This window comes from Borostomias antarcticus (genome assembly GCF_949987555.1).
Source record: "Borostomias antarcticus genome assembly, chromosome: 2".
In the NCBI taxonomy this organism is placed as follows: domain Eukaryota; kingdom Metazoa; phylum Chordata; class Actinopteri; order Stomiiformes; family Stomiidae; genus Borostomias; species Borostomias antarcticus.
Window position 1 is genome coordinate 383317 of NC_140235.1, and position 68039 is coordinate 451355.

The 68039-nt window shown below is 47.6% G+C and overlaps 8 protein-coding genes across 12 annotated transcripts in view; 6 read left to right on the forward strand and 2 right to left on the reverse strand.

Moving 5' to 3' along the window:
• herc4 (HECT and RLD domain containing E3 ubiquitin protein ligase 4) overlaps positions 1 to 10510 on the forward strand; it is an 11513-nt gene extending 1003 nt beyond the window's left edge. For all 3 annotated transcript variants that reach the window (XM_084461513.1, XM_084461514.1, XM_084461515.1), the window contains exons 2-24: positions 390 to 647; positions 776 to 935; positions 1118 to 1194; positions 1301 to 1522; positions 1797 to 1888; positions 2602 to 2732; positions 3804 to 3949; positions 4131 to 4207; positions 4776 to 4891; positions 5004 to 5063; positions 5356 to 5467; positions 5559 to 5748; positions 5959 to 6131; positions 6265 to 6384; positions 7072 to 7170; positions 7442 to 7609; positions 8084 to 8227; positions 8766 to 8932; positions 9054 to 9120; positions 9228 to 9310; positions 9415 to 9598; positions 9694 to 9796; positions 9880 to 10510. In XM_084461513.1, coding sequence (XP_084317639.1) covers positions 407 to 647; positions 776 to 935; positions 1118 to 1194; positions 1301 to 1522; positions 1797 to 1888; positions 2602 to 2732; positions 3804 to 3949; positions 4131 to 4207; positions 4776 to 4891; positions 5004 to 5063; positions 5356 to 5467; positions 5559 to 5748; positions 5959 to 6131; positions 6265 to 6384; positions 7072 to 7170; positions 7442 to 7609; positions 8084 to 8227; positions 8766 to 8932; positions 9054 to 9120; positions 9228 to 9310; positions 9415 to 9598; positions 9694 to 9796; positions 9880 to 10088 — 3141 coding nt within the window. In that variant the 5' untranslated portion in view covers positions 390 to 406 and the 3' untranslated portion in view covers positions 10089 to 10510. The remainder of the gene's footprint in view (positions 1 to 389; positions 648 to 775; positions 936 to 1117; positions 1195 to 1300; positions 1523 to 1796; positions 1889 to 2601; positions 2733 to 3803; positions 3950 to 4130; positions 4208 to 4775; positions 4892 to 5003; positions 5064 to 5355; positions 5468 to 5558; positions 5749 to 5958; positions 6132 to 6264; positions 6385 to 7071; positions 7171 to 7441; positions 7610 to 8083; positions 8228 to 8765; positions 8933 to 9053; positions 9121 to 9227; positions 9311 to 9414; positions 9599 to 9693; positions 9797 to 9879) is intronic.
• Positions 10511 to 10760: 250 nt separating this feature from the next.
• Positions 10761 to 13685, reverse strand: cox5b2 (cytochrome c oxidase subunit 5B2). 2 transcript variants are annotated; one of them, XM_084456798.1, is made up of 5 exons: positions 13555 to 13685; positions 11846 to 11916; positions 11513 to 11612; positions 11079 to 11195; positions 10896 to 10923 (listed from the first exon to the last, which is right to left on the reverse strand). In XM_084456798.1, the coding sequence occupies exons 1-4, from the start codon at positions 13652 to 13654 to the stop codon at positions 11083 to 11085; spliced, it is 384 nt and encodes a 127-aa protein (XP_084312924.1). In that variant the 5' UTR covers positions 13655 to 13685; the 3' UTR covers positions 10896 to 10923; positions 11079 to 11082. The 2 variants fall into 2 exon arrangements, with proteins under 2 accessions (XP_084312923.1, XP_084312924.1); XM_084456797.1 differs by having other exon boundaries at positions 10761 to 11195.
• A 393-nt stretch (positions 13686 to 14078) lies between these two features.
• On the reverse strand, positions 14079 to 15710 carry dnajc12 (DnaJ (Hsp40) homolog, subfamily C, member 12). Its single transcript, XM_084451064.1, has 5 exons — positions 15570 to 15710; positions 15277 to 15355; positions 14816 to 14955; positions 14573 to 14708; positions 14079 to 14419 (listed from the first exon to the last, which is right to left on the reverse strand). The coding sequence occupies exons 1-5, from the start codon at positions 15645 to 15647 to the stop codon at positions 14337 to 14339; spliced, it is 516 nt and encodes a 171-aa protein (XP_084307190.1). The 5' UTR covers positions 15648 to 15710; the 3' UTR covers positions 14079 to 14336.
• A 939-nt stretch (positions 15711 to 16649) lies between these two features.
• sirt1 (sirtuin 1) lies at positions 16650 to 23559 on the forward strand. Of its 2 annotated transcripts, none has more exons than XM_084451002.1 (9): positions 16650 to 16878; positions 18454 to 18576; positions 18663 to 18901; positions 20137 to 20289; positions 21352 to 21499; positions 21581 to 21660; positions 21810 to 21993; positions 22180 to 22941; positions 23200 to 23559. In XM_084451002.1, exons 1-9 carry the CDS (start codon positions 16695 to 16697, stop codon positions 23496 to 23498), a joined length of 2172 nt encoding a protein of 723 aa, XP_084307128.1. In that variant the 5' UTR covers positions 16650 to 16694; the 3' UTR covers positions 23499 to 23559. The 2 variants fall into 2 exon arrangements, with proteins under 2 accessions (XP_084307128.1, XP_084307129.1); XM_084451003.1 differs by having other exon boundaries at positions 23203 to 23559.
• Positions 23560 to 26341: 2782 nt separating this feature from the next.
• cacul1 (CDK2 associated cullin domain 1) lies at positions 26342 to 29133 on the forward strand. The gene is made up of 8 exons (XM_084449751.1): positions 26342 to 26699; positions 27115 to 27241; positions 27335 to 27437; positions 27540 to 27635; positions 27845 to 27947; positions 28071 to 28160; positions 28277 to 28415; positions 28626 to 29133. Exons 1-8 carry the CDS (start codon positions 26372 to 26374, stop codon positions 28666 to 28668), a joined length of 1029 nt encoding a protein of 342 aa, XP_084305877.1. The 5' UTR covers positions 26342 to 26371; the 3' UTR covers positions 28669 to 29133.
• Positions 29134 to 33692: 4559 nt separating this feature from the next.
• mypn (myopalladin) lies at positions 33693 to 56682 on the forward strand (the record flags this gene model as incomplete). The annotated part of the gene is made up of 22 exons (XM_084461357.1): positions 33693 to 33989; positions 34383 to 35038; positions 38844 to 39019; positions 39503 to 39554; positions 39652 to 40105; positions 40245 to 40319; positions 43447 to 43588; positions 43873 to 43896; positions 44305 to 44421; positions 44511 to 45402; positions 46157 to 46535; positions 46638 to 47671; positions 49464 to 49602; positions 51430 to 51507; positions 52728 to 52949; positions 53738 to 53887; positions 53997 to 54079; positions 54574 to 54706; positions 55355 to 55562; positions 55994 to 56159; positions 56260 to 56393; positions 56504 to 56682. The coding sequence occupies 22 exons, from the start codon at positions 33693 to 33695 to the stop codon at positions 56680 to 56682; spliced, it is 5790 nt and encodes a 1929-aa protein (XP_084317483.1).
• A 5949-nt stretch (positions 56683 to 62631) lies between these two features.
• Positions 62632 to 63048, forward strand: atoh7 (atonal bHLH transcription factor 7; the record flags this gene model as incomplete). Its single annotated transcript, XM_084461358.1, has 1 exon — positions 62632 to 63048. One exon carries the CDS (start codon positions 62632 to 62634, stop codon positions 63046 to 63048), a length of 417 nt encoding a protein of 138 aa, XP_084317484.1.
• Positions 63049 to 65827: 2779 nt separating this feature from the next.
• pkd2l1 (polycystic kidney disease 2-like 1) overlaps positions 65828 to 68039 on the forward strand; it is a gene marked incomplete at both ends in the record, with an annotated part of 5038 nt that continues 2826 nt past the window's right edge. Inside the window, 4 exons of the mRNA XM_084461359.1 lie at positions 65828 to 66149; positions 66494 to 66607; positions 67389 to 67516; positions 67700 to 67953. Coding sequence (XP_084317485.1) covers positions 65828 to 66149; positions 66494 to 66607; positions 67389 to 67516; positions 67700 to 67953 — 818 coding nt within the window. The remainder of the gene's footprint in view (positions 66150 to 66493; positions 66608 to 67388; positions 67517 to 67699; positions 67954 to 68039) is intronic.

Sequence of the window (68039 nt, forward strand, 5' to 3'; positions counted from 1 at the left end):
TATAAGACGTAAAACATGACATGCTTTCCCCTGTAAAAGACTAAGCACCCAGGCCGAATCACACGTCAGTAGTTCTTTTGACTCCCAAGATTTAGATTTATTCAAACGAAAAGAGGAGATCTAAACCTTGAAGTGGAGAGCCACAGTTTAAAATAGACTTGTTTTGCCCCCCAAGTCATTTCAGCACACAGCCCACGATGAGGTCATATTCTGGAAAGTACCAGCTAAGCTAGCTGCTACTTTGGTGTAACACAGTGATGAGGCCATTTTAGAAAGACTCTGCTGCCACTTGCAGGTGTCAGCAATGATGCAGTCCATGAAACATGACTACTATGTATGTATATTATATTATATATATATATAAATGTTTTTTCTTCATTCATTTACAGGAACCCCAGCCCTGTGCATGGGGCCATATGCAATGCTGTGTTGGGGCAATGCTTCCTTTGGTCAGCTGGGCTTAGGAGGGATCGATGAGGAGATTGTGGTGGAGCCACGGAGATGTGACTTCTTCCATGGGAAGCAGGTGTGTGACGTCGGCTGTGGCCGAAGGCACACCACGTTTCTCCTGGGGGACGGGACGGTGTACACCTGCGGCTGCAACGACCTCGGGCAGCTGGGACATGACAAGTCTCGGAAGAAGCCAGGTAAGGACAACACACACGACACCGATTTGCACCTTATGAACAAATCTGTTTCTGTTTCACAAACAAAACAGTTGATTTGAACAGATAGTCATTGCATAAACATCTGAAATGTTTTTTTTCTCCTTTAGAGCAGGTTATGGCGCTAGATGTGCAGAACATTGTGGCAGTGTCTTGTGGAGAAGCCCACACACTCGCTTTAAATGACAAAGGACAACTATTTTCATGGGGCTTGGGCTCGGATGGACAACTGGGCCTTAACAACTTTGAAGAATGTGTCCGTGTGCCTAGGTAAGTCCTGGAAGAATAACTTGCCTACTCATGAAGAATGTTAGTAGATGCGATGCAGGAAATGACATGTATGGGCACGACGCTCATTTGCATTTTACCGTAGAAACTCCTCCCCCAAAAGTGCAGCAACTTCACTTCACTGTTCTGGTTTTCTTCCTTCCTCCCGTTTCCTTTCACACCAGAAACATCAAGAGTTTATCAGATGTTCAAATCGCTCAGGTAGCCTGTGGGTATCGTCACTCCCACGCGCTCTCCAGGGGTAAGGAGGAGAAATACAACAGCATTATTCATCAAACTACACTTGTTCCCTCATGTTTTTGAAATATCTGATGACTGTTTAAAACACTCTTTTGGGTGGGGGTCAGGAGGCCAGGTCTTTTCTTGGGGACAAAATCGATATGGACAACTAGGACTGGGAATGGATGGACAAGGCATCTCCACTCCCCAAGTCATTCAGTCTTTACAGGGGATCCCGTTCGCCCAGATATCAGCAGGGGGCGCTCACAGCTTCGCCCTCACTCTCTCTGGGGCCGTGTTCGGCTGGGGGCGCAACAAGTTCGGCCAACTGGGCCTCAATGACAACAACGGTGAGACGGGACAAACTACGTCCCTCACACATCACCTTCCTGGGACTGCTGCTCATTCTGCAGACAGGTTCTTGGTGTGCACTTTGGTAGCTCTGATACTTCTGGTAGTGATTAGTTTGATTTGAATCTAGAAGTGTATCTATAAATATCACATTTTCAAGTAACCAAAACATGTAGCCAAAATCTGTCTGGAGGAATCAACTATAGTCAAACTACTTTGAGTGAACGATCACTTTAAGGATACTATTGATAAAGAAAAGAGAATTTCTTTCAGATCGATATTTCCCAGCCCTGCTGAAGTCCCTTAGGTCACAGAGGGTGATTCACATCTCTTGTGGTGAGGATCACACAGCGGCACTAACCAAGGTAACTTCAACTTCACTCCCAAGTCTCACAGATAGGATTTGAAATCGAGGGAGGGATATTATTTGACCCCTGTACGTTAGTATATGTAGAATGCGTGCTGTGCGTTAGTGCAGTTAATTTTTTACCAATGCAAATTACATTTCGCTTTGTATATAAAAACGATGCTTGGTGTCTCAGTAAAAGTATAGTCCGTTCTACTCAGGAGCCCGTCTACTTTCTAAATACTGAGTTCAGAGCTTAATGTGTTGAGTATTTTTTATATATTTTTTATTTTATTGGTTTATTTGTCAGGGACAATGCACATTAATAGACAATAAATCGTGGGTACAATAAATCATAAATGAGCCAGAATTAGCCAAGAGGCTAGTTTGCATTGGCTAAACCAGAGGTCTTTAACACACAGCCTATGGGGGGAAAAGGAGGAACGAACAAATCGTTGAATCTCTGGTTTGAAAAGGCGAATCTGATTCGACTCTCAATTCAGAGTTGGGTGTGGCCCTACCGCTAACACATTTAACAACTGTACATGCTGACGATATGCATCATGGGTGGGGGACGACATGTTCACTGGGCACTTGTTTGTTCTTTGTACTCCACATGGTACGTTATAAACACCATTTACACTGAACACACGGTATGTTATAAACACCATTTATTACCATTTGCAAACATTTAAATGTAAAACATATTTTTGTGTCTTTGGTTACTTATAGGAAGGAGGCGTGTTTACCTTCGGAGCAGGCGGATACGGCCAGCTGGGACACAACACTACAAACCATGAGATCAATCCCAGGAAAGTGTTTGAGCTCATGGGAAATGTAGTCACACAGATAGCCTGTGGGAGGTGAGAACATGTTCATATTGGGGCTGACTACTCATTGGGTTTCTGCAGGACCAACATCAGTTCTTTTGTGATTAAAGAACACGATATGCTAGCAAAAAACGATGGTGAAAAGAACAAAGGTTATAGTTAACGAAAACTAACTAAAAAACGAAAACTAAAAGTTAAAGGCCCTACGAGGAGTTTAGGGACGCGGAAGTGTTTTCCGCCCAAAAAGACCACATTTCCCATGAGCCTCTCCGCGTAAACCTTAGTTCCCTGAGCCGGGTGTTTTTAAGACGGAACGACGAGGTAATTACAGGTCTTACTAGTAACGCTACTTTTGACAATATATAACGGTCATATTTAAATTATTCTTCATCTTGTTGGCGCTGTAGGCTACTGCAGTAAACCGCTTCGTCATTCCAAGGAAGTTCTGGACGACCCGACCACAAAATAATAATCTAAAAATAAACTACATACAAGAAACGACATTTGTCGAAAATGGACACATAAACAAGTGTGGTTAATGTAGATTCACCCACATTAAAATGAGACTGTTTCGTAACCAAAAATAAACTCCTTGGGGTACCTTTAACTGAAATAAAAATAAAAACTAGGCTTTACAAAAAAATGATAACTAACTAAAACTATATTGTGTGTTTACAAAACTAAAATAAAATTATAGAGAAAATGTCCTTAGTTTTAGTCTTTTTCATTTAATACATAAGCCTAGTATTTTGGGTGGATATGAAATCTATCCTCCTCTGCACCCCTGCGCAGGAGTAACCTGACGTGGGACGGATGGTTTGTTTCACACAGAGTGAAACAACATGAGCTTGTGAGATCAGGATAGTCTTATGAGGCTAGTGCAGAAAAAAAGAAAAACTAAACTAAAACTAAGCATTTTCGAAAACTAAACTAAACTAGCAAACCCGCTTTAAAAACGAATTAAAGCTAAAATTGAAAACAAAGTTAAAACGATATAAAAAATAAAAACGAATGAAAAAAGCAAAACTATTATACCCTTGAAAAGAGCATGTGTGTGTGTTCCCCCCTCTAAGGCGTGTGTGTGTGTGTGTTCACCCCTCTAAGGCAGCACACGCTGGCGTTCGTCCCGTCCTCGGGGAAGATCGATGCGTTTGGGCTCGGAGGGAACGGCCAGCTGGGCACGTGCTCCACCTACAACAGGAAGAGCCCGGCTACGGTGAAAGGGCCCTGGTCGGCCCCCAACGGCCCAGGTTAGAGACGGCATGGATGACCTCCGGGACCGCTCCCCCAGCCAGGTCAAGGATCAGGAGGTCATTGGTGTCCATCTCACCGTGATCAAACATCATCATCTCATGATCATTGCATTGTGTATCAGAACGTATATGATTACAGTACAGCGTTTATAGACTGGGTCACACCCTTGTGTTGTAGACACGCAGGACGGCTGCTATGTGAAGAGGATCCATGCTGGAGGAGACCACAGCTTTGCCCACTACCACACTACCAATGTAAGGACCACATCTCCTCACCGGGACACACAATGGGGAATGCACATGCATGATTATTACTATTATTATTTTATAAAGTAAACAGACCCGTGTTGCTCAGATTGCCTGAATGGATGATTACATCCGTGTCCGTCCGGCAAAATCTTGTCTGTCCAGCAAGTCATCTTAACTTTTTAATCTGGATTATAAAGCCTCATTTGAACCCCCAGGTGTGTGGTGATGTGTGGTTCTTGGTTGTGGCCCCCCAGGTGTGTGGTTCTTGGTTGTGGCCCCCCAGGCGTGTGGTGATGTGTGGTTCTTGGTTGTGGCCCCCCAGGTGTGTGGTGATGTGTGGTTCTTGGTTGTGGCCCCCCAGGTGTGTGGTGATGTGTGGTTCTTGGTTGTGGCCCCCCAGGTGTGTGGTGATGTGTGGTTCTTGGTTGTGGCCCCCCAGGCGTGTGGTGATGTGTGGTTCTTGGTTGTGGCCCCCCAGGTGTGTGGTTCTTGGTTGTGGCCCCCCAGGTGTGTGGTTCTTGGTTGTGGCCCCCCAGGTGTGTGGTGATGTGTGGTTCTTGGTTGTGGCCCCCAGGTGTGTGGTGATGTGAGGCCCTCAGACCGGCGCAGGCAGGTAAAGGTCGTGACCCCGGAGCTCATAGAGAGCTGGTTCTGCCCGACGCAAGGCCGACTCCCACCTGAGATCTCCAAGTAACGCTCTCCCTCTACAACAACACGCATCTATGGATTCATTATGTAAAGCTGTTCTTCAAATTCATGCGAAGGAATCAAACTAATGGTTTCTGTCTGACCTTCCTTGCAGTGACATTGACCTTGTGTTCTCCTCGGCAAGCTGCCTGAACGGGAGCTTCCTGTCTGAGAGGTAATCTGATGTCAGGACCATATTAGTCATGGGATTCATATTAGTCATGGGATAAACCATCCCAGTGTAATACAGGGGTGCAGACTTGTCACCTTTAGGTGAAAATAGCCGTTTTTAATCCAAAGTAGGTCATTTGTTTGATCTGTGTATGTATGGGTTTGCGTGTTTGTCACCTGTAATATTGCTATTGCTTTGGCAGAGCAAGTCTATGTGGAATCATTATTGTTTTACATGGATTTTAACCTTGGAGTTGTGTTATTGAATCACTGAAGTGAGTGTGTGTTCTGCACAGCCATCCTGATCATTATAACACCAGCGGTAAATACCCCGGGGTGGATATGAACACGGCTCGCCTCCTGTTCCACAGACTGGTTCAACACGACTACCCAGGAATAACCCAGCAGGTGAGTTCTCAAGACTATGCACTATATCTTCACTACGTTTCTCATTCCCCCTCATCTAAGCATGTGTTCTGGTCCTGTCTCCCTGGGGTAGATTGCGGCCAGCTTGGAGAAGAATCTGATTCCCCGACTGAGCAGCTCTCCTCCAGACATCGAGGCTCTGAGACTCTACCTCACGCTGCCAGAGTGTCCTCTCCTCAGTGACCCCAACACCTACGTGACCCTGGCCCTCCCCTTCGCCAAAGCTCTGCTCAGCCTGAAAGAGGCGCCGCTCAAAGTACTAGGTGAGAAAATTCCGCCCAGTCAACAAAATGTGCAGCCTGCCCACATGAATTCAATTAGCATGCGGCCATATTGCCGGTTCAAAAGAGGATTTATAATCCAGTAAATCCACAGTGATCAATAATCCCTCAGACTGTATGTCTGAGTTTCTTTGCGCACAAAGTGTCATGTAAATCGTGTTTGCTGGCCTGTGCCCGTCTGTTGGGATTCAGGTAACTGGTGGTCCAGGTTTGAGTCGACGGACTTCCAGAGGCTGGTGGAGCTGTACAAGGAGGTGGTGGTCTACCTCCTCCAGATGCATAAGGTGGGAATCCCCCAATCAGAGCAGAGGGTCTTCACCTGCTTCCTGGACACCTCCCTCAAACTCCTGGAGATCCTGCATGCTGTGAGTACTCAGACCGCATCCAAGTCCGTCTCCTGACCCTGCTGACCTCGCTGACCTTACATGTGTCCTTTGATATGGTCCCAACTGACATCAGATAACATTTGATATGAGCAGTGTTTTATTTGTGTTGTAGGTGAATGAGAGAGCTGGACATATCATACAGTACGACAAGTTTTACATTCATGAGCTGGATGAGCTCATAGACATCAAGAATGACTACATCACCTGGATCCAGCAGCAGATGTATCCCGTGGTGAGTGCGGTTGCCATGGTGTTATGTTCTGTAAATTCTGTCACTATTAATGATCCATATAAATAAGAGGAGCATCAATCTGTCTATGAGGAATAGGGACTATATCTTTCAAAGTTAAAAGTGAGTTTGTTTTGGACCACATTATATTTTGGTGAAAGAGCATTCCAGGTCCAGTGTGGGCCGGTGTGAGATTGTGACGGTATAATAAAGTCTGTTCCCGCTGGATGAGGAAGTGAGCAGGAGCCGGGGTGTCACACCGGAAGGGCGTTTCTCCGCGCCGGTCACCAAGCCATTCTGCTCCTCTGGACTTTATTCACACACATTCACTCGCGGGAAAAAATTATATAATAGACCAGACGCCGAAACTTTTGCTGTAGAGCGTAAGCCTTGCGTTGCCTTGACAAAAATACCACAGTTTCACAGGGCGGAGGGGGGTTGGGGTGGGGGGGGATCTAGGGAGAAAACAAACGTCTCATGCCATCGGAGCGGTACGACGGGGAATATTAGTGGTTTTGGAAGCGTCACTTCTTCACTTCTACATGGTGAAGCCCTAAACCAGCCCAGCCTCATCTCTTCATCATGAGCGCTCCTGCTTCTGTCCCCAGGGTCACGACGGCGCCGTCACGCTGTGCTGCTACCCGTTTGTGCTCATCTCTCCATCATGACCGCTCCTGCTTCTGTCCCCAGGGTCACGACGGCGCCGTCACGCTGTGCTGCTACCCGTTTGTGTTCGATGCCCAGGCCAAGACCACGCTGCTCCAGACCGACGCCGTCATACAGATGCAGGTGAACAGGAAAGAATTATGAGCATTTTAATAAAGAATTCATTCATTCATTCATTCATAACTTTTATTTAGGCTCGGAAAATAATTGAGGGTGACCAAGCCCTCATTTGCAATGTAACAGTAAAAAATAAATAAAATACAGAATATTTTTGGTGTTGTGTTCAAAATGAGCTTAAAAACCATATTTATGCATCTGTTGTTGTATCCAGCGACTTTAACCTTTAACCCATTGAGGTCTGATCTTGTGGTTCTGGTCTTCCTGTGTTTCTCAGTTTGCAGTGGACCAGGCGCAGCGGCAGAACTTCAGCTCCATGTTCCTGCCGGTGGGGGAGTCGGTCAACCCCTGTCTCATCCTCATCGCCCGGAGGGACAACATCGTAGGAGACACCATGGAGGTGCTCAGGAAGTCCAAAAACGTGGACTACAAGAAACCCCTCAAGGTCTGCTGCTGTTGCACCTGCCATCACTGTCACTGCTATCTGTTTATTTTCAAAGCCATTGTTGGTAAACTTCCCCCTTGCATCTCGTCTCTGTTGGCACCTACCAGACCACAGGTGATCTTTGAGATTGTAATCTTGTGATTTCCACAGGTGATCTTTGAGATTGTGATCTTGTGATTTCCACAGGAGATCTTTGAGATTGTGATCTTGTGATGTCCACAGGTGATCTTTGAGATTGTAATCTTGTGATTTCCACAGGTGATCTTTGAGATTGTGATCTTGTGATTTCCACAGGTGATCTTTGAGATTGTGATCTTGTGATTTCCACAGGTGATCTTTGAGATTGTGATCTTGTGATTTCCACAGGTGATCTTTGAGATTGTGATCTTGTGATTTCCACAGGTGATCTTTGAGATTGTGATCTTGTGATTTCCACAGGTGATCTTTGAGATTGTGATCTTGTGATTTCCACAGGTGATCTTTGTTGGCGAGGAGGCGGTGGACGCCGGCGGCGTGCGTAAGGAGTTCTTCCTCCTGATCATGAGGGAGCTGCTGGACCCCAAGTACGGCATGTTCCGCTACTACGACCAGTCCAGGCTCATATGGTTTGCAAACAAGGTATATTCATTTACATTTACGGCTATATGCAATTCCACTGTGCTACTCAAGCCCAACTTTATGAAGAATGATATAAAAGCACGATTAAAGTATTTCTGGTGTACATACAGGTGCATCTCGGAAAATTAGAATATTGTGAAGAGTTCCATTATTTTCCGTAATTTAATTCAAAAAGTGAAACTTTTATATATTATAGATTCATTACACATGTAGTGAAATATTTCAAGGCTGATTGCCTCCATGTTGCTCCACGTTGATGCAGTAGTTTGTGTAAAAGGAGCCCCGACCAAGTATTGAGTGTATAAATGAACATACTGAACATACTGTACAATCATAAAGATTAAAACAAAAAGGCTTGAAATATTTCACTTTGTGTAATGGATCTAGAATACATGAAAGTTTCCCTTTTTGAATTAAACTACGGAAAATAATGAACTTTTTCACAATATTAAAACATTTTTGGGATGCATCTGTACAATTAGGTAAAAACTGAATTTCTGTGTCATTTTTCGTCCCCACGTGGACATGTCCCTCCCAGACCTTTGAGGACATCGACTTGTTCCACCTCATCGGCGTCATCTGTGGGCTGGCCATCTACAACCTCACCATCGTGGAGCTCCACTTCCCAGTGGCTCTTTACAAGAAGCTCCTGAAGAGGAGCCCCACGCTGGACGACCTGAAGGAGCTGATGCCTGATGTGGGGAGGTCAGGGGTCACCGGAGGTTTCCCTTCTAGCAACTCCAAACTCAGGAGAGGTCACTGCACCATCACGGGCGGCTTGGGTCACTCTCTAAACACATGATATACATGTTCCCCTTTCATTCAGGAGTTTACAACAATTGCTGGACTACACAGAGGATGATGTTGAGGAGACGTTCTACTTGAATTTCACCGTAAGTTTGAATGATTGAAGAAGAAAAACAGTTGTAATGTCTTTACTAGAGATGACTGTAGGTGCTAGAGATGACTGTAGGTGCTCAAGTCTTATAACTGGTTTCAGGTTACTGAGGAGAACTTTGGTGCCACCGAGGTGCTGGAACTCATTCCCAACGGCATGGATATTTGCGTGAACAATTCAAACAGGTAACGGCCTAATTCTTAATGATGTATGAACCACAGGTTGGTATTTGTCAGTTATGGCAGTTAATTTCTCCTGAATGTGTTCATACGGGGGCGGATTCTTTCAGGCAGGAGTTTGTGAACGCGTATGTGGACTACATCTTCAACCGCTCGGTGGCTTCGCTCTTCGACTCCTTCTTTGCGGGGTTCCACAAAGTGTGTGGCGGGAAGGTTCTGGAGCTGTTCCAGCCCAACGAGCTGCAGGCCATGGTCATCGGCAACACCAACTACGACTGGAAAGAGCTGGAAAAGGTGTGAGAAGGTCCCAATTTCTGTTGATCTCATCAGTAACGTTTGGGTAAGGAGTTGTCCTGTAAGGGCTTTTGTTTGTGCTTTTTCCTCTCCAGAGCACAGAGTACAAGGGAGAGTACTGGTCAGAGCATCCGACCATCAGGTTCTTCTGGGAGGTGTTCCACCACCTTCCTCTGGAAAAGAAGAAGCAGTTTCTCTGTAAGCAGTGCAGTCTTCCTCTGCTAGCTTTGAGGTGTAAATTTTAACTTTGGGATGAAGGGGCTAATTTGGGTCATCTTCAGTGTTCCTCACAGGAAGCGATCGCATCCCAATCCTGGGCATGAAAAGCCTGAGGCTGGTGATCCAGCCCACCGGGGGGGGGGAGCACTACCTGCCCGTTGCTCACACCTGCTTCAACCTGCTGGACCTGCCCAAGTACAGCCGACAGGAGAACCTGCGCGACAAGCTTCTCCAGGCCATAGACCACAATCAAGGCTTCAACCTGGCCTAACGGCACAGAAAACCACGTGACAGACTGTTAATGTGACAGGGGTGACAGTGAACAAACTTAAGTGTTTTAAGGGGAGCAAAGGCTTCAACAGAATGCTTGATGCTGGCATTTTGAATTTCAAGACTTTTTGGGTTTGATGAAAATAAGTACCTGGGTTGTACTTCCTTTTCCCCCACAGCATCACGTTCTGAAACCACGATCTGATCCCAGATCGAGCCACATTGTTTTATATCTCTTGTAGATATATACTTTTTCATATTTGGATATAAACTAGTGTAAAGAAACCAAAGCACTGGTGTTTACTTTGAACCGTTGAGCTCAGATGGTGAAAGTTAGCACTCTTCATGGTTGTCATGAATCTTCTGCCATGTTTTTCTTAATGAAAATACAATATGAACATGTATGAGAGTTGACTTAGATGTTCAGTGAATTTACATGGCTTCAAGCCTTAAAACTAGCCCCAAATAAAACTTACTTACAGCTATTCATATTGTGTGTATGACTTAGTGTAGAGGTAACATTGTAACTGTTGAATCAGCCCTATTTGAGAAACCATACCAGAATGAAAAGTGATTTCCATTAGTGCTTCTGACCCTACTATTAACAATACAGTACTGATGTTTTACCATAATCCCAAGACATTACAAGTTAAAAGGAATGAGGACAAGGAAGTTCTATGATCACACAACTCGGGTAAATAGTATTTTAATGGTACTGTATAAACGATATATTCATCAATGAACCGCACACATTGTTCTGGGAGTGAGGCGAGTGCGCGGCGCCCTGGTGCAGTGGTCCGGCGCCGGGCTCAGTGGGACCGTCTCAGTGGGCTGGTCTCAGTGGGACCGTCTCAGTGGGACCGTCTCAGTGGGACCGTCTCAGTGGGACCGTCTCAGTGGGCTGGTCGTCTCAGTGGGACCGTCTCAGTGGGACCGTCTCAGTGGGACCGTCTCAGTGGGACCGTCTCAGTGGGGACCGTCTCAGTGGGACCGTCTCAGTGGGGCAGCTCGTGGTGGATCAGCTGGTAGTGGGACCCGCATGACGGACAGCGCTGGGCGTTCCCTTCGTGAAGCCAGAACCACACTACGGCCGTGTTGTCCTCCTCACCTGTGGGACACAGAGAAACAGCACTCTTACTGTGAAACACAGGGAAACAGCACTCTAACTGTGAAACACAGGGAAACAGCACTCTTACTGTGAAACACAGGGAAACAGCACTCTTACTGTGAAACACAGGGAAACAGCACTCTTACTGTGAAACACAGGGAAACAGCACTCTTACTTTGAAACACAGGGAAACAGCACTCTTACTGTGAAACGTTTATTTCTACTTTGTACATGAAACCCTTTAGAAGACAGCTTTTTTATTTGTTCAGTATAAAGCGGACATGTGCAAATGAACTGCTTGTCGATTTGCCACTTACATAGGCAGCCAACCAGCCTCTTGTTCCCGATGCCTGGGACAATGTGAGGGTCTTCCTTGGTTCCTGCGTAATGTTTGGGTTTCAGGATGCTGTAAGGGTCCTGGGGATTTGAAAGGGGGAATGTAATGCAAAGTGTGACCCACTGCACAGCCTTTGTAATAATGTTTAAAGCAAAAGGAGCCCAACTTTATTTTTAAATCAATCTCCCAAATTACCATCCAATTATTATTTAAAATATAGTGCTACTACCATTATACTTCAAATACAAAGGAACTGAATATACCATGTTTTGGTAATGGTAATAATGGTAGGATACTCTCTGGGTCTCACTACCTTTCCCTTCTTCAGGGCCTGAAGGGCGCGTCTCTCCAGACCAGTCGCCTGTTCCTCGTCCGTGGGAATCCCTGGAAGGATATGTCCGGGTGACACAAGCCAACATACTCCATTTCAACTATTGTCATATTGTTGTTGCATCTTTGCAAATATATATTGCTACATTATACATGTAGGCTACTCTTAACGCAGCGCAAGTGTCACGGATATATTAGATGTGACAAACCGCACGTCGCCTAGCCCACACCTCCATGTTCACTAGCCCACACCTCCATGTTCACTAGCCCACACCTCCATGTTCACTAGCCCACACCTCCATGTTCACTACACCTCCATGTTCACTAGCCCACACCTCCATGTTCACTAGCCCACACCTCCATGTTCACTAGCCCACACCATGTTCACTAGCCTACACCTCCATGTTCACTAGCCCACACCTCCATGTTCACTAGCCCACACCTCCATGTTCACTACACCTCCATGTTCACTAGCCCACACCTCCATGTTCACTAGCCCACACCTCCATGTTCACTACACCTCCATGTTCACTACACCTCCATGTTCACTAGCCCACACCTCCATGTTCACTAGCCCACACCTCCATGTTCACTAGCCCACACCTCCATGTTCACTAGCCCACCTCCATGTTCACTAGCCCACACCTCCATGTTCACTAGCCCACACCTCCATGTTCACTAGCCCACACCATGTTCACTAGCCTACACCTCCATGTTCACTAGCCCACACCTCCATGTTCACTAGCCCACACCTCCATGTTCACTACACCTCCATGTTCACTAGCCTACACCTCCATGTTCACTAGCCCACACCTCCATGTTCACTACACCTCCATGTTCACTAGCCCACACCTCCATGTTCACTAGCCTACACCTCCATGTTCACTAGCCCACACCTCCATGTTCACTAGCCCACACCTCCATGTTCACTAGCCCACACCTCCATGTTCACTAGCCCACACCTCCATGTTCACTAGCCTACACCTCCATGTTCACTAGCCTACACCTCCATGTTCACTAGCCCACACCTCCATGTTCACTAGCCTACACCTCCATGTTCACTAGCCCACACCTCCATGTTCACTAGCCCACACCTCCATGTTCACTAGCCCACACCTCCATGTTCACTAGCCCACACCTCCATGTTCACTAGCCTACACCTCCATGTTCACTAGCCTACACCTCCATGTTCACTAGCCCACACCTCCATGTTCACTAGCCCACACCTCCATGTTCACTACACCTCCATGTTCACTAGCCCACACCTCCATGTTCACTAGCCCACACCTCCATGTTCAGAAACCTTGGCACGACTTCAGCGCTACGGTGCCAAAAGAGGTGGGTCTATCAACGGGCCTTCCACGGGCTCAAATCCAAATGACCTTGATTAGTTAAAAACTTTGGGTGTCTTTGTATTTTTAAGATAATTCCATGTTATGACTACGCCTGTTAATCCACGTCGACCGATTTGTTTCGTTATGATGGTGCGTCATGACATCTCCCTATACGCAATAGCCTACGATTACAATATAGGCAAATCACGACGCTGTATCATAACTGCATAAAACAGGTGGGCTAGACTACATGCTAACAGTCTACTCAGTACAGTAGGCTAGTTTATTTATGCCTTCTCAACTCTGGTTTGTGATATCTATTTCTCATCATGACCTAGACCTATTTATAACAACCTACCTTTCAGAGTGGCCATAGCGCGCTGCAGTGGTCTTGCTGAAACATTGGATCTTGTTAGTTGCAATGAGGCACAAGTTCGAAGAAGTAATCTTCCTGCCATTATGAACTCGCGTTCGTTTACTGCTCCAGTCCCGGCGCAATCTGGTGGCCTTAAATAACCCCCACAGGTCCGGTCATCTGACGGACAGACCCAAGGGTCCACTAGCAACTCTGAAGGATTGACCAATGAAGGGTGAGTCACACGAGCAGGTGCGCACTTCTCTGTGTTGCTTTCAGATAAAGGCACGTAACATTTATCATCAGACTGTTCTAAAAGACAGTAGTTCGGATTTCGGCTTCCTTACTTTGACAACAAATAGAGTCAGCATATGCCATTTATTACAGCTGTGACAAAGTTACAACACACCCAATGCAGTACACAGCGTACAAAATACTCAACAAACGGGCATGCTAGGCCTATAAGGTACATCCATAGCACGACATCAAAGTTCCTTTCATTCGGTTTTACATCACTGGTGCATACCTTCTAAACACTGAAAAAAACTACTCGAAGTCATAAATAATATATCTGGGTATTTTCATTTTTTTTCTCAAGAAAGCGTATTGGTCACAACAATGTAGCGTAATAACAGTTTAATGGAAAGTTAAAATATATATTACATATAATGTATTTAATGTGATGACATGACCCTATGACTTCATTTCCCACTGGGCACCAAAGGAGTCCACAAAGACACAGACACAACAAATACTGAAGCTTTTAGTACTAAGAGTTATTAGTGTTAGATTTCATAATTTCTGAATTTACGCAGAAGGCTGGAAGGTGAATCGGAAGTCCAGCGGAAGCGGCGATGGCAGTAGTCACCTGAGACATGGGGACATTATGTTTGTTACAGGTACAATAAGAACTTTACAATATATTTCCAGAATTTGTGGGACCCTAGTGTTTATACGTAGCCTAGTAATCAACTATTTAATTTATTGACTCTGTGTGTATTTCAATCTCATCAACACTCACTCGGGTCTGGCGCTGCAGGTGCGGATATCTCTGCTGACTGCTGCGTGGAGTCTGCCTCTTCAGAATGAACAGGGAATGCTGCTTTTGAGTCCTCCAACATGGGCTCCTTCTTGGTCCTTACAGCCCAGTGCATTGACTAGAAATAGTTTTTTTTGCATAGTATAAATCAAAGCAGGCATTTTTGAGCATCACTTGTCATCCGATCTGTGCTATAATGGTTAAGGGGCGTGTAAAACAACCCACCGTTTTTACAGCGTCATTCAGGGCTTGCCAGTCATGGAATGATATGGTGACCCCGCTCCGTCTCCACAAGTCATAATTCTTTCTGCTGCTCTCATTGCACAAGACTTCCTTGGCTTCCTTCAACTTCTGAAAACCTTCCACTATAACAACATGACTCAGTGAACAGGTAGTGGTTAATGTAGGCTACAGTAGGCTATAGGCCTAGAACAGTCTTAAATTAACAATAAAAACATTCACTTAAACGTGACATGCTCTGGAAACAGGGACTAAATTGTTTTAAAAACATTGTAAACCTTTTTGGTTTAATTATGCATTCACCTGTAATAGTATATATATATATATATTCTATCGACTGTATTGAGTTTTTCTATTGATTTTTTGCCTCGTTATAATCAGCATTTTAGGATGCCTCACATGAACTCACTGAAGAAGGGTTAGGGTTAGGAAACAGAACAGATTACCTGCTCCTGGGTTGTCTGGGTGTTTATCTGGATGGCACTCCAAGGCTCTGATCCTGTATTCATTCACTATCTGTTCCATCTAAAATAAAAACACTTTCAGTTTTTAAATGAAATCAGAAAGTTTCAGGAACAGATGAAATTACATGTCACTCAGGCTATTGCTGGTCCGTTAGCTGTGTATCACGTTATCTTACAGATGAGTAAGCAAGCAGACGTAGTAGCAGATCAACAGGTAATATGTTTGCTACTGTAGCTCGTTTAAAACAAGCAGGGAAAATACAATATTTTCTTACCGATGATAATTCATCACATCCTAACAACCCATAATAATCCTCCAGGTCCACAGGTTTACTGTACAAAATGCTCTCCATTTTGAGACGAAAACAAGATAGAGTCCAGATGTAGGCCTATTAGTAAGAACAGTTTTAAAGGCCGCACGTTTTGGAATCAAGGTCTCCCCGGAAGGGCGGATTTTTCTTTTGGTGAATTGAAGCCTTGAAAAAGGGAACCTCATTCAGTCCGGGCTGCCCAGAAGAACACATGATGCGTAGATAATCATCCCACTGACGTGCGTGTGCGCGCTTTTCCTTTTAACATCGTAACGTTAGTATGACGTGTGCATTCAATCGTTTCACATCAAAACAAAAATGTTCACCACATGACATATTTTGTTATGGTTGACGTCATCGCGTACGGCAGCGGTACTCCGGCAGCAACTACAGCAGAAACACGTTTCGAATCCCCGGGCCACCCCGCGGTGCAGCCAATTGCCACAGAGTTCATTCAATTTCAAAGCCAACGTTCGCCTCGCGTTCGCCCGAGTTGAGTCTATCATCAGTATTACAATTGCAATGCGAAGCATCTGGAGGAACAGTCACATCTTCTGGTTAATAGACTTCCAGCAGGGAGCCCCCGAGGAGTCTTGTGACGCGAGGCTAGCAGGACTACCAGTGTTTTTTTTCATAAAAAAATATTGTTTTATAAGTATGATAACAGTGCACGATGGTGTATCATTATATTCTGCTATTTCACTTTATATGAGATCAATAAAACACCGAGCTGCTCCGCCTGTGCCAGTTTGGCCCATTAGCTCCATGGTCCGCTTGGTCACGTGAGGGACCAAAACGAACGTACTCCCTGGTGGAGAGCGAATCACACGCGCCATTTAAATCACCCAGCTGTCGAGCGCGGAAGGATCTTCACCACAGCGGCTCTATCTGCTGAAGATGGCGGACGGGGAGAAGACTCTCGCTAAAGCCTGTTCCAGCTCTCCAGACATGGAGGAACCTGCATCTAAGAAGCAGAAAATCAGCATGGCGATTGAATGTGGGCTCAAAATCGTCCAGAGAGAGCAAGGGATGTTTGGATCCGAGGCTGGGGATGGCTGGGCGGAGGGGACTCTTTCTGGGCCCGAGGAGATGGAGGTTGAGCCGGGGATGGCGGTAGAGGAGGCCCCAGCAGCCCCAGCAGCAGGACTGGGGGCCCCAGCAGCAGGACTGGGGGCCCCAGCAGCAGACAATGGCCGTGTGTTCCCGGAGCCCCACGGGAGAATGGCGAAACTAAATCAAACCCCCGTAGATGACCAGGTTGAGGAGGCAGAAGGTGACTATATCTTCTCGCGGACGGGCGCATGTACATGGACTGCCAGGTTCAGAATAGTAGCTAGCCTGGAAATAAGCTAATAAGCTAAGCAGTTAGCTAGTCTAGCTAGCAAACTAAATTGGAGTTAGCTAGCTAACGTTAATAGCTAGCTATGCTAAGTACTCCAGCTGGCTGCCAGCCTATCAGATTTATTTATTTTTAAGTTGAAGATGGCTATAAATTGGGTTAAGTTTAACAGCTAACGCCATTAGTGAGCTAGTTAGCTAGTGAGCTAGTTGAGTGAGCAGTGTAGTAGCTAGTGAGCTAGTAGAGTGAGCAGTGTAGTAGCTAGTGATCTAGTTGAGTGAGCAGTGTAGTAGCTAGTGAGCTAGTTGAGTGAGCAGTGTAGTAGCTAGTGAGCTAGTTGAGTGAGCAGTGTAGTAGCTAGTGATCTAGTTGAGTGAGCAGTGTAGTAGCTAGTGAGCTAGTTGAGTGAGCAGTGTAGTAGCTAGTGAGCTAGTTGAGTGAGCAGTGTAGTAGCTAGTGATCTAGTTGAGTGAGCAGTGTAGTCGCTAGTGAGCTAGTTGAGTGAGCAGTGTAGTAGCTAGTGAGCTAGTTGAGTGAGCAGTGTAGTAGCTAGTGATCTAGTTGAGTGAGCAGTGTAGTAGCTAGTGAGCTAGTTGAGTGAGCAGTGTAGTAGCTAGTGAGCTAGTTGAGTGAGTAGTGTAGTAGCTACTAGTTGAGTGAGCAGTGTAGTAGCTAGTGAGCTAGTGGAGTGAGCAGTGTAGTAGCTAGTGAGCTGGTTGAGTGAGCAGTGTAGTAGCTAGTGAGCTAGTTGAGTGAGCAGTGTAGTAGCTAGTGAGCTAGTTGAGTGAGCAGTGTAGTAGCTAGTGAGCTAGTTGAGAGCAGTGTAGTAGCTAGTTAGCTAGTTGAGTGAGCAGTGTAGTAGCTAGTGAGCTAGTTGAGTGAGCAGTGTAGTAGCTAGTGAGCTAGTTGAGTGAGCAGTGTTATAGCTAGTTAGCTAGTTAGTGAGCAGTGTAGTAGCTAGTGAGCTAGTTGAGTGAGCAGTGTAGTAGCTAGTGAGCTAGTGGAGTGAGCAGTGTAGTAGCTAGTGGAGTGAGCAGTGTAGTAGCTAGTGAGCTAGTTGAGTGAGCAGTGTAGTAGCTAGTGAGCTAGTTGAGTGAGCAGTGTAGTAGCTAGTGAGCTAGTTGAGTGAGCAGTGTGGTAGCTAGCTAGTGAGCTAGTTGAGTGAGCAGTGTGGTAGCTAGTGAGCTAGTTGAGTGACCAGTGTAGTAGCTAGTGAGCTAGTTGAGTGAGCAGTGTAGTAGCTAGTGAGCTAGTTGAGTGAGCAGTGTAGTAGCTAGTGAGCTAGTTGAGTGAGTAGTGTAGTAGCTAGTGAGCTAGTTGAGTGAGCAGTGTAGTAGCTAGTTACCTTAGCCCAGTGGCATCTTTCCATGTTTTCTGCTCAGTGCACAGACCGAAGTAGTTGTCTATGATCTTGATTGTCATCATCAACCATGTTTTTGTCAGTGTTGATGAATTGCAAGTGTCATATTTGTAACTATTGGTCTCTCCAATCCCCTATTCCTGGTCTAGAGTGTCTTGGTCAAGATGGGGAGTTTTCTCCAAACGGTTTTGCCACCCCCGACTGTGTGAACGAGGATGATGACCGGTCCTCACACGCAAGCTCCAGTGATTGGACCCCCCAACCTCAAATAGGTAGATGGAAGATAAGTCACTAACAGTAGTGTATACTGTTTTTTGTCTGCGTAAAATGTGATGTTTGATTTGTTTCTTTTTACCAGGCTCCTACAGTTTTATTCAGCAGCACATTATGAGAGAGACTGATCCAAGAACCATTTTAAAAGACTTGCTTCCTGAGACTGTGCTCCCCCCCGACCTGGACGACATGACGCTGTGGCAGATCATCATCAACATCTCAGAACCTCCTAAAAGAAAGAAACGCAAAGATATCAACACCCTGGAGGACGTGGTCCGGTTACTTAAGGAGAGCAAAAAGATCATTGTGCTCACGGGAGCTGGGGTATGTATTCTACCTGCGTGTCCTACTGCATCTGCATGGTCCCTAAATGGTGTTCACTTGCAACAGTGTCAGAATATATATTTTGAAACCATGCAACAAAGTTCAAGGCAATGCACAGCAATCATAACCTGACACCAGATAGTATTGTTTTACACAACCATCTGGAAAGGCTCCATTGGAAGCTGTTTGGAAAAGGGTAGGCAGTTTAAAAAAATAAAATATAGGCAGGTGATTGGATGAACTATCAGCCTATCACAGGCTAACAGTCCTGTCACACGCTGTCGTAATACCTGAGGCTGCGTTCACCCCGAGGCTGCGCTCACCCCGAGGCTGCGCTCACCCCGAGGCTGCGTTCACCCCGAGGCTGCGTTCACCCCGAGGCTGCGTTCACCCCGAGGCTGCGTTCACCCCGAGGCTGCGTTCACCCCGAGGCTGCGTTCACCCTGAGACTGCGTTCACACTGGTTTTGCTGCCAAAAACACGAAGCGCACCGCATTGTCCCTGGCCGACGCTATTTGTTGCCAAGCGACAGAACACAACAAACGGGGCACTTCCTCCGTGGAAAAGTTAAAATATATTCCACTTTTCGGCGCTGATAAAATGCGAGATTTGCTGCCTCCGGGTTGTGCAGAGATGTAGTCCCGCCACCTAGTCCTGGGTCTACCCCGCGGCCTCCTCCCAGCCGGACACGCCTGGAGCACCTCCCTAGGGAGGCGCCTAGGAGGCATCCTCACTAGGTGCTCGAACCTCCTCAACTGTCTCCTTTGGTGGTACTCAGTTGTGGTACGGTCCGGTCCGGAGACGGTTGTGGTACGGTCCGGAGACAGTTGTGGTACGGTCCGGAGACAGTTGTGGTACGGTCTGGAGACAGTTGTGGTATGTTCCGGAGGCCGGACTTTGAGGAGGATGGATGACCTAAACCGGGCAGTAGTTACTCAACATAGGACACTGATTGGCCTGACCAAATTCTGTTCAGGCCCAAGTGGATCTCTATTGAGCTTGTCCGGACTGATCTGTGGAGAATGTGAGCTCGCGAGATCAGGATGGTCTCAGATACAGAAGTTCTAACGAAGTGCAGACGAAGAGGACTTTCCTCATGGCTGTAGTTGATTTCCTCAGGTAGGTGGGGACTACAGCTAAGAGGAAATCAATACTTCAGTTAACATATTTCCCTACAAACTACTGTTCTAATCTGCTGAGATTTGCTTTTCTAATTGTAGTCTTTTTTGTCCCAGGTGTCCGTCTCTTGTGGTATACCTGACTTCCGCTCCAGGGACGGTATCTATGCAAGACTGGCCGTGGACTTCCCTGACCTTCCAGACCCTCAGGCCATGTTTGATATAGAGTACTTTAGAAGAGACCCGCGGCCTTTCTTTAAGTTTGCCAAGGTTTGTGTTCTTCATGTCTTTCAGCCAAGAAATCAGCAGTTTGATAGAACATGTTGAAAGTGAGATGTGGGTTGGAATGTTCTAGTCTGATGTCCCAGATGGTTTGTTTCACGTGGTTTGTTTCACATAACCATCTGGGAATTCTGTTGGAAACTGTTTGGAAAAGGGCGGGCACTTTGAAAATTACTTGGCATGGGATTGGACGAACAATATCTTGTCTACCGTCTTTCACGCGCTAACTCAACCGCTCTGGGTGGTGAGGTGGTGTCTTTGTTTTGTAGGCTTTGTAGGTGTTTTGTAGCATCGCTACCATTTGGTTCTGAGTTCTGAATGAGCTAAAATTAACGGGCCAAAAAATAAGTTGTGTGTTCAACAGACTCCCAGACTGGAGTACGTTTTGTTATAAAAGTTCAAATGCATCATTGAAGATGACGCAGAAGGTTTTGTGAATTTTGAAGCCCTTAGTTGTAGAACATTCATCCAGGCTCCACATCCATTACACATCCTATACATCCACAACCAAGTCACATCCAACACATTAGTACAATAACGGGTAATACAATAATAAAAACATGAAGCAAGCATTACATGGCACATAAAAGATGATGACATGGGAGAACGGTCAACAGAAATCTTTTGTGAAGAGGTGGGTTTTAAGGTCTTTCTTGAAAGTACCCACAGACTGAGGTGCCCTGAGGTGGATGATGCCCCTGGGGTGGATGATGCCCCTTGGGTGGATGATGCCCCTGAGGTGGATGATGCCCCTGAGGTGGATGATGCCCCTGAGGTGGATGATGCCCCTGGGGTGGATGATGCCCCTGGGGTGGATGATGCCCCTGGGGTGGATGATGCCCCTGAGGTGGATGATGCCCCTGAGGTGGATGATGCCCCTGAGGTGGATGATGCCCCTGAGGTGGATGATGCCCCTGAGGTGGATGATGCCCCTGGGGTGGATGATGCCCCTGGGGTGGATGATGCGTCGCGTAGCTCAGGAGGGAAAGCGGATGTGAGCTCGCGAGATCAAGACGGTCTCAAGATCTCTAGGATTGTTCTGTGTTGCAGGAGATCTACCCTGGACAGTTCCAGCCTTCACCCTGTCACAAGTTCATATCCATGCTGGATAAGCAGGAGAAGCTTCTACGCAACTACACTCAGAACATTGACACCCTGGAACAGGTGGCCGGGGTCCAGAGGATCATCCAGTGTCACGGTGAGAAAAGACATCCTGAAGTGAGTTGGATCCGGTGTTCACATGGACCACGTTTATCAACCCAAACTCTTGTGTTCCCAGGGTCTTTTGCAACAGCATCCTGTCTCGTCTGTAAACACAAGGTTGACTGTGAGGCCGTAAGAGAAGACATCTTTAATCAGGTATTGGCAGAAATGTATTTTGTAACAGAAATGTGTTTTGTGACTTCTAAGATGCATCAATGCATCTTGCTGTCTCACCCTATTTGTGGTTCGATTCAGTCCATTAAATTGTCATCGGTTGTTGACATATTCTGGGCTCATCCCTCCAGGTTGTCCCTCATTGTCCTCGGTGTCCTGACGTCCCCCTGGCAATCATGAAACCTGACATCGTCTTCTTCGGGGAGAATCTTCCGGAGCTCTTTCACAGAGCCATGAAGCAGGACAAGGACGAAGTGGACCTCCTAATTGTTATTGGGTCCTCACTTAAAGTGCGGCCAGTTGCCCTCATCCCAAGTATGAATGTTTGCTTAACGTTTTCTTATAGATCTCAATGTACCAAGAAAATGTATCAGAATTGTATTAACCTATTAATTACACACAATTATACTTTTTTTTTTCTTTCATCTTGCTGTAAAATGGTGTTGCTGACTCATTATTTCAAGCCGTGTGTGTAACAGGTGATGTGTTGTCTCCATCCAGACTCCGTTCCCCATGAAGTGCCCCAGGTCCTGATCAATAGGGAACAGCTGCCTCACCTCAACTTCGATGTGGAGCTTCTCGGCGACTGTGACGTCATCGTCAATGAGCTCTGTCATCGGCTGGCGGGAGACTTCGAGCAGCTGTGCTACAACTCCTCAAGACTCACTGAGATCACGGAGAAGCCCCCTCGATTACCCTCCCCCACAGAGCTGCCGCCTCGCCGCGCCTCGACACCCCTCCAACCCTCCGAGGAACAGACCTCGTCTGCACACGTCCAACCCTCAGAGGAACAGGCGAGCCAGGCCTGGTCGACACCCCTCCAACCCTCCGAGGAACAGACCTCGTCTGCACACGTCCAACCCACAGAGGAACAGACGAGCCATAACACAGACGCTTCGCTCAAGACTGTGGAAGAGAGTGAAGCACAGATTGTCAAAGACACTCCTGAAGTTGGACTACCACCAGAACCAGTACCACCAGTGCCCTGTCTAAACGCCCAGAGTCCCCAGGAGGAACCAGCACCGCCAGTGCCCTGTCTAAACGCCCAGAGTCCCCAGGAGGAGACGTTGGAGAGGTCAGGGTCCCAAGCAGTAGACGCACATCGAGAAGACGCACATCGAGAAGACGCACATCGAGAAAAAGACACGCAACAAGAAACCACAGAAAGAGAAGAGGCCTCTGGACTAAATGTCAACCTTGAGGTTCGCAGACGATGCTGGATAAGTCGAGTCAGTCGAAGTCCAATCAGCAAGCGGCTTGAGAGTAAGATTCACATTTTAGCAATGCAATTATTAAAAGGGAGAAGTAAATAGAAGGCTTCTAAAATACTTCTCAACATGTTTTTCCTTACTTGATTTAGACTACTGTTATAATCATTCTTATAACATGTCAAACCAAATTGGATTGCATGATATGAACTGTATTGATTGAATAACAGAGACTTCCTTGAACAGAAAAAAGAAACGTGTAAAATGGTAAACTCATTCAAACCCGACCCCATCCCCTGCCCTTTCATCCCAGCAGGTCAATATCTATTTCAAGCACCAAATCACTACATCTTCCACGGGGCAGAAGTGTACTCCGACTCCGAGGACGACGAGTCTAGTTCCTGTGGCAGCGACAGCGAGGATTCGTGCTGCAGTGCTGAGGGGATGGAGGAGGAGGAAGAGGAGGACGACAGTGAGGCCGAGGAGCCCAGCCTGGAGGAGGGAGGGGGCTGCCCCAGAGACACGGCGCCACACAAACAAACCAAGGAGGACACTTCCAGTGTGCAGACGGACGATTCAGCTAAAAATGTTAAGAGCACCCCAGACCTTTAGAATGGAACTACCCTGTCCACAAAGCACTAATTGTCTTTTATATCTGTTTTGTATATTTCTTTTCGCCCCCACAGCTATGTCGTTTTTCATAAACTTGAGATTGAGTGAACAAACTGTGCATGTGCAGAACGTCCCTTCTGTTGACTTAGTTCTACTCTGTTATTTTCTGTGCTTCACCACACCAATCATCTCCAGGTAATAACAGGATATTTTTCACCAGGAAATAAATTGAGGATCAACTCGAGGAGCATGTGAGGTTCATGTTGAAAAGAGAAATGGCAACTTAGACCAAAGAACACTTTTTTTCCCCCCTAGAAACAATATTATTTTCTCCCCTATACAGAAACAATATTATTTAATCCTCATAAGATTTGTCTTTTTGAATCACCTAAAACTTAATTGTAAAGACTACATTTACCAATGGAATTGTTTTCCTTATGTTTGGCAGCTACTTTTTTACAGTCAAGCCTTTTACTATTTTTTGTACTTTGTAACATGAGACATACTCACTCAAGAGTAGGTGATGGTTTTCTAAATTGAAGTGAATGAAAAGGATACTGCAAATATTAAACCTTAGAAATATATTCATTAAGCTATCGTTGAAGAAATGGCACCTTTTCCTAAACCATATGACCGTTCTAGTTGTCTGTTTCTAGAGAGCTGGGTGTGACTAATCTGGATTATTGACCATTTGTTTACCTTCGTTCTGAGGGGAACCTTCTGGTCCTAGTGTACTGTTCTGAGGGGAACCTTCTGGTCCTAGTGTACTATTCTGAGGGGAACCTTCTGGTCCTAGTGTACTATTCTGAGGGGAACCTTATGGTCCTAGTGTACTGTTCTGAGGGGAACCTTCTGGTCCTAGTGTACTGTTCTGAGGGGAACCTTCTGGTCCTAGTGTACTATTCTGAGGGGAACCTTCTGGTCCTAGTGTACTATTCTGAGGGGAACCTTATGGTCCTAGTGTACTGTTCTGAGGGGAACCTTCTGGTCCTAGTGTACTGTTCTGAGGGGAACCTTCTGGTCCTAGTGTACTGTTCTGAGGGGAACCTTCTGGTCCTAGTGTACTATTCTGAGGGGAACCTTATGGTCTTAGTGTACTGTTCTGAGGAGAACCTTATGGTCCTAGTGTACTGTTCTGAGGGGAACCTTCTGGTCCTAGTGTACTGTTCTGAAGAGAACCTTCTGGTCCTAGTGTACTATTCTGAGGGGAACCTTATGGTCCTAGTGTACTATTCTGAGGGGAACCTTCTGGTCCTAGTGTACTGTTCTGAGGGGAACCCTCTGGTCCTAGTGTACTGTTCTGAGGGGAATCTTCTGGTCCTAGTGTACTATTCTGAGGGGAACCTTATGGTCCTAGTGTACTATTCTGAGGGGAACCTTCTGGTCCTAGTGTACTGTTCTGAGGGGAACCCTCTGGTCCTAGTGTACTGTTCTGAGGGGAACCTTCTGGTCCTAGTGTACTGTTCTGAGGGGAACCTTCTGGTTCTAGTGTACTATTCTGAGGGGAACCTTATGGTCTTAGTGTACTGTTCTGAGGAGAACCTTATGGTCCTAGTGTACTGTTCTGAGGGGAACCTTCTGGTCCTAGTGTACTGTTCTGAAGAGAACCTTCTGGTCCTAGTGTACTATTCTTAGGGGAACCTTATGGTCCTAGTGTACTGTTCTGAGGGGAACCTTATGGTCCTAGTGTACTGTTCTGAGGGGAAACCTCTGGTCCTAGTGTACTATTCTGAGGGGAACCTTATGGTCCTAGTGTACTGTTCTGAGGGGAACCCTCTGGTCCTAGTGTACTGTTCTGAGGGGAACCCTCTGGTCCTAGTGTACTGTTCTGAAGAGAACCTTCTGGTCCTAGTGTACTGTTCTGAAGAGAACCTTCTGGTCCTAGTGTACTATTCTGAGGGGAACCTTCTGGTCCTAGTGTACTATTCTGAGGGGAACCTTCTGGTCCTAGTGTACTATTCTGAGGGAACCTTCTGGTCCTAGTGTACTATTCTGAAGAGAACCTTCTGGTCCTAGTGTACTATTCTGAGGGACCTTCTGGTCCTAGTGTACTATTCTGAGGGACCTTATGGGTCTAGTGTACTGTTCTGAAGAGAACCTTCTGGTCCTAGTGTACTATTCTGAGGGACCCTCTGGTCCTAGTGTACTGTTCTGAAGAGAACCTTCTGGTCCTAGTGTACTATTCTGAGGGACCCTCTGGTCCTAGTGTACTGTTCTGAAGAGAACCTTCTGGTCCTAGTGTACTGTGATGATTCGGTAGTCTTCCTAGTGTACTGTCTGATGATTCAGTAGTCTTCCCAGTTTTAAGGGTGGGTCGAATTTAGTGTTTCAAACATCTCCATGGAAATATGTTCAAATGCCATTTTATTGAAATATCATTGATCCTTGTCTATGTTGTAAGGGAATGGGAGATGACTACTTTCAAACATTTGTGTCTCCATGAGATCTATTTGTAAGTAAAAAAAAGAGTTTACAACACTTTTTCCGCAGTTTGCATCTCCATTATTTTATGACACAAAAATGCAACAGATGTAAATGTTTGAGATGTCAAGATCAACTGAAGAACCTCAAGTAAGGGCAGTTGGTGTGTTTTATGGAACTGGGTAAATATTGGAGACGTCATCTTTTGGACAGCTTTTGGAATTTGTGGAAGCCCCACAAACAGCCGGGCAACACCGGCATTCAAAACAAGTATACCTCTGGCTTTCAGACGTAAATCAGTGTTGCGAAGTGTCGCAAAATAACTTTATAGACAGAAGAGCGTACCACAACACACTTGGCGTTGGACTTGGCTAGCGCGTTAGAATATCTGTATTTTCCTCCAATATAAAGCTCTATGTGGGGTTTCTGTATACGCCCTGTAAGTCTACAACATGGAGGACATGGAAGAAGACAGCTTTGACCTACATGATGACCACAACCATAACTACTGTGCAAACGGAGCCCACTCGTATCTCAGGACCCAGGGGTCGGATGTGCCCCAGCCTCTATCTTCGCCCCAGCCTCTCTCTGTGCCCCAGCCTCTCTCGGTACCGGTCTCCCCGGTGGGGGGTCAAGATAGGGGTCAAGATAGGGTCTGCTCCAGCAGCGCCAGCGGGTCAAAGTTCATGGACTCTGATTCGAGCAGCGACAGCAGTGAGGCCAGCGAGGCGGACAGCCCCCAGGCAGGGACACTGACTCTGAACTCAGCCTCAAAGTTTTGTAAGTTTCAACCACTATTGCTGCGTTTGATTATTAAAAAAGGACGAGAACATTAAATAAAACGACGCGTCAACTTATGCGCTCAAAATATCCCTTAGACTGAATTGTGGCACAAAAATAACGCCTAGAAACTCGGGTAGGATTTCTCAACCTCCCTGTCATTTGACGTCATTTCAACATGGCAACCCCCACCCTAAACTGCGAGAAAAAATATGAATTCTATCAGAATCAGAATAGCATTCCTGTGCCCCCCATGAATAGGAAACACTGAACACTACAGCCTCCAGCCCTTTGATCAAACAACCAGAAGTGTGATCGGCTACCAGCTTCACAGAGCCAGCCGGTGGATCCTCTAGGAATTATATCTTGCTTGCTTATTTGATAACAGCATTTTGTGTGTAATTTTGTGGTTCAGTAATGAATGCTATGACAGAGGAGGACTATAGGAACACATACTGGCCCAACCTGGAGAAGGCCATCGACCACCTGCTAGTCCAGAACCCCACGGACCACATCTCCATCTCGTACGAGCAGATATACAGGTGGGAGATCGCTGCAAATGAAACAGGCGTTGAAGGCGTCCCATGTCTCTAGGAAGGAGAATCTAAGGTGATCTGTCACTCTTTATTTTTCAGCTACGTGTACAAGTGTGTGTGTCAACAGCACTCAGAGCTGCTGTACAAAGACTTGATGTCAAAGATCACAATCCATCTACAGCAAGTATCGACTGACCTCCAGGTAAGAAGGAAGTTATTCCAGAACAGCCTCTGTTCAAGGATGCTTGAACAATGTCTTTTGTTTAGTGATGAACTAAGAAAGACATGTATTCTCTTTCATCAGATCAGACCACTGGAGAATTTCATTGAGAATTTCAACCTTGCTCTAACTCAATACACAGCTGCTCTTCAATGCATAGTTCCTGTATTCATATACATGGTAAGTACACTCATGAGGAACACGGTAGATTGTACGACCCTACGACCCTATCATCAGATCTCTAAAATGGCTTTGAATTATACGGGGTCAGATTTGCTGCTTAATGTACTTGGCTTTCACTCATTTCTCAGGGCAAGACGAGTCTTCAGGGCTTGCTTCCATAACTCAGAGTCTTTCCTGACGTGTCTTTTCCAAACTTGTCTTGTCAGAATAAGTTCTACATTGAATCCAAGCTGAACAGAGACCTGAGAGAAGATCTTCTGAAGCTGTTTACGGATCATGTTGCAGAGAAGCATGTGAGCACGTTGATTGGTGAGTTCATCAGTCTGACTCTGTCATTTCAACCCCAGTCATGGCTGTGCACTTTTTGATTACTTCTGCCATTTTGTTTATATGTTTGTTTTTCTGGCATTTTGTGTGTTTTCCTGCTCTCAGCTCTTCTCCTTGAAGCCCGTTCCATGCCCTTCCAAGTCAGACCATCAACTATGGCTAGTGTGGTCAAAGGCCTCTACGATCTCAGACCAGGTGAGCCACGACACCTCGCCTGTTGAGTGACATGGTTTCACAGCTACTGTGTGGACGTGAAGGAAGACGTGGTTTAATGACTGTTTGCTTCCTGTTTAAACGCCCGTTTCCTCCAGCGTATGCCCAGCTCGCCCCGGCCCTGTTCTCTGCCTTCATTCCTCAAATCACCCCCCCAGCGGTGGAGTCCCAGCTGCCTGACTACGCCGCTCACGACCAGAAGATGCAGATGGAGCTCTCTCTCAACGGCTTTCCCAGGTCAGTTCCCTCAGGTCAACCTCACAGCTGTGCGTATAGGTCATGACCACAGGTTCAAGTTATTACATGCTACCTAGCCAATGGTGGAATCCCAGCAAACGTCTTGATCAATGCATCGATTAGGCTTTTGTTTAGGTTTTGAGGCACAGAGTGACTGATGAATTGGATTGACCCACACCTTCTCTGACTGTCCTTCTGGTCCCTTTGCAGGGGTGACCAGTCTCGCAAGAGGGCCAGCGAAGAGTCATCCTAGAGTAAGGCTGAAGCACAACCTGCTTTAAAACCCAGTAAACATCCAGTCCCTCCTCTGAAGCCTGTTCCATGTCTTAATAAGTGGGCTTTGCTGTCAGGTAGGCATGTGGGGTGGAAGAGGTGTAGCTGGCCAAGAGAGAATCAGCGGACAACAACGTAGCCCAACCATTTGGCTTTTAACCTCTAAACAGACTTCATAACACAGACAATATGCCCTCAGTGTCCCACCCTTTAAGACTGCAGCCAGGGAGCAAACAGCGGTCATACTCGGCTCACTCTACCCAGTACGTGCATGTCAGGCCACATCTCGCTCACACACATTCACAACCGCCCTCTTCATTGGGGAAAGGAAAAACAACATGTGCATTTGCCCAAAACCGCTGGAGAGGAAATGTGCTTCCTCAACGCAGGCTTGTCTTTCTTACCGCGATCATATCTCCCAGGGCTTGGGAAGGAGAGCATCATATCTCCCAGGGCTTGGGAAGGAGAGCATCATATCTCCCAGGGCTTGGGAAGGAGAGCATCATATCTCCCAGGGCTTGGGAAGGAGAGCATCATATCTCCCAGGGCTTGGGAAGGAGAGCATCATATCTCCCAGGGCTTGGGAGGGAGAGCATCATATCTCCCAGGGCTTGGGAAGGAGAGCATCATATCTCCCAGGGTTGGGAAGGAGAGCATCATATCTCCCAGGGCTTGGGAAGGAGAGCATCATATCTCCCAGGGCTTGGGAAGGAGAGCATCTCACTACAACAGGCCCACTGATGTAACATTATTGTTTGTTGTTTCTCAGTCATCCACCTGGGTGACCTGGCTCAACTCAAAACATAGTGACAAGGATTCCATGATGCTGATTGGCTGAGCGTTGCGACGGCCTGATCTCAGTGGTGTGGTGGATAGCTCTCTACGCCTCCATTGAAAAGCATATTGATTTCATGATGGTGCTGTTGTCCATGTGGTGATAATCCACCATCTCAGAGGCGTTGGAAGCAGGGGTGGGGGGGTTAGGGTTTGGGGTGCGGGGGGGTTGGGGTGCGGGGGGTTAGGGTTTGGGGTGTGGGGGGGGTTGGGGTTTGGGGTGCAGGGTGGGGGGGGCAGCTTCCCTTTCACGGCACTAAACTTTTTTTTACAAACTCAAGTCAAAGTAGAGAGGATTCTGTTAATAGATCATAATCAATCCTCTGACTCTGACGTTTACAGTTTGTAGCCTGCATTTGCTCTGCATATGTCGACATCTGGAAGTGAAAGTATTTCTGCCAACTTGTGAAAACACAGTTCAGCAGGCTGCTTATCACACAGGCTCAGCACTGCTCCACAGTGTCTGTTGAGTTAGAGAAGCCGCTCGTCTCACTCATTCCAGGCAGAATGGATAAAATAGTAGTATAAATAATAATATAATTTAAAAAATAGTAGTTGTAGCAAAGGGATAAATGGCAAATGTAGCGAACTAAACGGCTAAAACATACTGGAGTTGCCTGTGTCCAGATGAGCCAGGTTCTCTGCACCATCGGAGCAAACTGTCTGTTTTTCTATTTTCGTTTGGCCTCGTTCTGTTTAACGCAAGTTTGAGATGTATGACTGGGTCATTCAGAAGCGGCCTCTTGTTCAGGTAGGCTACGAATATATATATATATATATATATATATATATATATATATATATAGAGGACCCAACGGGGGTCTTTATTCTGCCTCACAGTCACACGCCTTACTAGAGTGAGTAGCGACATGGTGCGCACACACACACACACACATGCACACACACACATGCACACACATGCACACACACACGCAGCTTTCAGGGGTCATCGGGGGTCATCGGTGGAAATTGTTCCCTGCATTTGTCCATGCCAGCCCTCTCCTCCAGGGGCAGTCAGGAGCAGTGGGCAGCCATCGCTCATGGCGCCCGGGGACCAAGTCCAAGTGTCCAGGTCAGGTTCAGATCTGTTCTTCTGCATGTTATATTGGGTTCTTTGGGAGGGAACCCTTGGGAACGCGGGGAGAACATGCAAACTCCACACAGAAAGGCCCAGATACCTTCTTGCTGTGAGGTACTAGGTACTGCCCCACCCTGCCGCACCTGAGTGCTTTTGGCGTTCAGTGTCTTGCTTAAGGACACATGGGCACAATGCCAGGATCGGGATCGAGGTCTGTGATTGGACGAATTACTTTTGATTTTCTTCACTATCTCAACGTCCTCAACGTCTCTGTGTTGTTGCTGCTGTATCTGTTATCACTGAGCCAATTGATTCTACATGTGAATGAAACAGTTTTGGTCCATCATAATGAGATTGAGTGATACTGTGTTAAATGATCTCATGATAGTGAGGTTGTTGATGATGTAAATAGTTATTTTCATAGCATGGCCATCAGGCGGTAGCAAAAAAACAAACAAAAAACAATCAGTCAGTATCTTCTGTAACTGAACCATCTTCTGTTATGTGTTTAATTCGAATGGAAGTATTTGATGATATTTTTGCACTGTTTTAAGTGTAATCTGATGCTCAGGCCTGGTTGTCTTTGCTCTTTGCCTCTTGGAGTGTGGGGACCATGGCTCACTTCATTGTTGTATGTACAGATCTACTCATTGTTTCAATAAACAAATCTTGAAAATCACATGAGCATGAACAGAATCACTTGGAAGAACTGTCAAATGCAGTAGGAATTAAGAGATGAATTAAAAGCCAGAACAGAAATCACTCAGATAGATAGATAGATAGATAGATAGATAGATCAAACATATCCATGTCTATGTAGTCAAACCAAATGCATGGAGGGTAGTTTCTGGTCTATTAGCTCCATCTTCTGGACTGCTTCTGTTAGGATTGGTCAGATAACTACTGAAACCAAATGTTTCAAGTTCTGATGTGGATACATGCATGTAAAGCCTATTTAAATGTTGATTATGATATGAAAGTCTATATTCTCTATATCATACAGGTCAAGTAGGCCTATACTGTAAGCGATCGCATTTGCACTTAGGGGCATATAGCCTATATTATACTCATATAGCCTATATTATACTCATATAGCCTATAGTATACTCATATAGCCTATAGTATACTCATATAGCCTATAGTATACTCATATAGCCTATAGTATACTCATATCGCCTATAGTATACTCATATAGCCTATAGTATACTCATATCGCCTATATTATACTCATATAGCCTATAGTATACTCATATAGCCTATAGTATACTCATATAGCCTATAGTATACTCATATAGCCTATAGTATACTCATATAGCCTATAGTATACTCATATAGCCTATATTATACTCATATAGCCTATATTATACTCATATAGCCTATAGTATACTCATATAGCCTATATTATACTCATATAGCTTATAGTATACTCATATAGCCTATATTATACTCATATAGCCTATATTATACTCATATAGCCTATAGTATACTCATATAGCCTATAGTATACTCATATAACCTATATTATACTCATATAGCCTATATTATACTCATATAGCCTATAGTATACTCATATAGCCTATAGTATACTCATATAGCCTATATTATACTCATATAGCCTATAGTATACTCATATAGCCTATATTATACTCATATAGCCTATAGTATACTCATGAACATGTCCTGCTCAGCTGTAGCTCGCCCTGGGTTGATCAACCCCAGTAATCTGCTGTGTTCACATTCGGGCGCACGGAGGCTCGTCGAGGCTCGTCTAATTCAGTAGTGAGCTTTAGTAGTGAGCTTTGACAGACGACCGTGCTCCTCCGGTGAGGAATCCCTTTACAGACGCCCTCCTCTGGCCAATGAGGTGGGACGCCACCCAGACACATGGGCCAGGCCTCCCCAAAATAACCTGCGACTAGCGCGCTGACAAATGTTACTACTTTTACTGGTGACAGGTTGCCCTAGCTACTCGCCTCCATATTTCCCTGTAAACTCCAAGGTTAACCCTGTGCAAGAAAACAAGCAGTCCTGTGCAGCTGCCTCTCCGCCCAGGTGGCGAGCACCGGAACACCGGAATCTGCCTGTTTGCGCACAGGTGCTCTCCGTGGATTGGCGGGTCCAGACGGGGCCAGCTGGTTTGAAGGTAAATCACCCCGTTATCTGCTGTTAACTGTCTTATTCAGTCATTAGGGTTCGTGTAGAACCGAGCTCATCTGTGTTCTCTCACCAGGTCTCACACACAGCGGGTGGGCTCATGTTCTCTGGGTCAGAATGTTCTAATGAGTTTATTCAGCCTCAGTGGGTCGTGACTTCACACCCAGTCTGGGAAGGGGAGTGACTTAGTGTGTCTGTGTTCAGACTGTCCCCCTCATAAACCTTCTAAATATGATTTGTTTTCTCATTAGATTTGATAGCTCAAGGCGCTCAGAACCTTGTTCAGTACTCTGATGATGGGTTAAAGGGGGAGTACTTTTTCGTGATTTTTTTTTTCATGTAAACTGATCCCCTACTATTATTAGACATGACTTGGGGGGTTTGGAGGCTGTTTGCAAAGGATTAATGTACACAACAGCTGCAGCTGCGGGTCTGTTGGAAGGGCATCGCTGCCTCTCTTAATTGCGCTGATCTGAGTGTCAGTAGCATCTGTGTGTCCTATCCCGTTTCTGGATTCAATAACTACGCAGAGCTGGGGTCAAAGAGCTGTGTAAAGACTGTCCGTTTCCAAAGAATACGTCTTAAAATGAACTGAACGCAGCTTTGCTTGTCCATTTTGAATGAGATCTGATGTCTCTGCATGAAATGGGGAAAGGCTACATGTCTTGAGCCACAATAAGTTTTAAAGATTTCTGAACTAAAAATGGAGAAGCTATTTTAACTTGTCATTTTGATGGTGATATACCTTTTTTGTTAAATGCATTGCACATTTCGGTAATGTGTTTAGCCTTTTCCCACCATATCTCTTCAAATCACTTCAGGCCCTATTAACTGTCTGAAGGTGCCTTACTACATGGTTATAAGCTGTTAGTTCAGTAATAACATAATGATGAGTGATGAGGAATTCTCAGCGGGGTGTGTGTGTTCCCCCCCCCAGCATGACGGAGCAGCAGGTGGACCCCCCCCCCTCCCTGTCCCAGCTGCTCAGAGAGACCTACCTGGCAGAGGCGCGCGCGCACCAGAGACACAGCGAGGTGAGTCGATCTGACTCCTCCTCCTCGCGCCGCCTGGTCTATGGCGCCCTCAAGGGCCGCGCGGAGGAGCCTGCGGGGCGGGACGACCCCCAGTTCCCCGACCTCTCAGCCTTCCTGAGCCAGGAGGAGCTGGATAAGAGTGTGAACCTGGCGTGCCAAGCCATCGGACATGACCCCCACGAGGAGAGGGCAGAGGGCAGGGCAACCCTCACCTCCTCCACCACCACCCCCTCCGCCCCCTCTCTCACTAACCCCTCCCCCCTCTCTCTCACTAACCCCTCCCCCATCTCTCTCACTAACCCCTCCCCCCTTTCTCTCACTAACCCCTCCCCCCTTTCTCTCACTAAACCCTCCCCCCTTTCTCTCACTAACCCCTCCCCCCTCTCTCTCACTAACCCCTCCCCCCTCTCTCTCACTAACCCCTCTTCCCCCTCTCTCACTAACCCCTCCCCCCCCTCTCTCACTAACCCCTCCCCTCCCTCTCTCACTAACCCCTCCCCCCCCTCTCTCACTAACCCCTCCATCCCTTTCGCTGCCCAGTCCTCGCCTCTGGCTGCCCTGTCTCTCTCCCCCTCTGTCCTGCCCTGTGTCCAGCCAGCCCCAGAGAGAAGAGACCCTCCTCCGGCCCCCTCCATGTCCTCAGCAGACAGACCCACGCACCAGCCCACCCTGCAGGACAAAGCGGTCAGGACCAACCGGGCCGCCCGGACCCTCGAGGACTTCAACATGGCGGCCAGGAACACGTCGTACGGCCCGGAGACCCAGTCCAAGAAGGAGTTCCTCAACAAGGCCGCAGACTTCATCGAGGAGCTGTCGTCTCTCTTCAAGGCCAACAGCTCCAAGAGGGTCCGACCGAGAACCTGCAAGAGCCACCGCAGCCGGCACCAGAACAAGACCCAGCCCGACGGTTCTGCGTTCTCCCTGAGCACGGATGACAGGGAGAGACCTGTTGTCCCTGTGGAGATGGAGAGGCCTGCTCCTTCCTTCAGCTACCAGCCTGAGGTCCAGGTGGACTCGGCCGGGCTCGGCCACGCAGGGTCCAGGGAGCTCCCCGCGCCGGACAGCAGGCTTCCAGAGGACCGCTACGACGCTGTGGACATGACGGAGGCCGAGGCAGAGAGCCCTGCCCAGACAGAGAGCGTCTACGAGCCGCCACAGTTCATCCACAAGCTGAAGAGCAGGGAGGTTCCAGAGGGCAGCAAGGTCCAGCTGGACTGCATCGTTAGAGGACTCCCCATCCCCGAAGTCCGGTAAGACAAAACAAACGTTCCCAACCCTACTGCACGCTACCTGGTAGACCACACCTCAATGCTAGTGCTTTAGTGAGTATACAAACAAAGTTGTTAGTACTTCAGTTTGTTTATTGTTATTTATATTTTATTGTGGTTATCAAGCCATCTGCACTGTTCTGTTCCCTGCATGTTAGTACGAACACTTTGAGTCACTATAAAACGATTAAATATTGAAATGTAATCCATAGTTAAATATTGAAATGTAATCCATAGTTGGTGAGTTGATGAGTAGTGAGTCAGAGTGGCCAATCGGCACGTGACCCCTGAAAACTATGACAGGATCTTGCTCCGCCCACATTATGACATAGTTGACAGGATGATCTAAAAGGAGGAATGACAGCTAAAGGAGTTGAGGGTGAGTGATGCGTATTGATACAATTTAAAGGTGACACAGTTTTGATTTGAGGATGTGTTTTACAAACCTAAAATAGCTCGATATAAAGTGTTTGGTTTAAGCTTGTTTGGTTTTGAAATAGGCTACAGTGGCGGTTACCCCTGGATGTCCAGAAGAGCCAAGTCTGTGTTGTTATGATCAGATTAACTTAGATCCTGGTTTTCATTTCAATATGGCAAATATAGCTCTGAACATCCCTGGTGCCTGTGGGAGTGCCCCCAGCATACCGAGTGACCCCTGGGTTCATAGAGAGATCCACGTAAACAAAGATAGTGAAGCAGATCTTGAACTTAAGCATGTGTTGGTCAGAGATATTGACAGTAAATATCTATGTGAGGTGTAAGTTCAGGCAAATGTTGCTTTTTTCTTTTTAATAGAGCTTGTCTGACAAACAACGCCAGCAAACAGCTGACACCGAATGCTGTGTGTGTGTGTGCGCGTGTGTGTGTGTGTGTGTGTGTGTGTGTGCGTGCGTGCGTGCGTGCACGTGCGTTTGGTCTAGGTTATATCCAGAACATTAGATCATCCTAGTGTCGGTCAAAATTGTGCCGCATTAAATTAATGTCAGTACAGGGTTAGGGAACAACTTACTACTACATACAAGATGATGCATCAGCGTTGCTGTTAGTCACGTGAGGACAGAATGACACCTCTTCTCTAATGTCCCCAGAACATCAGAGGAATGTTGCAGGTTGAACAGGTGTCTGGGTGGGACGATGAAGGCGGGAGTCTTGTTTGAATTGAAAGACAAACTTAGTGTCCCTCCGCTGTGAGAGGTCAGTCTGAGAGCCTCGAGGCTACCGGTCTCTCTGGACATGGTTCACCTACTGACCGGTCCCTCTGGACATGGTTCACCTACTGACCGGTCCCTCTGGACATGGTTCACCTACTGACCGGTCTCTCTGGACATGGTTCACCTACTGACCGGTCCCTCTGGACATGGTTCACCTACTGACCGGTCCCTCTGGACATGGTTCACCTACTGACCGGTCTCTCTGGACATGGTTCACCTACTGACCGGTCTCTCTGGACATGGCTCACCTACTGACCGGTCTCTCTGGACATGGTTCACCTACTGAAATGTCTCTCTCAGCCCTTTCTAGACAGCTCTGGCTCTGAGCTCGTTACTCGGGTCTGATAATGGAATCGCCGATGTTGTTGACAGAAAGATGAAAGTGGAATTGGGTGAGACATTCCATGTCCTGCTTGGGGTTGTTTAAGTGTTTTAGTGTTTAATGTCTGTGTGTGATGCTCATGGTCACAGGGTCTGAATGTGTCATGTCACTGTAGTTTCTCCTGGAATATTAGTGCTATTAATGTGCCCAGCATCATCATGTTCACATATCTCAGGGTTTAGTGTCTGTGGTGCGTCAGGAGATAGTATTATGCGTGTTCTTAGTCTATGTTTAGCGTTGTGCGTGTGTTGTGTGTTTGTTGTGCGTATGTTGTGTGTGTGTTGAGCGTGTGCGTGTGTTGTGTGTGTGTATTGTGCGTGTGTTGTGTGTGTGTTGTGGTATGTTGTGCGTGTGTGTGTTGTGCGTGTGTTGTGTGTGTGTTGTTCGTGTGTTGTGTGTGTGTTGTGCGCGTGTTGTGCGTGTGTGTGTGTTGTGTGCGTGTGTTGTGTGTGTGTTGTTCGTGTGTTGTGTGTGTGTTGTGCGTGTGTGTTGTGTGTGTGTGTTGTGCGTGTGTTGTGTGTGTGTTGTTCATGTGTTGTGTGTGGGTTGTGCGCGTGTTGTGCGTGTGTGTGTTGTGTGTTGTGCGTGTGTTGTGGTATGTTGTGCGTGTGTTGTGTGTGTTGTGCGTGTGTGTGTGTGTTGTGTGTTGTGCGTGTGTGTGTGTTGTGCGTGTGTTGTGGTATGTTGTGCGTGTGTTGTGTGTGTTGTGCGTGTGTTGTTGTGCGTGGTGTGCGTGTGTTGTGTGTGTGTTGTGTGTGTGTGTTGAGCGTGTGTTGTGTGTGTGTGTTGTGGTATGTTGTGTGTGTGTTGTGTGTGTGTTGAGCGTATGTTCAGCGTGTGTTATGCGTGTGTTATGCGTGTGTTGAGCGTGTGTTGTTTGTGTGTGTGTGTTGTGGTAGGTTGTGTGTGTGTGTTGTGGTATGTTGTGTGTGTGTGTTGTGGTATGTTGTGTGTGTGTTGTCGGGACGCCTGGACAGGGGGGGGTCCTGTCTGCTACGGGGGTCCAGAGGGAAAATAGAGTTGACAGGTGCAGAGAGCAGCTCAGCTCCTCGATCACTCATAGGTTCAGATTAGAGCCTTACTCATTAGAAATGACATGCGTTGCCAGATGGAACATAGGCAGAACATTCCAGTAACGCACGTACCCCAGTGCCAGGCTCAGATCAGCAGAGGGGCATTGAGGGGATGTTGGATAGTAGATTGTGTTTTTTGATACCAGGACTTGAACCACTTCTTCTCAAAGCATATCTTGTAGGACAACCCACAGAAGACCTTTGGTATGAGCTCAGGTATCCTGACGTCTTTATATATCCTCATGATATTGACTCAAGTGGTTTGGTAGGGAATCAGACGTGGCCTATTTCATCTCATTAGCTTGAAATCAGACTTATTTCAAGCTCATTTGCTCATTCTGAGACAGGTGTAAGGGGCTGTTTGGGAGCTAAATCTTCTATTAAGTCTAAATGAAAAACCTTGAGTGATGGGCCATGTGCTTTATACAGACTTTAGCTGAGCTCCAGATATACATGGGGCGTAGAGGTGTACAGTGGCACATTAACTCCTGCCCAAAGGTTTATAGGATATATCTGAGCATTACTTCATCCACCCAGAAAAGACCTGGAGGACACAGACACCGAGGCTTGTGGAGTCCACTGAACGGGATTCACTGTTTGTTCAGCTGTAACCCAATAGGTAGTGAAGTTTGTGCCCTGCTTATCACACATGTCCTCTCATCATCAGTCATTCTAGCCGCGTGTTACTGTCAGCGAAGGCTTGTTCTTTCCCAGGGAAAGGGAGAACTATGGGGATGTGCTTCCAGGTTGGTTTAGCTTCCTTTACTGGCAGCCCTCCAGGAACGCTGAGGGACTGAGAGAGACGCTCTCTGTGAAGAGTGTTGGTTGTGAAGGCTGTGAAGAGTGTTGGTTGTGAAGGCTGTGAAGAGTGTTGGTTGTTGTTTAACGCAGGTGGTTCTGTGTGTTTAACGCAGGTGGTTCTGTGTGTTTAACGCAGGCGGTTCTGTGTGTTGAACGCAGGTGCTTCTGTTTGTTGAACGCAGGTGGTTCTGTGTGTTGAACGCAGGCGGTTCTGTGTGTTGAACGCAGGTGGTTCTGTGTGTTTAACGCAGGTGGTTCTGTGTGTTGAACGCAGGTGGTTCTGTGTGTTTAACGCAGGCGGTTCTGTGTGTTTAACGCAGGTGGTTCTGTGAGGGAAAGGAGCTGGAGAACAGCCCTGACATCCAGATCCTGACCGACGGCGAGCTGCACTCTCTGATCATCGCCGAGGCGTTCGAGGAAGACACAGGGCGCTACTCCTGCTTCGCCTCCAACGTCTACGGCTCAGACTCCACCTCTGCAGAGATCTACATCGAAGGTGACCCGAGTCTGACCCTCCCACGGACCTCTCCTCACACTAGGGTTGCAAATTTCAAGGAATTTCATTCATCGATAACTGTTAACCTCAACAAACGATAGTCGATTCAATGATAAGAACGTCCCGCGCTGGACTGCGCTTTGCTTGCTTCATTTTTGCGTGTTCTTCCGCTGTGTCGTTGAAATTTCCCGGCATCCCAATTAGCCTTCACTACATGGCGTGGCGCCTTCATGTGCAGTCAGACCTTTAATCATGATTACATTTCACGCAACTCCCGTTGATAACATTCGTTCCCCACCAAAAAGTTCTGTTCCATTAACAAGCGATTAATCGAGTAACCAAATCTTACTTGAGTAAATTCTTAGCGGCAATTAGTCGATTAACTATTAACATCCCTATTTCACATGCCTTGTTTTTGTCGAGCTGGTCGATTCTACGTCAAGGATCCGTCAGGGGTTTAATGGACCTTTGTGATGTTTGCAGGTGCCTCCTCCTCAGACTCAGAAGGGGAGCAGCATGGTGGCCACGTAGCACAGTGAGTGTCTTTACTCTCACACACAATGGAGCTGAAAGACAGTAGAATGACAGTAGAATGACAGTGACCTGGTCCTTCTCCCCTTGTAAACCCAAAGGCAACCAGCCAGGCCAGCCCAGTCCGAGCCCCCGGGGGCCGGCGCCAGGGAGGGTGTGGGCGTGGGAGAGGCCCCTCCTCTTCTCCCCCCCGTCAGCCCGGAGGAGGAGCCGCAGCAGCAGGGGGTCCCGTCCCAAACAGCCAGCCCGGTGACCACAGCGTCTCCACTCGTCCACGGAGCCGCCGCTCTGCTTCCTGTCCCGGACGCCTCAGCCGCACTGTCCAATCAGCTGGGCTCTGCACTAGTACCCGCCCAGGAAGTGACAACACCCTTACCTGTCCATGTAGTTCCTCCTCTGTCACCTGTGGATACAGAAGCTACCCCTGCACCTGAGCAGGACAAGTCAGCACCGGCGGAGCCGCCATCGTCCACAGCGCTACCCGCCCTGACCACACCCCTGACCCAGGAAGTCTCCTCCGCACCCCCGGGTCACCTGGCTCCCTCTCAAACCGAGGTAGTTACCGCTTGAGGTCTTTATGATTGATTTGATAGTGTCACTATGTCACAATGTCACTCGATACAGTGTACAGTTTGATACTGTAAAGGAATAATGTAAGTGTAACTTTATGTTTTCTCTTTATTCCTGTGTCCAGAGTCAGTATTCCAGCGAGTCCTGTCCTCTTGGACTAGACGGGGGTCCTATCATGGCTGCCCCTGTGTTCACAAAGGTAAACCACTGCCCGTCAACAACTATTCAATCCAACATTCTGAATTCATCACATCAATAGTTGGAATTATCCAAGAAGATGCATTCATAAAATGTCTGTCACTTCCTGGTGGTATCTATATCTGTGCTTTACTCTGGGGAGTTCTTTACATAGCCGCCCCGGAATTGAAGCCAATTCCAGAACCATAAAGGACTCCCACCATCATTCCCCTTCAAGTTCAGGGAGTACAACCAGTCGTGATACTGGTCGGGTGAAGGTTTGAGCGCCGACTTGAATGTCCACGGACCGGACCCTACCATCCTGTCCAGGTGTGGTTGTGAGCACTCGACCCACAGGCCATGAGGCCTGTGGCAGTTGGGGGTCGATGATCAGAACTTTGGTCCTTACCGCAATGTTCCGAACCTCCTTCCACCACTTCCCCCTGGTTTGTAAACTGGTTAAGTAGTCCCTGATGAACCTTGCCCAGAAGTGGTCCACCAGCATCTGGCTATGGCGCCACCTACGGCGTCCGATTAAATTGCTGTCGGCGAACATGGCTTGTGGCAGGGATGCATCTTGCCGCCCCATCAAGAGCAGATTAGGAGTCACTGGATCAGGATCAGATGCAGCAGCGGAGAGGTATCCAAGGGGCTTTGCGTTAAGAATTCCCTCCACCTCGATAAGGACTGTCCAAAGCATCGTGTCTGACAGTCTGGCTCCCGAGGACCACTCGCAGGGCATTCTTCACAGACTTGATCCCGCGTTCCTAAGCACCACCGAAGTGTGGGGCCCCGGGAGGATTGAACCGGAAGGTGATTTGCTGTGTTGCGAGATGTGCTTTGAGATCTGGTTACATGGCTTGGAAGCACTCTTTGAGCTTGCGATCCCCTGCTCGGAAATTGGTGCCTCGATGTGATAGGATCTCCCAGGGTTTACCCTGTCGGGATACGAAGCGGCGAAGAGCTAGGAGGAATGCATCCATGTCCAGACTCTCCAAGAGATCCAGATGCACACAGTGTGTAGTCAGGCATTTGAACAGGATCCCCCAGAGTTTTTCGGTACGACGACTGTGACTGATAGTGAATGGCCCAAAACAATCTACACCTGTGGACCAGAAAGGTTGTTTGTAGAGCCATAATCTTGCTGGGGGCAGGTCGGCCATTTTCGGCACGTCTGGTGAGGATTTCCATTTGTGGCACTCTCTGCAGGAGTATTGGTGCTTGCGGATGGCCGCTCTCCCCCTCAGAACCCAGTACTTACGCCGCAGCTTTCCATACACTTTCTGGGCCAGGAAGCAGCAGAGACTCGTCATAATGCTTAATGATGAGCTGCATGGTAGGATGCTTGGGGTCCAGAATAATCGGGTGAATCAAATCAGGATCCAGGTCTGGAGACCGTCGTAACCTGCCCCCCACTCTGATCAACCCGAGTTCTTCCTCAAGTTCTGGCGACAGTTGGAGGAGTCAGCTCTTATTTGACAGTGGTTTGTCCTTCCCAAGGGCGTCAAGCTACTCTGGGAAACTGTCTGCTTGTGCTTGCCATAGCAAAACGACCTCGGCCGAGATCTTGTTAGAGGCATTGGCCACTTTGGTCATGGTTTGCTCCATAGCAGTCAGGAGTTATTCCCAGCTTTTATACTGAGAGGGATCATGGGTGGTAGGACTGTCCACGGACAGAGACAGACATTGCACTGATCTTGCAGACTTCTTCAGTTCAGTGTTCTCGGTATCTACCTGGGAGAAGCATGAGGCCTCAGGAGAAACTGGCCAATGGCTTTCAGGCTTCTTAAGGAAAGAGGGTCCCGTCCCCCATCGATTTGGTTGAGCCAAGTCCTGCAGTTTTTTTTTACCTCGCGTCAGGTCGTCTGCTGGGTTGTTTGAGCTGTCGACGTACCTCCATTCCTCAGATGCCGTGACATCCTGGATTTCGGCGATGCGTGTCCCGACGTATACCTTATAAAGGCAGGACTCAGACTTCAGCCAGGTTAGGACAGTCGTAGAGTCACTCCACAGGACAGTCTGGGTTAGCGGCAGAGTGAGCTCAGCCTTTAGGGTCGAGGCAAGTTGTGCTCCCAGCACTGCAGCACTGAGTTCCAGCCTAGGCATCGACATTTGCTTTTTTGGCGACACCTGGGAACGAGCCATGACGAACGCCACATGGATGTGATTCAGGAAGTCATTGACACAGAGATATGCCACGGAGCCATAAGATCGTTCAGAGGCATCACAGAAGACGTGCAATTCCCTCTCCACTCCACGTTGATCAGCACAGGAAGACATATAGCAACGAGGCAGTGTGATGCTCGAGATGTCTGTCAGCTCCTGCTCCCACTTTGACCACTGCTCGGCCAGGTCTGATGGGCTGATTCATTCCAGCCTTGTTTAGTCTTCCACAAGTCCTGTACCAGCACTTTAGCTCTGGTGGTGTAGGGTAGAAGGTACCCTAAGGGGTCATATTGACTGGCCAATGTGCGGTAGATGATGCGCAATGTGGGAATTCCGGTGGGTGATACACAGTGCTTGTACCCCAGACAGTCTGGAACGCAACTCCACCGCAACCCCAGTGTGGATTCCTGGGGGTCGACACCTGTCTGGGAGAGCCAGAGGTCAGAGGTGACAGACTGAGCCTCTGGGGGAAGGTGCTTCACCACCTCAGGGTCGTTGCTCGCCCACTGGCGAACCTCGAATCCCCCTCTGGACCATCCAACTTGGTGACGTACTTCGCATCCACCAGTTTCTCTATCTCTAGTTGGTAGAGCGGGTCGTTCAATGATCGAAGGGTCAGTGGTTCGAATCCCAGCTCCGACTGTCCACATGTTGAAGTGTCCTTGAGCAAGACATCTAACCCCAAATTGCTCCCAATGAGCAGGTTAGCACCTTGCATGGCAGCTACCGCCATTGGTGTGTGAATGTGTGTGTGAATGGGTGAATGAGAGGCCATTGTAAAGCGCTTTGAGTGCCACTAAGGTGGAAAAGCGCTATATAAGTGCAGTCCATTTACCATTTTGAGTGAAATAATAAATATTATTTACTCTGGCCCCACAGTCTCTGTTGGTATGTATATCTATCTATATATATTTCTGCTTCTCTCTGACCCCACAGTCTCTGGTGGTATATATCTATATCGGTGCTTCTCTCTGGCCCCCCAGTCTCTGCAGGACGTGTTGGCGCTGGAGGGCCAGCTGGTGGTGCTAGAGAGCCGTGTGAAGGGGATCCCGTCCGCCCGGGTGAACTGGTACAGAGAGGGGGTCTCCATCCAGGACTCCCCCGACTTCAGGATCCTCCAGAAGAGTAGGCTTGTGTCCAAGCGCAGAACGCCATTCTCCCTGTTTACCTACTCTGATCCTTTCTCTGCTTGTTCTATCGATTTATGAGTCATTAGATATGTTTTATTCATATTCATTTATATTCCTATGATGTCCAGAATTTGTCATTCTCACATATTATATTAATAAACATATTCAATATTTAATGAAATATGTTTGATTCATGCTTTACTAAAGAATAGTTTATACTGTACATTGTCTATGCAAATGACACCAAGCGCTATGCTGTTTTCTTCTTGTCTTTTTCAGAGCCTAGATCCATGGCTGAATCAGGTACATATTACACTCTTATTTAGATCCACAGAACTGGCTGATGGTCGTTGCTGATTGAGCAGTTCTTCTACATGCGATGGTGTGTGCTTTATAATCGTGGACACCCTCCCTCTCTCTCTCCTGAGATGTTTACACAGTCTGTAACTTCCCCTCGTCTAACTGCTCTGAACATACGCCAGAATGTGTCTCCTGTTTCTGGACCATATAAGGCAGCTTCTCCACCTGGGTCGAACATCCTGGGCTCAGAGCGTTTCTGAGTCTGGGCCACTGGGAAGAACCACATTCATTAGAAACAACTGCTCTGCAGCAGCTCGGACCTTTAATGTCTGACTGAGATGTGTTGTTATTCCACTGTTTATTAAATATCAAACAATATTCTTTTGAATTCTCATGTTTTGTTCCCTGTAGAGGAGATATGCACGTTGGTCATTGCTGAAGTCTTCCCTGAAGATTCTGGAACGTTCACTTGCACTGCGAGCAACAAGTACGGGACCGTGTCCAGCATCGCGGCTCTGAGGGTCAAAGGTAACGTCTCTGATCTACAGTGAAAGATAATAAAAATTCAACAAATGAAATCTATAAGTTGAGATGTCCATCTTTCTGAACCTCACTAGGGAACGACCCTCGCAGCAACCATGTGAAAGGTCAAGGCAACTTTATAGAGTCCAGCCAGATCCCAGAGGCCTCCTCACTGGACCTCTCAGTCCCTCAGTCTGAGCCCCAAGTGACCAACAACATCAAGCCCCACTCCAGCACCCTGCGTCTGGACCCCCTGAGCACCAGCACCCTGCGTCTGGACCCCCTGAGCACCAGCACCTTGCGTCTGGACCCCCTGAGCACCAGCACCCTGCGTCTGGACCCCCTGAGCACCAGCACCCTGCGTCTGGACCCCCTGAGCACCAGCACCCTGCGTCTGGACCCCCACAGCTCCAGCATGCTCCGTCAGGACCCCCACAGCGCCAGCCTCCCCTGCCTGGACCCTCTGGGCCTCAGTAGCCCCCGCCTGGGCGGCTCTCGTAGCGCCAGCACCCCCCGTCTGGACCCCCTGTACCTCAGCACCCTGCACCAGGACCTGCCGGGCCCCGGCGCACGCTGGCCAGACGCCCACAACAGTCGGGACGGACCCTCGTTTTACAAACCCTTCTCCGGTGCGACGATGGAGTCCCAAGGCCCCAGCCTCAAGAACGACCTGGACGATTCTCGACCTCCACCTGAGCCTGCCGCAGGAGGGACCGCTAAAGTGGACGGGACCCCCAACCACCAGAACGTGACCCCCACCGTGGTGCCTCTGCCGGACCCCCCCGCCTCATCATGCCTGAAGTCGGGGGTCCGGGTGAACCACAGGGAGCCTCGCTCCACCTCCAGGGTGGGCCTCCGCGTTCACTTCAGACTGCCCGAGGACGAGGAGGACGAGGAGAGTGACGCATCCAGCAACCAATCACATGAGGACCTGGCTCTGGCGTCAGCCAATAAGGAACCACCACCAGTGCGGGCCAAACCCAAGCTGTAAGTATGGCCAGAGAGTGGACAGTCTGCAGGGATAGTAGTCAGAACGGCCGGCCAGGCGTTAAACCGTTCCTCAGTGGACATGGCGGCTCCCCTACTGTTTATACTCTAGTTAAACACACAGGGAGAGCAGACGAGGTCTTGGCTCCGTGGTCCTTAGCTTGATGCAGTAGGTCTGGTTTGGTGGGCTGGTTTTAGAAAGGCAGCTCCGGGAAGGTGGGAGGGTCATTCTAGAGCTCTGGTGGAGCTGCTACACCCCAGTCTGCATCCGACTGCTGGACACGTCTGGGCTTAGATATGTGGAGCTTCCAGCTGCGTCAGAGGAAAGATGAGGAGCTCTATATGTAAGTGCACTTCTGATTTTGGGCAGGTAGGAATCTTTGCTCACTGGTGTTTGTGTGTTTTATTTCAAGAGGTTGGATGATACTTCAATTATTATCGGATGTTTTGCATGGGTGTAGTCAAGTTAGGCTATTAGAAGCAGTGTTAATTCTCTGTTTTTGGCATACTGTAAGTTTATAAGCTGAAAGTGGGAAAAGTCTGCTACTGTAGATGGAAGCTGAGCTTGGACGGTGTTTAATTTGAACGCTCCCATAAAAGGGCAAACAATTCGCCTGAAACTCTCGTTACTTCTAGTGCGACACAGTGTGCTGTTCAACTATCTGACACGTTCAGGATCTAAATGAGAACCCAGAGCACACAGCGGAACCTTGTGTACATTTCTCTCCGTTTGTTTTGCTCCCTCATTGCTCAGGGACCCGGTCCAGCTCCAGCTGCTCCACAACCAGGTTCTGATGGAGCAGCAGCAGGAGGGGGATCCCTCGGGCCAACAGGAGGCCTCTGCCTGGCCCGCCAGGACCCACCACCACCACCACCACCAGGCCCAAACCCACCAGGCCCAAACTCACCAGGCCCAAACCCAGCAGGCCCAAACCCAGCTCCTCCACCAGGCCCAAACCCAACCCCTCCACCAGGCCCAAACCCAGCTCCTCCCCCAGGCCCAAACCCAGCTCCTCCCCCAGGCCCAAACCCAGCCCCTCCACCAGGCCCAAACCCACCAGGCCCAAACCCAGCTCCTCCACCAGGCCCAAACCCAACCCCTCCACCAGGCCCAAACCCAGCTCCTCCCCCAGGCCCAAACCCAGCCCCTCCCTCAGACTCAAACCCAGCTCCTCCCCCAGGCCCAGCCCCAGTTCCAGCCCCCCCCCTCCCCACTCACGCCTGTGTCCCTGCAGAACCCCGCCCCCACACCCATACTGGCTGCCTCCGCCCCTCCCCTGAACCCCACCCCTGCACCTGTAGCGAGCGCTGCCCCTGCACTCTTACCAAGCGCTCCCTTTGCGCCCCTAGTGAACTCAGCCCCTGCTCCTCCTAAAAGCTCCCTGCCCTCCGCCCCCCGGCTAAATATAGCCCCCGCTCCTCCCATGACCTCCCCTCCCCCCGCGCCTCAGCTGAGCACCGCTCCTGCACACCACCCCAACGCTGGTATGACCAGCACACCCACCTCCACCCACCTGAACACTATCCACGCCTCCCACCTGAGCACCAGCCACGCCTCCCACCTGAACACCATCCACGCCTCCCACCTGAGCCTGGCCCCCTTCTCCCTGCCCCGGGGCCAGCCTGCCCCCCTGTTCAGCTCCCCCCCTGCCCCTCACCTCAGCACGGCCTCGTTCAGCCCCCCCCCCGGCCCCCACCTCAGCGCGGCCCCCGCGGCCTCCCTCAGCTCCATCCCCGCGTCTCTGAGCAAGGCTGCCCAGTCCCTTCAGAGCTCCTCCCCTTCCCCCATGCTGAGGGCAAGCCACGCCTCCCTGATGAACCTGGCGCCCTCGTCCCAGAGCTTCAACTACGTCCGGCCCAAGGAGTTCATCGCTGCCCAGAGCCTGTCCCCCGTTAGGAGTCCGTCCCCCACCGAGTCCCCCGTCCCCCGGCTCAACGAGCTGGCCGCCGAGCTCCACGCCTCCCTGGCGCCCTCCCCTGGCTCCGCCCCCTTCTCTCCTCGGGCCCGGGTCCTCGCCACCAGGGTGCTGCGCTCGCCGACCAGCCCGCCGGCCTACGTGACCTCTCCCACCCTGGTGTCCGCCGCCTTCCTCACCTCGGTGTTCGCCCTGCAGCCTCACTCGCCCCCGCAGGCCTCGTCCCCGACCTCCAGCAGCTCCACCCCCAGCCCCATCCAGAACCCCGTGGCCTTCCTCAGCTCCGTCCTTCCCTCGCTGCCCGCCTCGCAGCCCACCAACGCCATGGGCCTGCCCCGTAGCGCCCCCGCAGCGTGAGTCCTCCTCCTCCTCCCTGCTCTCCTCCTCCTCCTCCTCCCCCCTGCTCTCCTCCTCCTCCCTGCTCTCCTCCTCCTCCTCCCTGCTCTCCTCCTGCTCCTCCTCCTCCCCCCTGCTCTCCTCCTCCTCCTCCTCCTCCTCCCCCTGCTCTCCTTCTTCTCCTCCTCCTCCTCCTCCCTGCTCTCCTCCTCCTCCTCCTCCTCCCCCCTGCTCTCCTCCTCCTCCTCCTCCTCCCCCCTGCTCTCCTCCTCCTCCCTGCTCTCCTCCTCCCCCCTGCTCTCCTCCTCCTCCCTGCTCTCCTCCTCCCCCCTGCTCTCCTCCTCCTCCCTGCTCTCCTCCTCCTCCCTGCTCTCCTCCTCCTCCCTGCTCTCCTCCTCCTCCCTGCTCTCCTCCTCCCCCCTGCTCTCCTCCTGCTCCTCCTCCTCCCCCCTGCTCTCCTCCTGCTCCTCCTTCTTCCCCCTGCTCTCCTCCATATCCGAATTTGCGACGAGGAAGTGCGAGTTCATGCGGTGTTTTATTTAATAATTCCTAGTAGCAAGTCGCAATTTGCACCTCCCAGTTATAAACGAACGCACCATTATTATTGTCTTATTATTGTCATTCTTGTTTTATCTTTGCACTTTTTCTTACTCGTCGTCACTGTAAATGAGGGCAACCTCGGTATTGAGTTGAGTTGAGTTCACTGGGCTCAGCCGGGATGAGGTTTCTAGAACGGGCTCAGCCAGGATGAGGTTTCTAGAACGGGCTCAGCCGGGATGAGGTTTCTAGAACGGGCTCAGCCGGGATGAGGTTTCTAGAACGGGCTCAGCCGGGATGAGGTTTCTAGAACGGGCTCAGCCGGGATGAGGTTTCTAGAACGGGCTCAGCCGGGATGAGGTTTCTAGAACGGGCTCATCCGGGGATGAGGTTTCTAGAACGGGCTCAGCCGGGATGAGGTTTCTAGACCGGCTCAGCCAGGGATGAGGTTTCTAGACCGGGCTCAGCCAGGGATGAGGTTTCTAGACCGGGCTCAGCCGGGGATGAGGTTTCTAGAACGGGCTCAGCCGGGATGAGGTTACTAGAACGGGCTCAGCCGGGATGAGGTTTCTAGACCGGGCTCAGCCAGGGATGAGGTTTCTAGAACGGGCTCATCCGGGGATGAGGTTTCTAGAACGGGCTCAGCCGGGATGAGGTTTCTAGACCGGCTCAGCCAGGGATGAGGTTTCTAGACCGGGCTCAGCCAGGGATGAGGTTTCTAGACCGGGCTCAGCCGGGGATGAGGTTTCTAGAACGGGCTCAGCCGGGATGAGGTTACTAGAACGGGCTCAGCCAGGGATGAGGTTTCTAGAACGGGCTCAGCCAGGGATGAGGTTTCTAGAACGGGCTCAGCCAGGGATGAGGTTACTAGAACGGGCTCAGCCAGGGATGAGGTTTGTAGAACGGGCTCAGCTGGGGATGAGGTTTCTAGAACGGGCTCAGCCGGGATGAGGTTTCTAGAACGGGCTCAGCCGGGATGAGGTTACTAGAACGGGCTCAGCCGGGATGAGGTTTCTAGAACGGACTCAGCCGGGATGAGGTTTCTAGAACGGACTCAGCCGGGATGAGGTTACTAGAACGGGCTCAGCCGGGATGAGGTTTCTAGAACGGGCTCAGCCGGGGATGAGGTTACTAGAACGCGGGCTCAGCCGGGATGAGGTTTCTAGAACGGGCTCAGCCGGGATGAGGTTTCTAGAACGGGCTCAGCCAGGGATGAGGTTTGTAGACCTGCTCAACTCAGTGACTGCTACTGAACCAACGTGTTTTACGCAGGCCTCCGCAGGGCATCCTGAAGAAGACGCCCCGGGTCCGTCTACAGGCAGACGACTTCATCCGGGACAAAGACTCGCTCATCCAGGACTTTGAGAAGAAGCTTCGCTTCAAAGACGAGACCTCGCGTTCCGGACAGCAGGTACTGGATATCTCTCAATAGAGATGATATCTCTCAATACAGATGATCTCTCTCAATACACATGATCTCTCTCAATACACATGATATCTCTCAATACACATGATCTCTCTCAATACACATGATCTCTCTCAATACACATGATCTCTCTCAATACACATGATCTCTCTCAATACACATGATCTCTCTCAATACACATGATCTCTCTCAATACAGATGATCTCTCTCAATAGAGATGATCTCTCTCAATACACATGATCTCTCTCAATACACATGATCTCTCTCAATACACATGATATCTCTCAATACACATGATCTCTCTCAATACAGATGATATCTCTCAATACAGATGATCTCTCTCAATACACATGATCTCTCTCAATACACATGATATCTCTCAATACACATGATCTCTCTCAATACACATGATATCTCTCAATACACATGATCTCTCTCAATACAGATGATCTCTCTCAATAGAGATGATCTCTCTAAATACACATGATCTCTCTCAATAGAGATGATCTCTCTCAATACACATGATCTCTCCCTACTGTCGGTTTGCCTGAATATGCATCTAAACAAATGCATACATACAGTATCTGATGTAGCTTGGCCTGGAACCAGTGAATGATCTCTAAACCAGTGAATGATCTCTAAACCAGTGAATGATCTCTAAACCAGTGAATGATCTCTAAACCAGTGAATGATCTAAACCAGTGCTTGACTCTCTGGAGGTTTTGAAAGGACAAGTGGAGAGACTGCATGGTTGATTCTCACTTGTTTCCTGTTTGCTCTCATACAGCATAACCCTCACATTCAGCTGCTCTGAGGGACCAACGTCTCCGATCTATCAACAGTTCAGACTCTGAGACTCTGAGCTGAGAGGGAATGAATACATTCAGACTAACCCTGAGATCCATCACTCCTCCTCCTCATCTTCACCTGGGACAGCCTGCATCTCAAACACACACTACTCACTCATTAGTGCATCTCAAACACACTACGCACTCATTAGTGCATCTCAAACACACACTACGCACTCATTAGTGCATCTCAAACACACTACGCACTCATTAGTGCATCTCAAACACACTACGCACTCATTAGTGCATCTCAAACACACTACGCACTCATTAGTGCATCTCAAACACACACTACTCACTCATTAGTGCATCTCAAACACACTACGCACTCATTAGTGCATCTCAAACACACACTACGCACTCATTAGTGCATCTCAAACACACACTACGCACTCATTAGTGCATCTCAAACACACACTACTCACTCATTAGTGCATCTCAAACACACACTACGCACTCATTAGTGCATCTCAAACACACACTACGCACTCATTAGTGCATCTCAAACACACTACGCACTCATTAGTGCATCTCAAACACACACTACGCACTCATTAGTGCATCTCAAACACACTACGCACTCATTAGTGCATCTCAAACACACTACGCACTCATTAGTGCATCTCAAACACACTACGCACTCATTAGTGCATCTCAAACACACTACGCACTCATTAGTGCATCTCAAACACACACTACGCACTCATTAGTGCATCTCAAACACACACTACGCACTCATTAGTGCATCTCAAACACACATTAGTCACTTATTAGTGCATCTCAAACACACTACGCACTCATTAGTGCATCTCAAATGCACACTACTCACTCATTAGTGTCCTTCACCCGATCACTAACATGTGTGAAGTGTCCATCATAGTGTGTCCATTAGTGTGTGTGTGTGTGTGTGTGTGTGTGTGTGTGTGTACGCTGCTGTTCATCATTCATCCCTATCCTCTCATAGAAGCCGCCTTATGAGGGGAGGTCAGCGAGCACACCCCTCGGACCAAACATTCCTGCTACTGTGTTTAACTATGACGAGGTACCATGACCTTTGACCTTCCCTCCCTCACACACCACTATGCTCACCGAGCCGTCCCAAAGTATGGATACTGTTCAGTCCAGATATGGTTAATGGTTCTAATCATTTCAGCTTTTGTCAACTAATATCACATGCATGAATAATTCAGAACTAGTTTTGAGTAGGCATAGTGTAAGTCTATCAGACACAAACGTATTTCCAGCTGTTGTCTGTGTAAATGTGTCAGAACCGTTTCAACAGAATATTCCATTAGAATTATTGTCTTGTTTCCTAAAAGAAAAGCCTGCTGCCTTTATTCCCTTCATTTGAGTTCAGTTTACTGAATTAGAAATAAAGAAGTCAATTGTCATCCTCCCCGTTTTATCATCTGGATTTCCAACCCGTGTCTCCAGATGTCTGTACATTCCAGAAACATCCATCATCTGCACCCATGTTCATGTTAAATATGTGATATTAATTATTATGACTTCAGTCCTAAAGGAGAAAACAGTAGCCCTTAATTATGCAGGGTTTTCACTTCGTACGTAAAATAAAAGACCTGGCTATCTGTGTTAGTTGGTCTTGGAAATATTTCCTGCAGTTTGGTGATTGACTTGTCTCTCGTAGACAGCTGGACACAAGATGAGGGTCTGCGTTTCCAAGACTAGCATTTTACAATTACAATTTGTTTTTGATCCTCATTGGGTTTGTTCTGATCTGGGCAGCAGAATAAGTCCAATGACACCCAGAGAATGATGGCTATTGCATGGCTGTTGTGAAGGTTTAAACCCACAGTCTGGGACGTCCATGTCCAGTATGAGGTGACAGGAACTACAGATTGTGTCTTAAACACAGTGGTGAGGTCAGACAGGCCGAGCCCTAGACTCAATAACAGTGAGTATGTTTGAGTCTCGGGTCAGGACTGTGTCCAGGGAAACTGGTCCAATAAAATGGTGATGATATAGTCTGATTCCTCCTCAAAACCCATTCTGGTCCAGTATGTGTTTAGCTTCTCTAGGTGAATAGGTCTCCTTCACATTCAGAACCTGTTCCAGGTCCATTTATACGTTTGGGGGACCGGCGTTATTTCCAGCCATTTTATTTGCAGCATGTTGTTAAATCAGTTTCATGGTTCATGTTCTTTGCATGTGTGAACATCTCAGTGCTTCCCTGACTTGCTGAGTGCTGAACTTAGACGAGGCCGTTGTGATGGCGCTGACGTGGTGGCTTCCTGCTTCCAGGAGTACAAGGTGTCCAACTTTGAGCAGAGGCTGATGAGTGAGATCGAGTTCCGTCTGGAGCGCACGCCGGTGGAGGAGTCGGACGACGAGGTGCAGCATGACGAGATTCCCTCAGGGAGGTGCATCGCCCCCATCTTCGACAAGAAGCTGAAGAACTACCGAGCCATGGAGGGGGTCCCCGTCACCTTCTCCTGTAAAATACTGGGGATCCCCATCCCCAAGGTGAGAGAGCAGGACCTCATGAGCGTACTAAACAGACTAGTCTGTGACTTCATGGAGCGTACTAAACAGACTAGTGTGTGACTTCATGGAGCGTACTAAACAGACTAGTCTGTGAGTTTATGGAGCGTACTAAACAGACTAGTGTGTGACTTCATGGAGCGTACTAAACAGACTAGTCTGTGAGTTTATGGAGCGTACTAAACAGACTAGTGTGTGACTTCATGGAGCGTACTAAACAGACTAGTGTGTGACTTCATGAAGCGTACTAAACAGACTAGTCTGTGACTTCATGGAGCGTACTAAACAGACTAGTCTGTGACTTCATGGAGCGTACTAAACAGACTAGTCTGTGACTTCATGGAGCGTACTAAACAGACTAGTCTGTGACTTCATGGAGCGTACTAAACAGACTAGTCTGTGACTTCATGGAGCGTACTAAACAGACTAGTGTGTGACTTCATGGAGCGTACTAAACAGACTAGTCTGTGACTTCATGGAGCGTACTAAACAGACTAGTCTGTGACTTGATAAATGACGACTAGTGATGATTCATGACATGTGCTCCCTGCGTGTCTGTTAAAGGTTTACTGGTTCATGTGCTCTGGTCCCTGCGTGTCTCTTCAAGGTTTACTGGTTCATGTACTCTGGTCCCTGCCTGTCTCAAGGTTTACTGGTTCATGTCTTCTGGTCCCTGCGTGTCTCAAGGTTTACTGGTTCATGAGCTCTGGTCCCTGCGTGTCTCTTCAAGGTTTACTGGTTCATGTCTTCTGGTCCCTGCGTGTCTCAAGGTTTACTGGTTCAAGGACGGGAAGCAGATCCTGCGGAAAAATGAGCATTATAAGAAGCTCAGGGAGGGAGATGGAACTTGTGCTCTACACATCGAGTCCACGATCAACGACGATGATGGCAACTACACCTTCATGGCGTCTAACCCCCAGGTACAGGACGTTAGCTCCTCCCACACACACGCACGCTGCCTGAGCTGCTTCACCTGGAAACACTCTCCCCCCATGGCTCATTCTGATTTGCGGTTTAATACCCCCCCAGGGACGAATCAGCTGCTCCGGTCACTTGATCGTCCAAACGGGTCCCGTCCGAAACCGTCTGACCCCCATGATTCACTCTCAGAGGTGAGCAGGACTGAGTGAGCGCTGCGGACAGCAGGGCTGAAGAAAGGTTAAAGGTTAAAGTCCCAATGATTGTCCCACACCCGCGTGTGTGAAATGTGTTCTTCCCTGGGGGAGCGGTGAATCAGTTGGTGATCTAACCCCCCAATTAACACCCTTGATGCTGAGTTCAAGCAGGGAGGCAGTGGGTCCCCTTAGGGTCCGTCTACAGCATGAGGACCTAGATCAGCTCACACCGCTCAAGATGGTGGCGACAGTTTCATCTTACACAATCTTATACAAATAAAGCTTTGATTGATTGATTACACGCACGTCAGACAGATTAAGCGGCCATACAAAACCTCAAATCCACATTCGATCTTGTAGAATTTATGATGACAGAACCACACCAACAGTTACATCCAGTCAGAGCATATAGAAATACTTTATTACTTTATTATATTACTATAACTTTTCTATATGACTTGAATGTGTTGTGCTCAATCTGGCGCCCCCAGGGTGCGGGCCCGGGTCCAGGAAGTGGAGGAGGGGGGAGAGGGGACCCAGGAGCGCTTCTACCGACCTCACTTCCTCCAGGCGCCAGGTGACATGGTGGCGCACGAGGGACGGATGTGCAGACTGGACTGTAAGGTGGGTGAGGGGACAGGTCGGGTGGGTGAGGGGACAGGGTGGGTGGGTGAGGGGACAGGGGACAGGCCAGACTAAGGGGGGTGAGGGGACAGGGGACAGGCCTCATCGGATGGAATAAGAGAATCATGGGGTTTTTATGTGTGTATACAGTTTCATCATTCTGAAAACATCTTAAGTGTACACGCTACTTTTAAAACATCTTAAGTGTACACGCTACTTTTAAAACATCTTAAGTGTACACGCTACTTTTAAAACATCTTAAGTGTACACGCTACTTTTAAAACATCTTAAGTGTACACGATACTTTTAAAACATCTTAAGTGTACACGCTACTTTTAAAACATCTTAAGTGTACACGATACTTTTAAAACATCTTAAGTGTACACGCTACTTTTAAAACATCTTAAGTGTACTTAAGCTACTTTTAATTGAAAATGCTGTATTTGGTTCAGTAAACGATCTGTTTTTTTCCAGGTGAGTAAGTAAATAAGCCTTTTTGAGAAGCAATGTTTCTGGGGCCTAGTGGCCCATAGGGCAGGAGCCTATCTCCTGTTTCTGTAGCGTGAGGCAGCTTGATGGACAAGCCCACCCCTAGCCTAACCCTAACCCCACCCCCTGGACATGACGCTGACCCTAACCCTTCTCCAGGTGAGTGGACTTCCGAACCCGGAGCTGATGTGGCTGGTGAACGGCAGGCCCATCTATCCAGACCTCTACCACAAGATGCTGGTGCGGGAGAACAGCGTCCACTCGCTGGTCATCGACCCGCTGACGCAGAGCGACGCGGGAACGTACACCTGCATCGCCAGCAACAAGGCTGGACAGAGCTCCTTCTGTCTGGAGCTGAGGGTCGTGGGTGAGGCGTTGTTCCAGACCCTTCTCTGGGTTCACGGCGCGGCGGCTACATGTTCTTACTGTACATCAGAGGGCACGACAGATACAGGCGGCACGGCGAATAGAATAGAAATAGAAATAGAATAGAAATAGAATAGAATGTCTTCAGGCGGTACAGTGAATACCTGATCACAGATCAGTCTAAAGGGCTGTTGACCGGTGTTGCACTCAGCTGAAGGGCAATGTCCAGACGATGTCCATGTTTAATTGTTAATTAATTAATTGTTAATTTAATTGTTATTAATTGTGTTTAGCGGCCTTAACACTACGCCCAGGGACAACAGTCGAAAATCAGCTTTAAGCTAATACTGACATATTTATAGTCATGTTTTGAATGTGTGCTGTTGATTAATATGTCCCTGTACAAATAAAACCATGAATGTGTCCCGGCAGAGAAAGAGATGAAGCGGCCGCCCCAGTTTGTGGAGAAGCTGCAGAACACGGGCATCGCAGAGGGCGCCCCCGTCAGGCTGGAGTGCAGGGTGGCAGGCATGCCCCCGCCCACCATCTTCTGGAAGAAAGACAACGACACCATCCCTCACACCAAGGACAGAGTCACGTCAGTTCCTCACACCCTCCCAAACCGCTACACCATCTGCTACGGTGTCACGGCACAAATGATGACACCGTCTAACGTTTCATGCGTGTTGTTATTGCAGCATGCACCAGGATGCCACGGGATACGTCCGCCTCCTGATTCAGCCAACCAGGAAGGAGGATGCTGGTTGGTACACGGTGTCAGCTAAAAACGAGGCTGGTATCATATCATGCACAGCTAGACTAGACATCTATGGTGAGTATTATGTACGTATCAGTCCAGCGCCAACCAAGTCTTTATGAGCAACGTCCCAGTCTGGAGGAGGGAAAGCGCCTCTCTAATCCCAGCATGTCTGCGGGCTCCAGCCCAGTGGCACCAGCAGGTCCCTGTTCCCCTGAAGAGGAGTGGGCGGGCGGGGAGCCGCTACGCTGCGCTGAGCGGTCAGGGCCTGGACCTCCGGTCAACCTCCCCCACCTCGGACCCCGGACCCTTCCTGTTCTCCAGCTCCCCCGAGGAGGCGCAGCTGGAGAGTGACGAGCTGTGAGGAGGAGGAGGAGGGGCCATGCTGGGGCACGCGCACACACACACACACGCCCACGCATACACACAGACGCACAAACACACACCCGCGCATACAAACACACACACACACACCAAGTGTCGGAAACCTCTACCCCACTGTCCTTCCTACACAGAATTTAGCATCTCTGTCACCCTCTGATGGTTAATCTGGTAGATTATCTATCTGATGGTTAATCTGGTAGATTATCTATTTGATGGTTAATCTGGTAGATTATCTATCTATCTGATGGTTAATCTGTGAGATTATCTATCTATCTGATGGTTAACCTGGTAGATTATCTATCTATCTGATGGTTAATCTGGGAGATTATCTATTTGATGGTTAACCTGGTAGATTATCTATCTATTTGATGGTTAATCTGGGAGATTATCCATCTATTTGATGGTTAATCTGGGAGATTATATATCTGTGGTGGTGAGGAGGCTCCAAGCAGATTGTCCTGTGATTTATCCTGTGATGTGTGATTCATCAGATGTGATACATTGAAATTAGAATAAGGAACAATGTTAGATGTCAAACTGTCAATCTAATGCTGTGTTTGTGGCCATTCCTCTCAACCTGAATCATTTGAAGCGTCTTATTCAAAAAACAACAAAAACAAGACAAACATGAAGTCTTAGTTCATGAGCCACCACTGAGGTCGTCCAGTAGATCTGAATTATTAATATACATTTTTCTACTTTATTTTACAGTAGCTTTATGGTGAGATTGTAGCTGAATGATGATATATTTTCACTGTGTAGTTCAACTTGTTCTTAATGCTTAGTAAATACAAACATTTATTCGCTACAGTATGGGTTTTCTAGTTTCTTTTGATGTTTATATTATAAGATGCATACATTGTTTAATAAACCAATTGTTATGTATACCAAAGAAAGAAAAGATGTAAAGCCATTGTAAAAAAAATGATCATTTTTTAAAATTGGTTCTATATTTGGATTTGATTTCCCTTTATATTCACTTAAACATTGTTTTAACGAGAAATGCAATATTCATAAATGTCCCCCTGGTCCTAGAGAGTGTTGTGTAAGTGTGCTGATCACAGAGAGAACAAGCCAACTAGAGAAGGGCTCTGCTTTCTCTCACCACCTCACACTGTAAACAGACAGCGCTCTGCTAGGTCCTGGAGCTCACTACCCTACAAACACGGCCCTGTAAACAGACACCGCTCTGCTAGGTCCTGGAACTCACTACCCTACAGACATGGCCCTGTAAACAGACAGCGCTCTGCTAGGTCCTGGAGCTACAGCCACGGCCCTGTAAACAGACAGCGCTCTGCTAGGAGCTCACTACCCTACAGACACGGCCCTGTAAACAGACAGCGCTCTGCTAGGTCCTGGAGCTACAGCTACGGCCCTGTAAACAGACAGCGCTCTGCTAGGAGCTCACTACCCTACAGACACGGCCCTGTAAACAGACAGCGCTCTGCTAGGTCCTGGAGCTCACTACCCTACAGACACGGCCCTGTAAACAGACAGCGCTCTGCTAGGAGCTCACTACCCTACAGACACGGCCCTGTAAACAGACAGCGCTCTGCTAGGAGCTCACTACTCTACAGACACGGCCCTGTAAACAGACAGCGCTCTGCTACAGACACGGCCCTGTAAACAGACAGCGCTCTGTTACAGACACGGCCCTGTAAACAGACAGCGTTCTGCTACAGACACGGCCCTGTAAACAGCGCTCTGCTAGGTCCTGGAGCTCACTACCCTACAGCCACGGCCCTGTAAACATTCAAACAACATCACTGTTTACTTCACAGAACTGTCTTTTTAGAATGAGGAATACGCGTTGGTCGTTCTGCTGTATAGAAATGAAACTAACTAAACTAATGAAACTAAATCAAAGTTACAACTGCAGTTCTGTTATGATCGTACAGCAAGATTGAAGTAGTTATATTTTGAATGATATACTTTTGTGTTACATTTTGGATGGAGTGTGTTTTTGGTAGGCAGGAGGCACATAATGTGCTTTAGAAACTCACTGAAATGTTTCGTGGAGAGGTGACATTTTTATGGACATATTATGTCCTTATGTCTTTGTGAGTATTTAAAATTAACAAATAATTAATTGAATGTAGGCATCTTGAAGGCATATTCAATTAATGTAAAGTTGCACCATGTAAAATATATTTTTTTCTCCTGATAAATTATGTAAACTTTATGTAAAATTAGAATAAAGTTGTATTTATTCAAACAATTATATTGTATGTTGATATTATATATATTGATACTTGAGTGCAGTATTGCAAAAGTATGGTCTTACTTTGCCTAACACTTGAATTCATATCTGGATGACATTCTCTTTTGCCGTTTTCAAGACAAATGACAAATGCTGATTATCCAATTAAGCACTGCTAATCACACCAATTACAGGGAGAAAGTTCAAATAGGCGTGAAATTACATTCACCTACTTGACCTAATTACACTGCTAGGCCTCATTCCACCAGCTGCTACTGGTCAGCCAATCAACGGGCTGCAGATACGTAGCTATGGTTTGACCCTAGGATGGTCTGGAGACATATTTAGAAGGTTGGAGGTCCAGTCTTAATGAATATAGTAGGCTGGGTACCAGGCCCAGTTTCATGCTCCTGACTGGACCAGACCAGCTCACTGATAGCATGACGGGTCTTGACTGGACCAGACGAGCTCACTGATAGCATGACGGGTCCTGACTGGACCAGACGAGCTCACTGATAGCATGACGGGTCCTGACTGGACCAGACCAGCTCACTGATAGCATGACGGGTCTTGACTGGACCAGACTAGCTCACTGATAACATGACGGGTCTTGACTGGACCAGACTAGCTCACTGATAGCATGACGGGTCTTGACTGGACCAGACTAGCTCACTGATAACATGACGGGTCTTGACTGGACCAGACTAGCTCACTGATAGCATGACGGGTCTTGACTGGACCAGACTAGCTCACTAGCTCATGACGGGTCTTGGTGTAATCTGACGGCAGGTTGTGTTGTGATTGGACAGAGGGGTGTGCTCTGTGTTGTGATTGGACAGAGGGGTGTGCTCCGTTCCACTCAGATGAGCCTCAGTTTGATGAAAGGTCAAAATGAAAACGGAATGACAGCACGATATGAATAAAATCAAAAGCTTATATCAAATGTGTTAGCCTTTTAGTCCATGGCTAAGTAACACTAGGCCGTACATGACTGAACAATATGAGTTAGCCTATGAAAACAGGCTCGTTATAATCATTTGAAAATGAAATGCACAGATGGTATAATAAGATTTACCCAACCAAAGTCAAGCCAGTCGTGCAGTAGGTTCGACACTTTCTCCTGTTCAAGACCTGAGCACTTCAACCCTAATCTCTAATCAGATCTGTATATCTGGACCTGGGTGATATTTCAACCCTAATCTCTAAGCAGATCTATATATCTGGTCCTGGGTGATATTTCAACCCTAATCTCTAATCAGATCTATATATCTGGACCTGGGTGATAAGATCTGGACCTGGGTGATATTTCAACCCTAATCTCTAATCAGATCTGTATATATCTGGATGGACCTGGGTGATATTTCAACCCTAATCTCTAATCAGATCTGTATATATCTGGACCTGGGTGATATTTCAACCCTAATCTCTAATCAGATCTGTACATATCTGGACCTGGGTGATATTTCAACCCTAATCTCTAAGCAGATCTGTATATATCTGGACCTGGGTGATATTTCAACCCTAATCTCTAAGCAGGTCTATATATCTGGACCTGGGTGATATTTCACACCATCAGAGCAGACGGCTCAGGGTACCATATGGCTTTGGGCCGAGGGGGTAGCCTCAGCGCCACAGACTAGCCAATCAGAAGAGAGGAAAACAGGCTGGAGGACGTAGCATGACCACGCAGGCCGGACACCATCTGAGACCAGGGAAGCAGCAGCTGGCCAGCGATGCCCGTCTGTAATCAATCAACCAGACCGGTGGATGGGATTATCTGCCTAATTGCACAGAGAACCAGTCCATCTCCAAGTGAGCAGACAGGCTCAGCTTGTGACCATGACCCAGTATTAGAGACGTGCATTATAGGGCATCTTAGCCGTGATGAAAGATTAATGTTCTCTACAGTACCTCAGGCTACATGATGCTTCTGCACGTGTCCTTCTGAGAGGAAATCTGAGAAGACGTGAAATTCACAAATACACTCAGAATTACATCGTATTACTCCAGGAAGTTAGTGAGACCCCCAACAATGCAGGTTAAAGTCACAGAAATACTATTTGGTATTGGAACATGTTATACAAATCTACAAATGTTTCTTGAAATAATGATGATCAAACAAATGAGTGCGTTGAAGGCAGTAAGGGTTCTGTTTACATGTCAGGTCCCCTGGTGAGGGGGAGTTGTAGGGGAGGGGCTACTGACCCCATGTGATCGGGCCCCTAGAGTACTGAGTTCACTGGTACCAGATGCACAGACAGACAGAACTAATCATTCTGTCTGCTTTCCTCCGACTCCCAGACAGATCAATTATTTATTTCACATGTGGTCCCCAGTAAATTAGGAACATTCATGTTTACCACCTACTGTGCTTGAATGAGGCCACAAAGCCGTGGATAACGGAGCCATTTCTCTCTGTATGAATCCATTGAATGTCAAAGGGGTTGTGATCAACCTGTCTGATTAAAAAAAAACATGATATATACTGGGTGTTCCGTAGGCCTATGTGTTATGAGATTACAAAAATGCAATGTGTCTAACATATTGGCCTTGACATGACGTCTCAGATTAAAAGATAATCCCAGATAATGAAAGGAGCTGCGCCCAGCGGGGGGATGTCTGGGTAAAGCCCCCGGGGTAACGAGCCTCACTTACACTTACGTTCCCTCAGGCTAATCTCAGATTATAATCCTTATCATTATGAGATCAGTCCACAGGAGAGGGGAGAACTTTCCCTGAGTTACTGAGCTACTTGTTCACTCACACTCTCAGCTACTGTAGGAAAAAATGGATTGTTTTTTCTCCACCTGCTTTTAGAATAGTGATTACAAGACTGGATTTTTGAATTGAACTGAATTTTTAAATTGGGATGGGATGTGAATATTTGAGATTAATTTTCATGGATGCTGTATTGAACATCAAAAAATACTCAAAAATACTCTTGAAAAATATTATTATTGAATGTGTACTTTCATTCTATTCTATAGTCTCCACTGACGTGTGTCATGTCTCTCAAATACACAAACTCAGTGTGTCCGCAGAGGCTAAACAATAGTCATTCATAATCCATAGATTTTCTTGTTTGTTGCTTTACTGTAGTCAATAGTTTCAACCATCCTCTTCCTCCTCCTCCTCCTCCTCATCATCATCATCGTCGTCAACAAACTGCCTCAGCCAGATGGTACTTTCAGTGTCTGCAACACATGGCTCTCAGAGAAGCCATGGCTAGATAGACCAGTCCAAGTTAATTGGAATTTCATTAAGGTTTTGTTTGCATATGTCTGTGTGTGTGTGTGTGTGTGTATGGTGTGTGTGTCAGCATGGGTGTGTTCCCCAGCACGCAATATTGAAGATGGGGGGAGAGGGGGCGGAGGAGGGGGGGGGGGGCTCCACCTGCTACCACCTGTTCATCTCCTCAGACGTAATAAAAGCTCCTCCCAGTTCTCCTCAAGAACAGAGACACTGAGACCTTCCCAGCTCTGAAGAACAACGACTCGTCTGGATTAACTTCAATCTGCTTACTAGACATTCAACTCCAAGGCCAAGCAGTTTGGAGAGCAGAGAGGAGGCAGATCTGACAATCTCTCAAAGCCAGGGTTGAGACTGGCTGATAGATAACCAGGGTTGAGACTGGCTGATAGATAACCAGGGTTGAGACTGGCTGATAGATAACCAGGGTTGAGACTGGCTGATAGGATTACCAGGGCCGTGGAACTGGTCAGAGACACGATGTCCCGTCGACCCAGCTGCAGTGACTCTGGATCTGAGTCGGACACGAAGAGTCCAGAGAAGCGCGAGAGCTCCACCAGGAGAAGGACGGCGGCCAACGCCCGCGAGAGGAAGAGGATGCAGGGCCTGAACACGGCCTTCGACCGCCTGCGCACGGTGGTCCCTCAGTGGGGCGAGGACAAGAAGCTGTCCAAGTATGAGACGCTGCAGATGGCCCTCAGCTACATCATGGCCCTCAACCAGATCCTGATAGACCCCAGGAGGCACAGCGCCCCCCACAGGCAGTGGCTAGACCTGCACTTTGACTCTGTGCAGCCAGAGAACTATGCTTGTCTCATGAGTTACAGCTCCCCGGATGAACAGGACTTCATGAACTCTTCGTTCTCCTACCAGTGTGACGGCCTCCAGGTTCCCTAATAGAGGGAGGAGAAGATGAGCAGGAAACCACTCATGCTGTTTCAGGTGAACCACCACGTGTGCTTGTTGATGACACAGGCGTTTGCTCCAATATCGGAGATGGTAAATACATTTGTATTATTTGGATTTATTGAATTATTGTTTTTTTTGTACTATTTTTTTTAAAGATTCAAGATTCAAGAGTTTTTCTGTCATAAATCACAGTTGACTTGCATATATTCTTTGACTTTAGATTTTCTTGTGACAATTAGATTAATTGTTAATATAGACAATATAGTATAATGATCAATAGACAATATAGTTTAATGATCAATATAGACCTGCCATATTTGTACAAACCAGGCCTCTAAAAGACGTGCAATTGTCAATAGAAAGTATTGTCTTTGTTTTCACAATGGATTTGTTAAACTTTTCTGAGTTTTGTTAGATCCATGTTAATCTCTAATCTACAGTATAGATTTACATGAGAAAAACATTTGTCAATGAGTGTAGTTGACATGAATTTCTCTAGCTAAATGTGGGATGTAAGACATTTTGTTCTAGTTTTCTAAATGCAAAACTATTTTGTTTGATTATAGTTTTTGAACTGAAATAAAAGTTATTTTTGTGAAAAGAAACTGTTGTTACTTATTCTTCAACAGCATATTATTTTCAACCAGTGAGATGCAGAAGTAGAGTTGTTGTGGGACTAAAGGTCTAATGAAACTCAGCAGACACAAAATCTCAATCTCAAAGATGTTTATTAAGATATGAATGATTGTTCAAGTTTAAAATCAAATAATGTTGAGTTGACTGAATGGAAATGAAAGAGAGCCCCTGCTCGTTGCCTCTCTGAAAGTCCCAGTGACCAGTAGCCTTGTTCATGTTCAATGTCTGTATTGTTTGCTGTAGTTTCCTGGTTTGTTGTGGAATGTTTTTATCCAGGACCCAACTTTCTACAGCACTTTGGTCGACTGCTGTTGTTTTAAACGTGCTCTATAAATACATTTGGATTTGATTTGATGATTTCATTTGAACCGTAGCCACCTGTCCCAGCTGAGGCGTTGTCAGGGGAACCAGCGCTTTACGCACCTCTTTTGTGTGAAGTGTCGTGTTCTAGTGAGACGGTCCTAGATCAGGTCCAGGGACGGTCCTAGATCAGGTCCAGGGACGGTCCTAGATCAGGTCCAGGGACGGTCCTAGATCAGGGATGGTCCTAGATCAGGTCCAGGGACGGTCCTAGATCAGGTCCAGGGCTCTGTTGTCCAGGGCTCTCGTCCTGCTCCCTGATAGGAAACCCTGTCCTCCCCCTGTGCTGGGAGATAAGACGGCATGACGTCAGAGGACGACCAAACATAGACGTGTTTTGAATGATGATGCAGTGACAGAGCTGCAGGTGTGAATTTATCACAATTCAAGAAAGATTTTTTATGCTTAAAAATATAATTTAAAATACTGTTATCCTTATCTATCCAATATTACATCATGTTATTTATTAATACTATTCTACCAAACTGAAATCGGTGCATAAGGAAATGGCTGCATCTTTGTCACATACTGTTCATGCACCCCTAAATCAACAGGGATCAAGAGTTTCACAGAACAAAATAGATAACTGTACATTACAGTTACAGCGTGAAACCATAATCCAATTTGAATGCCAAAGATTAACCTTTGGAGAAGATTCTCTACGAATCCAGGCATCGTGTCACAAGCTGCAGCTGATTAAACGCCTGCATGCTAGACCTGCCACTGCCTCAGCGAAGGGGCAGAAATTAAACCCTATTGTTGAGCAATGGGCGTAAATAATCTCTCTGTCCAGGGGAACTGAGGCGTGAATGTCCATAACCGGACAAGAATTAGGTATCTAGTATCTGACCCCTCCGATACGAGCCGCACCAGCCACCCTCTTCATATTGAACACTTGATTATATAACTGTTTTAGTGGGGCATGTTAATCGTTAGGTCATCTTTGTAGAAGATATTTTCACAATCACAATCCAAAGCTGTTGAGTCAAATAAAAGCACATTCTGTTTACTGTTTAAATTCAATCTGCTTTTCATGATTATTTGTTAGTCATCCAGAATAGCCAATAACGGGGGAGTGAGGGGGCAGCATGCGAGGTACTGACCCATACAGATGGTCAAGCTAATTCAGATGCTGTGTTGATTGTTTGCATACCTAATGGAGGCTGCAGTTGGCTTCTCCTAAATGAATGCAGGAAGGGTCGGAGAGACAGTGGCCTCTTATACTCACAGCTCTTTGGGCAGAAGATCAGACACGGCAACTTCACTCTGGTTCATTCAAACACAAGCAGTCAACAGTTGGCAATGGAAGATGTGATTGACATGTTGACAATCTGCTCAACAGGAGCGTGTCTCAGTGTTAATGAATGAGTGCTTAACGGATCGTGACAGCGTGTTTAAGGTTGTGCTGAATACAGATGCTATTGAGAGTCCCAAACTAAATTCATAATGTGATGTATTGACATCCTTCCATTTTTTAAAGACAAATCAAAATTGGAAAAGTCATTGTTGTTTCTTGTAGTTGTTTAAAAACAGTCTTCAGTCTTAAAGGACCCCAGGATAAATAAAGGTCATAAAAGATATATAAAAAATAAAAACCTGTGTGTTATGCAAAGGTAGCTCCTCCCCTCAGTGATTATGTCATCGTCCCTTTAAAGTCCTCTGACCGACAGGTGATGCTTCAACGTTTGCTGGACTGACTCTTCCTCACTGACGTCTAGTGAACCTTCCCTGATCACCTCTGACTCCTGAGGTCCAGCTGAGACCCGCCAGCATGAAGCGCCTGACCCACCGGGCAGAGAGCCACTTCAGCGGCCAGGTGGAGTGTGAGCTGACCAGCCTGGGGAAGGGATCGTGGGTGAACCAGGGCTACTGCAGCTCTCCTCCGCCCCTGCCCCGGGTCATCAGCACCGTCTACAACCCCCAGCCCCACCTCCAGGGCTCCGGGGACAGCCTGGGCAGACTGACCGCCCCCAGCCCTCACCTCCAGGGCTCCGGGGAGAGACTGACCGCCCCCAGCCCTTTCCCTGCCGAGCTACCGCCCCTGGACCTGCGTCCAGAGAAGAAACACTCGGGCTGCTGCTCCTTCTTCAAAGGTAGGAGCTGCTTCTACGTGGGTTCGTTTGTCCAGCTATAGTCTGGTATTTGCTCAGTCTCAGGTTTTATGTCACATAATCGTGTCACTTTGTGACATACTGTACTCTAATAGAACATGGTCCATATGGCTCCAAGCAGATTAATTCACTCAAATAAAGGTTCTATGTTTCTTGACGTTTTGAGAACAGTAGATGCTTGTGCCAGAAGTCCCATCTACAGGGCTGTCCCTACAGTGGACATGCTTCCATCACCTCTCAGACAATAATGTAGTCACTTGTTCCGTTAATATTTCTGCCACAACATTTTTCTGATTCCTATATTCTGTCAATGTCTCCTTGTGTAGGACTGTGGGGTACAACTCTGACTGAGAACACGTCCGGCGACAGGGAGCTGTTTATTAGGACGACCGTGAGGGAGTTACTGGTCTACGTGGTTTTCCTTGTGGATTTATGTCTCTGTAAGTATATCAGCAATGTCTGTCGTCCAGTTTTGGTAATGTATTCATGTATCGAGTAGATACTGGGAGTGACAATGCAAGGGACAGCACACTAAGAACATAATATTGAATAATGAAAAGAGAGACTGAAATGCATAGTTTATTTAGGACATGAATGTAATCCATTTTGATATTGTGAACAGTTGGGGTAACAGTAATTTTCAATAATGTCCATTTGTCAATACAAAAAAACATGAGTGAGGTGATCTGAAAATGTATATCTTTGAAATTATCAAATCAAGATTCAACTGATTGATTAATCAATATTTTGTTACTGTTACTTGGTTACTGTAGGTAAAGACAATCGTGAGAAGTTTGATCTCTCATCAGTGGATTGTGCTTTAGTGCGTGTTGTTAAAATCCCTCGCAGTTCTCTCAGGCTGTCTAAGTGTCCATTGTCCAACGGAGCATTATGGCTGAAAAGAACATGGCCCCCGCTCCCCTGTCAGGCCCTGATAAGAGCCCCAGCTCAAGCCTTTGTTTCTTTGTCTGTGTTGGATTTACATTGTTTGAAAAGGCCACTTACGTCAGCCGATGTGTTTTCTCTTCAAACAAATGAGCAGCTATATATCCTGTGGCTCCTCGTTTGGCATGAACGTGGCTCAATGACAAGTCTTGAATGAGAAGCGCGTCTGCCTTAACCTGGCCTTATCTTGGCCATTTGAATGGACAACCTTGCAGCCAGAGCCTGACCAAAGCCTGATATGAACGAATGGCTGATCATAACGACGTGTTCTTCCAGTGACGTACGGAATGACCAGCTCCAGCACCTACTACTACACCAAGGTCATGACGGACCTGTTTGTGAACACGCCTGGCGACAGCGGGGTCAAGTTTCAGTCCGTTAGCAGCATGGCCGACTTCTGGACTGTGAGTGAATAATTGAGCTCCTCAACAAAAATGTGGGCATATGATTGATGTGATCATTGTTTAGAAGAAAGGTATAAAATGTCCATGATGTAGCACAGATAAAAAGCTGAGGTAAAGACTGATGCTCTATCATCAATTTCCCAAACTGGCTCTTGTTCATGCTGTCCCTCTGTGTGTCAACAGTACACCCAGGGGCCCTTACTGGACGGCCTGTACTGGACCAAGTGGTACAACAACCAGTCCTTAGATCATGGAGACCAGTCCTTCATCTACTATGAGAACCTGCTGCTAGGCGTGCCCAGGATGAGACAGATCAAGGTGAAGAACAACTCCTGCAAGGTCCACAGCGACTTCCAAAATGAAATCACTGACTGCTTTGACGTCTACTACGAGAAGAAGGAGAACGACCTGGACTTTGGCCTGATCAACGGAACTGCGTGAGTTGAACGTTTTTCTGTTGATGTTTCAGTGTCTCGTTTCTGAGAGCGTTTGGTGGAAAATGTTGAGTTTTTAAGTGTTCTCT

Excerpts from the sequence above, each read along its gene's own strand:
- cox5b2 (XM_084456797.1), bottom strand. The coding sequence starts at position 13,654 with ATGGCAGGAAGATTACTTCTTCGAACTTGTGCCTCATTGCAACTAACA. Across the intron at positions 11,613-11,845 it reads AGGCCCTGAAGAAGGGAAAG|GACCCTTACAGCATCCTGAA; the intron begins GTAGTGAGACCC and ends TCAAATCCCCAG. Across the intron at positions 11,196-11,512 it reads GAGGCTGGTTGGCTGCCTAT|GTGAGGAGGACAACACGGCC; the intron begins GTAAGTGGCAAA and ends TGTGTCCCACAG.
- dnajc12 (XM_084451064.1), bottom strand. The coding sequence starts at position 15,647 with ATGGAGAGCATTTTGTACAGTAAACCTGTGGACCTGGAGGATTATTAT. Across the intron at positions 14,956-15,276 it reads CCCAGACAACCCAGGAGCAG|TGGAAGGTTTTCAGAAGTTG; the intron begins GTAATCTGTTCT and ends ATGTTGTTATAG. Across the intron at positions 14,709-14,815 it reads TGAATGACGCTGTAAAAACG|TCAATGCACTGGGCTGTAAG; the intron begins GTGGGTTGTTTT and ends AACTATTTCTAG.
- cacul1 (XM_084449751.1), top strand. The coding sequence starts at position 26,372 with ATGGAGGACATGGAAGAAGACAGCTTTGACCTACATGATGACCACAAC. Across the intron at positions 27,242-27,334 it reads TCGTACGAGCAGATATACAG|CTACGTGTACAAGTGTGTGT; the intron begins GTGGGAGATCGC and ends TTTATTTTTCAG. Across the intron at positions 27,948-28,070 it reads GCATGTGAGCACGTTGATTG|CTCTTCTCCTTGAAGCCCGT; the intron begins GTGAGTTCATCA and ends TCCTGCTCTCAG.
- sirt1 (XM_084451002.1), top strand. The coding sequence starts at position 16,695 with ATGGAGGTTGAGCCGGGGATGGCGGTAGAGGAGGCCCCAGCAGCCCCA. Across the intron at positions 21,661-21,809 it reads GAGAAGACATCTTTAATCAG|GTTGTCCCTCATTGTCCTCG; the intron begins GTATTGGCAGAA and ends TCATCCCTCCAG. Across the intron at positions 21,994-22,179 it reads GCCAGTTGCCCTCATCCCAA|ACTCCGTTCCCCATGAAGTG; the intron begins GTATGAATGTTT and ends GTCTCCATCCAG.